The sequence below is a fragment of the Numida meleagris genome, chromosome 2 (assembly GCF_002078875.1).
Source record: "Numida meleagris isolate 19003 breed g44 Domestic line chromosome 2, NumMel1.0, whole genome shotgun sequence".
NCBI classification, from domain to species: Eukaryota; Metazoa; Chordata; class Aves; order Galliformes; family Numididae; genus Numida; species Numida meleagris.
In genome coordinates, this window is record NC_034410.1 from 65616730 (window position 1) to 65687740 (window position 71011).

Below are 71011 nucleotides of genomic sequence, written 5' to 3' on the forward strand. Positions count from 1 at the left end.
CTGCCCTTCAGATCTCACAGTATCTTGTATGTCAATGTGTATTGTGTTTGCACAGCAACCTGAGGTCAGAGGAGGCCAAGCACATCTACCAGTCCGTTATGCCCCTTGATAGCTGGTCATCTCCAGCAACAACTCAGTTTGATGTAATAAAGCCAGAAGAAAAAAAGTTTCACACTGTTTAAATGTTTTGTTGTTGATTTTAGTTAAGAATGCAACTAGAAAAAATGATTATGTGAAGAGAAAATAGAATTTTTCTTTGCATTTGTATTTGGTTCCTGTTTTTGAGATTAAAAAAATCAAAGATCATAAGTGATTGCTTCTGCTGTAGTAAGCTGAGTGACAATTGTTTCACTAACAATTTCTCCTTCACCCACACACAGAATTCCTTTTCCTGTTGTCAGACTCATACTCTTCAAGATATTTTACAGTACGTCTCCTTATCATACATACTATAAATTTTGTTCTCTTTGAAGTTTTATCTGAAAAATATATAGGTCTGATTATGCGAGTTAATATATGCTAGTACTGCTTATTTCACTGTTGTTGTTTTTTTGTTTTGTTTTGTTTTAATACATATTTGAGTCAAACCAGACATATACAGTGGTATTCACTGAAGAACACACGTGGGTATTTTTTACATACTCTATTCATCAGAAGAGTCCACAGCCTGTATTTGGTGTTCACTTCTTTTACCAGCTAATTGGTATGCAAACTTTGCCTCTGCCAGTAACTCTCCTAATTCAGGCTGTATTTCATCTGAAATTGCAGCCCTGCAAGACATAGTCATAGAGTATCATGAGTCTTATTTATTTAGCAATCAAAATTAAATGCACAGTACTGTAATTTACGGGTTTTTTTCCCGCTTATCTCAGCACTTGGGAAAGCTCTTCAAGTCTGCAGTTCTGAAATAGCAGTAGTACGTACCCAGCAGTTACTTTCTTCCCAACAGAGAGTAACAGGAAAAGCAGGGTGAGTCATCAAAGAGCTGGATATTTGTTCCTTAAAAATAAATAAATAAAAAATTTAATTAAAAGCTATTTTTCATGAGTCTGTGAATGCTGGATGTTGGTTGCTACCAAATTGGATGTGGTCCTTTCTTTTCTGAAACCTTTTACTTACTTACTCCACATCTGGAAGGTGGTTTATGGGACTAGGTCATCAGTAAATTTACTTTACCATTTTTTTTCTCTTTATTTTTGTCCCAGTTAATTTCTCATCACCAAGTAATAGTGACAGCGTAAAGGAAGGAAGGAAAAGAACAACATGGAAGGGAGGAGACAAAGGAAGAATCATCAGCTCTCTCAGTGGCATTGGACTGTCTGAGCCATGTCCTAAAACAGCACTCTTAATTTCCTTATAAAATCAAAGAGAGACAACAGGAGGTGATGCTCAGAGCTTACATGTCCTAATTGCCTAGTTGTCCAGTGTCTATACTTAGAACAATGAATATTTTAAAACGGGAGGTAGACTTCAGTATAACTTAGACACTTCATACAGTAATATGACATAGAGTTATCTGATACCTGATAAATTCAGTATTTTAGAGATTCTGGCAATTCTAGTTCACTTTGTTTTTATTCTTATTGAGTCTGAATAACTTTCTCTGCCTACATGGAAGGTACCTTTCTCCCATTATACAAGAAGAATTAAGTTGTCAGTATAAATATTTAAAATATATCGTGGTATAGAAAGATTATGCTCTCATAAATTACACATTTAGGTCATGCAGAAAATACAGGGAATGGTATTCTTTAGAAACTCACTTGATAGAAGTTAAGCACAGGTTTGTCACACAACCTATACATTTTAAATTCTGCAACATTTGATGCATGTTGCTATTAGAATTTGTATGACTAAATGCAAACACTTATGTTTTTGTAAGAAAAATTAGTTATTAAAGTCTCTATAGGTGGCACAATAGCAAGGGAAAGAAACAAATAGAATATGAAATATTCAAGTACCTATCAAGCCAACTGTGGCATGAGGCAGTGACCCCAGAGGATACCTGTGGGACCAATGGACATGCAAAGACCCGCAAACATATGTCAGGAGATCTGAGCTTCCTGACCATCCAGATGCACGGGGTCACACACCTGTATCCCTCACATCTTGTTATCTCGGCCTTGAAAAATGATCGTCCCGACTGAATCTGACAACACTTCAGGCAGCAAAGCAAAGGGGTGCAGTGTTGGAAGAGAAGGGCTGGTCTCTGCTCTTACCATTTTGGAGCAAGGGCTGCCATTTAGCTTTGCTTCATGCTGCCATTCCATGTTATCACAAACTTTTAGACTGGACATTAGGAGAAATTTCTTCATTGTGAGAGTGGTCAAGCACAGGAACGGGCTTCCTAGGGAAGTGATTGATGTCCCACGTCTGTCAGTGTTCAAGAGGCGTGTGGATAATGCCCTCATTAATATGTTTTAACTTTTGGTTAGCCTTGAAGTTGTCAGGTAGTTGAACTAACTGATCTCTGAAGGTCTCTCCCAGCTGAACTATTATATTCTATTCTTTAGATATTATCTTCCCAGTGGAGCTTTCAGTTCTTGGACTGGCTGTGCTGAGCACCTCATGCAGATGAAGTATCTGCAATGTAAATGCTATGGAAATCTATGTGATCAGATGAAAGAACACATAGAGAAGGCATCAAGGCTGCAGAGAAGCTTCACGAGTGCTGCAGGTGTGCCATGAGTACGTTTGAAAAGGTGAACTTTGAGTCTTGTAGCTGCTGCCTGCCTCTTTTCTTTCATCCTTTATGAAGTATGTGGCCTTCCAACATTGTAATTCTCTGAAGTAGATTGTGTAAAAACTTTTTCCTTTTATATATTGCATAAAATATGAAGTACATTGTATAAAAACAAGCAGCAGAGAGACTAGCAAATCACATTTTCAAGTCTTAGCCAAATTATAATGTGTGAAGGCCTTCCTCTGCCTCCAGAGGAGGGGGCAATGTTCACAATTCTAAGATATCTGCGTGGCCATTTATCTCATTTAGCCTTCTAAGAGAAAGAAATTACCAGATTCCTTCCTGCTGTTGGACAAGGTCATTCACTGGAGCAGAAAATTTGGCTTCCTACATCCTGGGATTTCTGCATGCATGAAATGTGGAGGTCATCCCTGTGAAGTCTCACAGCCTCCATGCATTACAACAATGTGCTCTGCTCCCATTCCAGGTCTCCTTTCAGTCCTGATGGTACCCCAAGGAGAATGAGGGCTGAGCAAGCTGCCTTATCCAGGGATGAGCTGGCTCTGGCTGCTTCTTTGCTGGTGGAGGGCCACGTCCTGCCCCAACCTAAGTGGAAACCACTGCTGCCAAGTAAGACTCCCTTCACAGGTTTTCCTGAGGAGAAGGCATGCCTGGAGAAATCGAGGGCTGACAAATAGGTTACCAGGAGCCTAGCTTCTCTTGTCCCACAGCAGAACAGGCGGCACAATCCTGGCTATTCTGGTTTTACCCTCTACAACAAATATTTTTCTCCTCTCAGGGAGGAGGCACTCTGTAGACATGGCTGCATCTCATGAGCGTACACTGCTGAATCATCTCAAGGATGTGCCAAGTATCTGCAGGAAGCAAAACAGGAAGAGGGAAACAGAAAAAGTCACAAAATAAGCATCTGATTCAGAGGGGCACTTCTCCCTCTCACCGAATTATTTGTGTGTTTCTGATAATGTTTTCTCTGGGAAGCATTGATGCTCCTGGAACAGATGATAGAGCTGCACTGATAACAGCAGCATGTTTTTCCTCTAACCCCTAGCTCTTCATCACAGTTTTCAGCAGAACTGTGCAAGGAGCCTGAGGCTCCGATGTTTTGCCCTGGGTTTGAAATGTGTGAGGGGCCAATGAGGCTCTTCTTGAGCTCCATGGTCGTTTTCATTCTGCACCTCTGGATGGATGGCTTGCACAAAACGAGTTAAAAAGGCAGCAAGGAGGAGTTGCCCAGGCTGGAAGCACGGGATATACACCAGAGGCCCCTGGGTGTGTCTTCCAGGATTGTTCCCATTCATCGTTATTTGTGAACAAGGAAATGAACACCACAAAGTACCAAAGCACATCCTTCTGTCTTCCATCTCTGGAGGTTGTTATGCTTCAGGAGCAGCACTAAATGTTTTCATAATGTTCCTTCTGCTGGGTGTCTTGATGCTGGTTGTGGTCTGAGTGCTGTGTTAATTTTAGGCAAACAGGTGCTGTGCTCAGCACTGCTCAGGGCATAATAGTATATTTTTCACAAAAGACCAGCAGCTGACTTCACTGAGTGTAATAGAGCTAAGCTCTGATGTCACACAGTGATTGCTTAATGTAACAGCGGGAGTTGGGGGATGTGGTACTAAGAGATGACTGGGAAATTAAGGCAAGATTCATGCTATCAGAAAGCTACAGAGCAGTCTGTAATCTGTCATTATTGTTATGGTACTCACCCAAGTGTGAATACTTGTTTTCTCTTAGACATGAAAACAAGAATAGTCCTAGGAGCAGAGACTGGAAGCCAGAACTCATCTACTAGGTGTCCTAGTTGTTGAAGTGCAGAGTTATCAGTCTTTGAATCTCCCATTTTTTTCCATTAATTTGCAATCATACCAATTAGGGCAGAGCTTCGGAAGCAAGGAGTATATTTGTGTATATTTTTTCCCACTGATCTTATGCTAAAACCTAGAGTCTGACAATGTTGGAAGATGCAGGCTTGTATTCCAACAAGAATATGGGATTCACTGAAGATAGGCCCTTCACCCCCTGAGCCACATGATTTCTCCACTACAGAATTTATGTACAACTTTCACTTAAAAACACGAAGTCTGCTCTGATGGCATTTTCAGGGAGCAATATCTGAATAGCTTGTGCTTGACATGCTTTGAATACATCCAGTAGATGTTCTGCAGAGACCTGTGCAATACGGTTGGAAAATCTGATCCCTGAATCTGTCTTTCAGAAAGCCTATGAATACAGTGACACAATGCCTGCTAGAAGTGATTCTAATGCTATATAGAAAATGAGTGTACTTTATCAAGAAAATAAAATCAAAGATTTAGTAAGAGACAAAATTCTAATAAATATGGAAAACATAAGTTTGTGTTATCTCAGTGCTTGACTGACTGTACAGCTGGAGTGGAATAATGCCTTGTATAGTACAGAATCACAATTGCAGGCTCTGTTTTTTACACTTACTTCGACAAATAAATGATCCAAAATGCACATTACAAAGCAATGCATTCGATTCACAGGTACACAAACAATTTCACGTGGATCAATCATTTACATACAGAAAGCAATAATTAATTTCAGAAAACTAGACGCAAGCAAACTGCAAACATGTTCTGAGTGCATGATTGTGCCTATAGAAAACAACTTCCACTTGCCACATTCTTCAGTTTAATACAGAATTTTGAATTTTTCATGCCACTTCTGTGCCTTTGCTCATGGAGTATCCAAACCAGTGTGATGATGATCAACACCACATGATAGCAGCCACAGCTGCTGCTGAATCCTGTAAGGGGGCTGCAGCCTGGCAACTCAGAGAAGAAAGTGGAAACAGCCTAAATGTGCTGTGCCAAGTTTCAGTAGGAGGGGATGAGACTTGTGGCATAACTTTCTAACGCTATTGCTTGCCTCACACTGAGAGGAAACTGCACACACAGTTAACTCCAGACTGAAGGCATATTAAAATTGATACTTCCAAACTGCCTTTTAATATTGATCATGTCTGTAAGTCTAGTGCCAGGCCATGAGTATTAAAAAGTAGTATTTCTTCATCTAGTGGTTTAGAAACTCCATACCTTGCCATTCACAGTCTGGTTTCTCTCACTACCAGCTACAGACTGGAGCAAGAAAACAAGGCAGATTCTAAATGGTTTGGTGAACGTAACATGCACTATTAAAGTCAGGAGAATTTGAGATTTTAAAACATGCATGTATGCTTTAGGTCTGAGACACAATGCCTAATGACTCTTCTGTTTTTTAATGGCTCAGATCTTTTGTGATACACTGGAGTTGCTACAAACCAGCTTAACTAGCTGTAAACCCGTAACTGATCAGTGGGATCAATGGAGTTCAGATGATGACCAATGTGGAGGATAATACGGTCAGGTACTTTTTTTTCATTTTATATTTCAAATTAAATCCAAGTAAATTCATGATTTTTGTCTCTTTTTAAATACCTGTAGAACTTACTCCAAGAGACAAATGCAATCCAGTTTCTGGTTTTGCTTCTAGTCCAAAATATTACAAAATATTTCAGTGTGCCTTATTTTTATTTCATGATGTTTCTACCTTCCATTAGAAGGAAATGACAACAGCATCCTTAATTTCTGATCTATCTGTTGTTGTCTCGTGATAAATATTATTAATGGCTGTCATAAACCACAACAGAGATGGTGTCAAAAGAAGTTAGGAATTAAATGTTTTTTAAGTTTAATTCCAGGCTGGGTAGTTTATAAGACTGAGTAACAGTTAGCACATTATAAGTTGCAACGTTTGGCATGCTTTTATGGGGTTCTTCTAATACTGCTTTTTTTTTTTTTTTTCCCCTAATAAGGAAAAGAAACAAATTGTTTCTTCCCCTTTCAGCAAACCCTAACACTGAAGAATGCATTACCTACACGAGTGATACCATGAAATTATTAAACAGCTCTGATATCACTTTTCTCACATCAAGAAAAAAAAATTAAATTAGAAATGCTCTGAAGTATTCTACCTCACTTGTTATTTTCTAGGTTAAACAGTAATTATATAATGACTTGCTGCCAATTTTTTCCCTAAAGCATTTGCAAATTCAGCATCACTGGGGAAGATTAATGTACGTTCAAGCAAAGTGGAGTAGCCTAACAAAAACAAAAAGATTTCTTAAATAACACTTTGCTAACTGCAAGATGCTTCACCTTAAGAAAGATAAACATGCAGGTGGCACTGGGGATCTCGTTTGGAGAGATCTCATGGAGATCAGTGACAAGTGGTGTTCATTAGGGATCAGTACTGGGACTAATACTATTTAATGTCTTCATCAATAACATTGACAGTGGGATTGAGTGCACCCTCAGCAAGTTTATGAAAGGCACCAAACTGAATGGTATAGTTGCCACACCTGAAGGATGAGATGCCATTCAGAGGGACCCAGACAGGCTCGAGCAGTGGGCCCAGGTGAACTTCATGAGATTCAGTAACTCCAAAGGCAAGGTCTTGCACCTGGGTTGTGGCAACCCCCACTATAAATACCAGCTATGGGATGAAAAGATGGAGTACAGCCCTGCCAAAAATGATTTAGGGGTACTGGTAGATGGCATCTGGACATGAGTCAATAGTGTGCCCTTGTGGCCCAAAAAGCCAACCATATCCTGGGCTGCATCAAAAGAAGTGTGGCCAGCAGGGCAAGGGGGGTGATCCTGCCCTTCTACTCTGTGCTGGTGAGGCCTCACCTGCAGTGCTGCATCCAGATGTGGAGTCCTCAGTACAGGGGAGACATGGACCTGTTGGAGTGAGTCCAGAGGAGGGCCACAAAAATGATCCAAGGGATGGAATGTTTCCTCTACGAGGACAGGCTGAGAGCTGGGAGTGCTCAGTCTGGGCAAGAGAAGGCTCCAAGGTGACCTGAGAAGAGCCTTTCAGTATCTAAAGGGAGCTCTAAGAAAGGAGACAGATTCTTTAGTAGGGTCTGTTGTGATAGGACAAGGGGAAATGGTTTCAAACTAAAAGAAGGGAGATTTGGCTTGAATATGATGAAAAATTATTTCACAGTGATTCTGGTGAGGCACTGGGACATTACGCCCAGACATGTGGTGGAAGTCTCTTCCCTGGTGACACTGAGGAGGCTAGACCAGGCTCTGAGTAACCTGATCTCACTGTAGGTGTCCCTGTTCATTGGAGGGGAGTTGGACTAGATGACCTTAAAAGGTGCCTTCCATGAAGTCAGTATGGATGCCCAACAGCCCACCAGGTGCATGATTGCTGCATGATTGACTGCCAATCACCCAATGGGAGGAGCACATGCCATTGCGTCTGAGCAACTGGAGGGGCATGAGAACAGAACAAAGAGGAGAAAATTTGAAGAGCTGAGTGGTAGAATGGGGACAGTCCTCCACTGAACTGCAGCCATGCAGATCAATGAGATGTCTCTGACTGACCTGCAGCCTCCTGCGGGCCAATGGGATGCTACTGGATCCATGGTAGTGACTACCCCTGCTCTATAGCCAGTTTGCTAGAATTCCTCCCTTTACTATTGCTGACTTTGCCATCTTTCCCACATTCTGATTCTCATGGAGATCAATTCTTATGGACTAAAACATTTTCCAGGTAATGTTTAACTGTAATTTCTATGGCTTGCATTGGCCTTTTCAAAACGTTTTTTCATTCTCAGGGCTGGAGAGACCCGTATATCTCTATACGTGCATCTCAGACCATTAAACTTCACCAGAAAGCAGAACTCAAGGAAAAAAACCAATGCCTTTACTATGTAAGTAATTAACCCTCTTTAGAAATGTGTGTTTCTACATCCTATTCCTGTAGACAGTGTGCATGCAAAATTCTCTTTGGTGTCATTTGAAATTGTGGGAACTTGGAAAAGATTGTCTAGGTTGTGAAGTCTCCATGCTTGGAGATTCTCAAAAGCCCTCTGGGCATGCTCCTGGGCAATGTGCTGTAGGTAGCCCTGCCTGAACAGGAGTGTTGAACAAAATGTCCTCCGGAGGTCCCCTGCAGCATCAACCATGTTGTGATTCTTTAAGGGTGGATTTATTTTCAAAAAAGAATGTTAAAAAGTCCTGTAAAAAGAAAGTCAAAATCTTGTTTTCCCACATACTCAATTGCTGTCATAATTAGCTCTCTTACTAGATGTGTCCATGAGGCATAACCTTGTCCTTTCGCTGAGTGTTCCTACTGTTGTCACTATAAAAAATACAGAGCTCCTAACAAAAATTCATGTGAAAAAGATCTAGTGCTCGTGAAAGGAGTACATGTCATATTCCATCTATCTTCCAATTGATGAGGTGGTACTTCAGATGCAGGCTTATATCTAAATAAATAAATGAAACCAAAGCTGCTTCTAGCATAACCTTTTTATATAGCACAGGGATAAAGCCAGCATACATCATGGGGGAAAAAATGGTACAGTTGTCAGTAAATATATGATTTGGTGTAAATATGTGTATTTGCTGTAAATAAGTATTTCCTACTTGGTTGTGACTGTAGCAGTATAAAGCACCTCCAAAGCCCCTCTCTGCTAATCAAGACCCACTTGGCTGGGAATCAAAAACTACATAGAAAATATAAATGCTCTGGTTTTACTGGCACTTACTGAAAGTTGTTACAAACAGTTCTCCTCAGGTAGCAGCATACAAATTCCACCTTTGCCAGGCAAATAGTGTACTACGTTACATGGCTATTCTGGAGAACTGTAGTCTATACAGGAGCATATGTAGGCCTTGAGGAAACAAAATGTTCTTGGTATCCAGTGAGGTTAAGGGAAAGCTTACTCCTATTTTGGATTCAGATCAATATTTGCCATTCAAGGAGCATAACAGTAGAGCATCCAATTGATGGTTCTAAGCTAAACTGGTTGCAATGATTATTTTGGTCTACAATCTTTTGTAGGATTAAGAATGCATAAGGAGAAAAAATAGTATTTCTGGTTTTCATCCTGGTTTTCCTCACAATGCTGGAAGATGGCCCAAGTTTAAGGTGAGCAGAATTTACCAAAGAAAAGAATGGTATTGGTGGGATTGTGCCTAATAAAGAATAAGAAAGGATGGTCAGCCATAAACACCTCTATGAGAGGAAGAGACCTCCTCACAATGGTTGCTCCTGTAGCAGCTGCTGCTGTGGTGCCCTCCTCATTGACTTCCACGTAAGCCTTGTGGACAATGTTTGACAACACCAGAGATTTCTCAGATGACAACGCAGAAAGATCAGCTTTTGATTCAGTGAAGATGTCAGTCATTCCCATTGCTTTTAATACATCATTGAGGTTAAAGGTGCCTTCAAGCTTGAATCGGGGCAAGTACACCTCCACCATTGCCTCAAACATATGTTCTGAAGAGAACCACAGCATTAAATTTTCATAGGTCATTGTGCTTTCAATCTAGAAGACAGGGAAATTGAAAAGTTTAGATTTTTGCCCAGCTTTAATTCAACCAGCTTTCAGGCTGTCTTAGCCATAGTCCTCAGCCTTACCTGCTCCAGCCCACTGGTAGATCCATCTGCTGTGTCTCCTGGCAGCAGGATTATCATGCTCAGCAACTTCTGAGCATAAGGGAGTTCAAGCACCTGAGTTTCCAGCTCCTCAATATAGCCTAATTTAAACGTGCCTTTCTGATACATCATCTGCACAGGCTTGCTCTCATTCTATTTAAAAGAAAGTGGTGTGATCATATAAGCAATACAGCCCTCGACGTTTAAACTTCAGGTGCAATGTCAGTAGTCTGTTAGTAGCCATAATTTTTACAAGGCTAAACATTTTTCTTTATTTTATTGCACATACAATGACACACAAAACATCAGTTTTGCCATTTGTGTATAGAGGGGATAATTCTTTGGGGGGGGAAAAAAAAACAAAGCAATTTCCCTGCAAATGATCAGGTAGTGAAGTGGCTTAATACTGCTACTCTGCAGCCAAACAAGCTGATGCTGATGGGATTTGTAAGTCCTGGTTTGGAATGGGATAAGGAAGAAATAGCACTGCGGGAATCAGGTTGTCATTTATCAGGTAGATGTTCTGGGCAGGAAGCAACAGACAAGTTAAGAGCAAAATCATAGCCTTTCTATCTCAGGAACGTTCTTCTAGGTCTTCTAATCCTCACTTTCTTTTGTGATGAGTTTGTTCAAAACATATGTAAAGGCTCAAGATTCATTTTACCATGAGCTAACTTCTTATTTAACCTCTAAGTCAGTGAAAGAATTTTAGTAGATAACAGTATTAATTAGTGCATGAAGAAAAGTAGATGCAGATTCTCCCTATCTCATAGTTTCTGTGACTGCAGTAGTGATCTAAATGTTCACAGCTATAGACCATTTTCTATTTTCATAGTCAAAGACATATTTCAAGTAAAAAATTTATGTAACCAAAATTACACTTTCTTGTGTCTTAAATTGCAATCAACGCTATAACTAGGAACGTATGTCTTTCTGGCCTTTCCTTTTTATAGATAAGGAACACCTTAAAGACAGTTTCTCCCAGACAAAGCTCTTCAACTTCAGATCAGAACTAAATCTGTGTTCTTTGTGGGTTCATTTTTTTTGGTGGTTTGTTTGTTTTCTTAAAAATGAGAGCTAGTGTTACATAGGCCCGGCATATGAAAAGAAGACAAAATTGAATTAATTGACACCAAATGGTTTTGCTCATCTTTTTTGAAGACATCTGTTAGACTTAAGCTGAACAGAGCTTGGATTAATGTAGTTGTTAACTTTTTGCAGCTATGTTGACTATACCTTAATTAAGCAACAAAAGCTTCAATGATACATGTACGGTGGAAAAAAGGACTAAAAATTGAAACATAGCAAAAATAAACTTTTAAACATTGCAAATACTATAAATAAACCAAAGTACCCTGTGAGGATATTTCCTGTTTCAAATTCCACCTGCATATATGTAGCTTGCTAATATCTGGCCTCATTTAGTTGGTTGGTTTGGTTTAACCTATCAGTTGCATAGCTCATCCTAAAATGCATTGGATGCATAAAAGCCAGGACAACCCTTCAGAGCCTGTGTGAAATGGGATCTTTGCAATTCGTTTCTATCCATGACAACTGACCGTAGTGACTATTAGGTTCAAAAGTGCTGATCAGGGCTAACGCTTGTGTTTTGCCAGCTATTGAAACAAAATGCTGAGTTGTTACAACTTCTGAGACTTGCACATTTTTTCAGTAAGGTTTACGGTTTTCTTTGAAAAGCCCTGCTGCTATCTCTACCCAACAGGAGAAACAGGTTCAGTTCCCAGCACACCCACGCCTTCCTCACAGCGCAGCTGAATGCCCCCAACTTTGTATGGCTGTGTTATGTTTACTACAGTGATAGGATAAATCATGTTAAGATTTATAGAATGCGTATGTACCTGATTCAGTTTAAAATCTCTCTGTACTGTATTTTTTCCTTCAAATTTGTGTTCCCAGGATGCTTTGAAGTAGATTACATTCACCAGCACCAAAACAGCATGTGAATCAATCACTCCTGGAGCAAAAAGTTCCTTGATTTTACCTGGAGGAAATTATGGAAAACACAGGTGTTTGTTAGTTGTTATGAAGACTTTGGATTGAGACTCAGTTACTTGTCTGTGAACTTAACTTTGGAGTATCTTAGAAATCCAACTCTTTGTTTCTTCAAGAGACAGGGACAATACAAGCAAAGAAATGGTAAATTTCTCAGCACTGTTACCTAGCAGTGGCCTGTTTGGGAGAGGAAGGGGCATAGGACCATGACATTAACCAGCTCTGGGTGTCAGTGGCAAAATGAATGTGCCAGGTTGCACCCTTCTACAGAGAAAGGGGCAGCACCATTAAGCCTGTGTTTCAGTTTACATGAGGCCATCTTTCCCTTTAGACTTTTTTTGTACACAAAGGTTGAGGTAGGATTTCCCAAGCACGCAGGCTTTGTACAGGCACACAGAGCATCGATGGTCTGGGGTTTGCAGCTCTTTCCCACATTAGTCACAAGCTTCTCTGTCAGTGCAAGGACAGGTTTGGTCAGGATATGACCACTAAGAAATTAGAAGCCTTCAAATCTATTCATCTGTCCCTCAGTAACTTCTAGCTTGAGTTCAGCTGGAAGATGTAAAAGATTTTCACCCCGCTGATGTTGCAGCTCTGACAAAACTAAAGGAAAGTGGCATATTTCACATTCAGCTTAATCAGAAAAAAAGCCAGTGGCCTCTGTGCCTGTAAAAGGCAAGAGCTGGTTGGTTGATAGTTGTAATAGTGAATCTCACTGGTGGTCACATCACTCATCTTTGTTAGCATTGCTCTACCTACAACCAGGTCCTCAGTTGACTTCTCTCTCTGCTACGCTGTTCCCAGTCTCACTGTGAAGCTCATAACTTCCATCCCCTGCTTTCCTGTACCTGCAGTGTTGGATATTTTCAGAAGTAATTAATCTATTTAAGCCTTAGAGGTACTGTTGCAGTTATCATGCTAGGTGTGTGGGTAGGAGTATGGCAGTATGTCACAACAAACACATCTTTAATTCAGAAATAGTTTAGCTGATAAGTTACTCTAAAGAATGAATGGGAACTACAAACTGTCTTTGAAGGGCATAAGAAACCTGGAAACATGAACAAGACTTTTCATATGCTGAATTCTTTTTGAAGGAGTGCTGGAAGAGGAAAGGATAGTACAGCTACGGTTTTGCTTTGTTTTACCTTGCGTCTCACTTTCAACCCAATCATTAATTTTTAGCCTGCTTGCTTCAAGAGCCCTTTGAAAGTCCACTGTTTCAAGGGCTGCTCTGTATAGTTCCTTAATGCACATTAGGTATGTCTGTAAAGCAGAATAAAGATTGCGAATTAGCCAAACCTATTCAGAGCTTATTCTCTTTAAAGCCAACAATTCAGAAATGTTTTAGAAATTCTAAGGGTCTCCTTGACTGAGTAAGACAAAATTTGGCTTTGGAAACATCAACTATCAGAATTTGGTTCAGAAAATCTTTGAAGAGGTAATTATTGTCATATAGAGGCAAAAATGTAGATAAATAATAAGAAATACACAATGTCTCCCCATGGAAAACTGCATACCTAAAGCCCAGAAAAAAAAAAAAAAAAAAAAAAAAAAAAGAAAAAAGAAAATGCAAGGTGTGTAGTGTGATCCTCAAGTATCCAAATTATTCAGCAGAAAAAAAAAAAGGGAAAAAAAAAAACAGCAATGCAAAGCTGCAAATAGCAAGATATACCAGAAGTAGCTTGCAGACAGCTTGAATAAGCCATTTTTGGCTACAGTCACACTTCTGGTTGAATGTAGACATATGTCAAAACTGAATGGCCTTCTGCTTTATTTTTGCTCTGCAGGGTGTTATCTTGGTATTTTTTTGTGTTGTTTTTTTTTTTTTTAAACAGAAACATTGAAACCTGATACTCTTGTACTATCTCAGCACTAAGAGATACTACCCTAAGAGATGCTACTCCAAGAAGCACCTCAGATGCTCGAAAATACACGTGAAGGGACAACAGTGAGACATATGGTTACAGGAAAGCTGGGGGTCAGTGCCATGAAGGTTACAAGGTACAGTTAACTTACCTGATGCGGTTCAAATCCTTGCTGGATAAAGAGACTGTTAGCCAGGCTTAAAACGTAGTCACTGCTGAGGTTTTGTAGTTGTAAAAGCAGTGCATGGAATGCTTCGTGGTTAAGATTCCCATCTGTGTTACACTAGGAATATTTCAAACACACCAGTTATGATGATTCCTCAGCATAGCTTTGTTTGTTAATTTGCATTTTCATTAGGTTGCAATGTAGGGCTAACTCCCATTGTAGTTATGTTTAAATTCAGCTAATTTAAGCTTTGTAGCCTGATTTTCCTTCTGCTGGGGTCTTTGGATTTGACTTTATGGAAGACTTGGCTGATAACAAGGTAACACTGTCTAACAGGCATTTCCTAATGGACCAGGCAGACTTTGTGCATGGGATCTTGACTCCCTCCAGTGGCAGACTGTGGTGCTCGACAACTAGTCGGCTACGACGGAGTGAAGGAAAGGCTCATAACTACACAAAGAAAGACATACCAGAGAGAGAGAAGACTTTCTTTCCCGGCTTAGTTCAGACTTGTTTTCTGGGGTTGCACCTTCAAGCTCAGATTCAAGGCTTGTTGTTCCTGCAGCGTTGTTGACATGGAGAGCCTGCAATTGAAGATGTCAAATTATGGCAAATTTAACTGGGATAAAGGCATTTTCCTTGTTTGAAAGATTTACTGTGCTGTCTTGGATAAATGGTGAAAAGTTATGAAAGATATTTCATAGAATAACAGAAAGGTTTGGGTTGGAAGGGACCTCAAAGCCCAACCATTTCCAACCCTGTGCCATGGGCAGGGCTGCTGTCCACCAGCTCAGGCTGCCCAGGGCCCCATCCAACCTGGCCTTGAGCGCCTCCAGGGATGGGGCATCCACAGGTGCTCTGGGCAGCCTGTGCCACTGCCTCACTGCCCTCTGAGTGAATAACATATGCCTGACATCTCACCTGAATTTCCTCTCTTGTAGTTTAGTGCCATTCCCCCTTGTTCTATCACTATCAGACTGTGTAAAAAGTCGGTCCCCCTCCTGCCTAGAAGTACCCTTTGAGTATTTTCCCTTTGTATTTTCTCAGCTGCACTCAGACTGGAAAGACAGAATTGAATTTGTCCAATATTCATGTTCAAATTCACGTTTCTATGTTAGTGTACAAAGAAAAACTTGCATTTAGTCCCCCAAAATGCTACTCTTCAGTATCTCAATATTTTTTATATTTGATTTGTATTTTCATTGCTATAGTAATATAATAATATTGCTATATTGCTTAAATTTCAAAATGAAAAGTTGCCTCAGGCAGAGAGACAAAAATATTTTGCTTTGGAAGCATCCAAACTGGCTTTATGCAATCATTCATAATCTTTGTATCAGCTCAGGAAATGTATCAAAGCCATAGTGCTCTTGATGGAAATCGGACCTTGTTTCCAGTGTGCAAATATCTCACTGAAAAATTTTTAAATGCTTATCCATGGTGATATTGTCTCAGCATACAAAGGCTTAAGCTCTTTTTGTAGAGTACTGGGTCTTCACTGCTTTCCTAAACTAAGCAAGAGTCCCTTGGAACCTCATAAGGGGAATGTGTCTCCCTTGGCAGCAGCTGACCCATGGCAGTGTTAGGATATGGTGGATGAAGATCCACCAGGACACAGCCAGAGCTGGCTACTGCCTTATGCTACGTGTACCTTAGGAGTATTGGTCGCTTACTGCTCTTGGAAACAAATAAGAAAAGAAATAAAAGATCACAGGACATACAGTGTTGTAGTAGGCGTGTTGCGGACCTCGGTTTGTAACGCGGAAAGGCCCTTCCCCATATGCCTGTTATTGGTTCGCCTCTTAGGAGGCGAATATGGAGAGGAATAGATTTCTGCATGCCCGCCCTGTGCGATATGTAGGTGAGACATTTTGAATCTTGAATGTCACAAGCGATAATTTTGAAACCAAGCCTGATATTTGGCAGCAGGCTGGGGGAAGACCAGAGTTTCCTGCTGTGCGGCATCACATCCCCACATTCAGCTCTTGCCCCACAGCCCTGCAGAATGGGAGCATGAGGCCACTCATGCAAGCAGATGGCAGGGATCTCAGCACACCAAGCACTGCTCTCAAGGCAGCACCTGAGCTTGTGTTTATGCTTGTTTCCTAAGCACACATGTTGTGCTGCAGTGCCCAACATTGCCATTAAGGGAGCAGCAAGCTATGTGGAAGCATCTCAGAATGTTTCAGTGGTACTTACATTTTCTATCTGAGTGGCAGTGTTGTTTCGTGCCCCTAGAAGGATCAGGCCAAGTGAAGTAGAGATGCTCACTGGAGAAAAAATTATGTTTTGGCCTTCTGCTGTTCTGTTGACTTTATCGTAGAGATCAAGGCAAAACTCAGTAATCAGTCTAGAAATGGAACCCATTGTGAAGCCCACAGCTGACTGGGAACAAAAAGGGAAAGGAGAAATGTGAATTGGCTGATTGCTTAGCTAGATCACACTGCGAAATATCTGTCTGCCCTGAAATCATCCCATAGTTGGTTGTTAAATAGTACAAATGTGCTAAATTCTGAGTTTGAAATAGCTGGTTTTGCACACATCTATCAATTCACACTCACATGGATACAGCAGGATCTGGAAAAGAGCCCCATACTCATACCATATGGGAATTCCTTAGAAATAATTGTTTTTCCATCTTACCCCGCGATGTATCTGATTTCTTCTGAAAAAGAAAGTTTCATATGGTCTATCTTACTTGCTCTTATTTGTAAGCGAAAGGTTGTGGTATTTAAATCAGTCAGCTGTGGATTTTCCTTCTACAAACTAGTTTAACATATGTTGTCATATCAACTCTTTCCTCTTGTAAGAACATGATTAGTGACAGATTGGGGTGACAGAAACTATGCAGGCATCTAACCACATCTGGTAACCTGAGCTGTGGTGTGAGGGATTAGAACAACAGATTTATGAAAATAAAATTACTAATAATTATTTTCATGTGTGAAGAACGGACATAAACAGCTCTTGATACTACTACCCATGGAAACATGAACAGTTTGCTGTATGCTTCGTGTCTCCTCATTGATTTGATAGGAACCACTGATTCAGAAAGGATGAACAGTGGCAATTTCCAAACAAAGCAATAGCTCAGCAGCCCCAGAAAGTTGTATGCTTCCTGTTCAATGACAGGACAAGCTCTGTGTTATTCTTTTCTCTTGTACTGGAAATACAGCAGTCTGATATCTTTCTTGTGGGTCATTAAATCCACTCTGCTAAGAACAATTTGGGACCAAGTTATAGCTTGGTCTTTTCATGAAGAATGCCATCTGAAAAAAAAAGAGGGTTTTAAAAAAACCCTTATCAGTCCATTAGGGAAAGAATTGTAAAGCTGTTGTGTGGATAGCAGTGGCAGCACACAAGCTTTTCTCAAAATATTATACCATAAAAAACCTACATCAGTTTTAGTGTCAAACAAAGGATATTCTGGACAGCACACCAGAAAAATGTAAGGAAAGTAAAGCATACACTATTGGCTGTTTGCAGACATAGAGATTAGTAGCTGTGGCCTGCGTTCCAGAAAGGTTCCTTGTTTAGGGGAAAATACACAACACAGTGTGGAGAGAAAGCACACAGGTCAGGGTGGCTCTAGCTTTCAGCCTGTGCTGGGACAAGAACTACTCAGTGTCCTGCACTGACTGCAAGGATGCAGAGCACACACTGCCTCTCATTCAGGTATGAGCCACGCAGGAAGTTTGCATGAGAAGCCAGAAGTTACCAGGATGTAAGAAGGTGCTGTGGCTCTGCTGAGGTGCAGCAGTTGTCTGTGCAAGCAGCTTAGCTTGCAGCAAGTGCCAGACAATGGGGATGAACTCAGCCCACAAGAAAAAAGGCTTAGCCTAAGATAGATTGACAGGAAAGTCAAGTTGCTGAATATATGAAGGTGCTCTTATGTGGTGAGTGCAGGCACTTCTTTCCTTTTACCTAGCTTGAAATAATAAGTTAATATATATTTCATTTGAAGACACTTGTTTCACCCTGAAGTCCAGTAGTACTTCATACGAAGACCGAACATAAATGGGCAGAACAGAGGAGAAACACTCAAAAGATACTCTGAACATGAGTTACATCTCATTAAGCCTGAAAACAACTGTTCTAGAACACTAGCTCTGCTGCTTCTGTCCTTACATGAAATGCTGTTTTCATTTTCCTTTTAACAACATCATGGTCATCCTACCACAAGAAAAAGACACTGCGGTAACTGTTTCTCTTTTCTTCCACCCTCATTAAGTATTACCCACAACCTTCTGAAAACAAAACTCAGCACTTTTTTAAAGTTTGTGTTGCTCTACTTTCACAGCTGGTGAAAGAGCTAAAATGGATCTGGGAGGTTGTTTACTGTGAATGTAGGTCAGGATGCATGTAGTAGGTGTGTCCAGACCTCAAAAGGCGTCGAGGAGACAACAGGAGCTAATGAACTTCTTCAACAGAAGGGAGGCACCTCCACCCTAACCCACAGGGAAAGAACCAGCCACCAAGCACAGAAGGAGAGCCTGAGAGCTGGAAACAGGTTCTAAAGGCAAGCATCTGGCATACAGAGGTGTCCATGCCTTTAGAAAAAAGCAGCAGACTGTCTTCAGACTGACGTCCAGGTACAATCACAATGGCCAGCTCCATGGTTTTGTGTGAGCTATTTAGAGGGCTGCCCCAGAAACACAGCGCAACAGTGGAGGGAGAGGGGGCGTGGGTTGGAGAAGGAACATTCTTACTGGAGAACCAAAGGATTTAGTGAACTTTATGAATGGATATTTGGGGAAGGAGAATGTGTAGGTTTGATTCCACACCATTGAGCCATGCTTATGATCTCTGTAATCATTTGTCGGTGAGAGTTTTGGAGCCACTGTGAGGACAGAGGAGCTTGGAGAACATCTAGATGTTGGACAACAAATGGAAATGGTACTTTTAAAAGCTCTTGGAGTGGGAAGGAGAGAAAATAAAAGATCAAAAGAAGTGTTCCAGGAAGATCACAGCTGTTGTTCTGCACCGGACAAAGTGTTTGCACAGAAAATTAGCAATTGTGCAGAGGCAGCAAGCAGGGTTGTGGTTTTATGGCTGATGAAGGGAGATGTTTTGCATGATGGCTCAGTAGCTGTTAACATAGTCTAGGAGATGGAATTGCTGGTGTTGTTATACGTGAGCAGGGAGCTAGCCAGGAAAAGAGCCTCCTTCTGTAGAAACCACTGTATACCAGACGCCTCATAAAGATAACAAATTGCTTCCATGGCTCTGTGAAATGAAAAATGCTCCTTTTCTATAGCTATTCATGCCCTGTTCTCTCTGTAGAGTTCGTTTCGGGCTAAAGATGAAATCAAAGCAAAATTTCTCAAAGAATGAAAAGCTGTGCTCAAGGCTATCATGATTAATAGATGTGTTGTGTTACGTTATGCAGTCAACAGGAGGAAGCAGTAAATAAGATGTGGATGCTAGAAGAGTGGTAGCCTGGTTCGTAAGGTAATTCTATATGTAGAAAGGGAAAGCAAGAAGGATCCAGTTTTCCCTGATACTGCATGATAATTCCAGTTGCATACTTGCTCTACTTCCCATTAAAGTGCTTTAATGTACATTTATCTCTCATAAGCAAAGGAAGAGAGAACAGGCAGAAATTATATGTGTCTGTCCTAGAAAAGGAGAATGCAACAGATAATACAGTGTCCTCACCTGAAAAATCTACAGTTGGTAGAAGTTACTTTCTTATTTTTCATGACCATACATACAAAAACTTTTCAAAGTGTTTTTGTGGTTTTTTGGATTTAAAGGGACACAACACATAAGAAAAATGAAATTTCCTTTAACACAGAAATTCTAATCTTCCCCATGCGACACAAAATATTTCCAAAGTAATGTGCTTTAAATTAAAACCCAGTACATTTCAGCACAAAATATATTTTCAAGAGAAATGTTGCCAAGTCCATGTTCCAAACAACTTAGCCCCTCATGCTGCCGTTTTTATACAGGAAAGGGCTTTCCCTGACTGGTTCTATTATTTTGCATCAGTACCTCCAGGATGTATCTTTTCTGCTTCTTTCTAGGATGATTATTCCTGCGTGAACAGACATGGATGTACATTGGCCGTACAGTGGCAAGATATTTGTTATGCCAGTGTGTAGTTGCATAAACTTCTCAGCAAATTTTTAAACACCACTGCCAAAGCCAGGAGCAAATATGTTGATATTGAAGCATCCCCATTACCAAAACAAAATTTGAAGCATACTCCACCCTTCCTATTATATACAGCCATTGTTTAAGAACATAAACAATCCTGGCAGCAGAGACCTGGGTACAGAGGAAACACCCTAGCCTGCAACCAAGGAATTGCATGCCCTCTCTTGTCTAGTGAACATTTCAAGGCTTTTCCTTGTGCCGTGGAAACCTGAGTAAAGAAGGAAAATTAATCTGTTTCTATTAATTTGTGGGTGAGTTTACCTGGATCATCTGCACCATCGCTTCCTCTGAAGCCCATTTTTTTAGAGTGGGTAGGGCTGCTCTAAAGCAGCCCTTCGGCCCTTCTGGAGAAGTAGGCAGAAAAGCATCTGCATGTGGTATAAGCCACTCAGTCTGTGGCAGTTATAGCTCTCCGAACAGGCAGCAAGGACCTAGGGCAATTTCACAGTCAAAAGTCCGAGAAATTTAGGCAGGCATCTTTAGATTCATAGCTTTGGGCACATGTTCCTAAATTCCCAGCCTTGCCCCAGAGAAGACCAACTCCCTTTGTAGTAGCTCTTCAGTCACCCAGATTTTAGAGGTGTCTTTTGCTCTCTCCAGCCTGTGAAAGCACCTCCCTCTTTGCCCCATCTGTAAACATGATGTTTACTTTACCAACCTTTAGACTGATTTGGATCTGCCAAAAAAAAAAAAAAAAATACCTACAAGTTATTTCTGAAGAAAAAAGTTTGTTTACCTTCTTGCCCAAAGAGGTTAAATGAAGAACACAACAGCTGAGCTCTGGAGCACCTTCCTGTGTGTACTCTATTATAAATTTCTTCCACTCTCTTGTGGGAAAGTTCAGTCTCTAGCCAATTGTTGATAAAGGCTGCACATTGTAATTTCATGCAAATGTCATCACGCAGTTTCCTGCAGAAGACCAGGAAACCTATATCTAGCAATGTGCTAACAGCATTTCTCTCAAAGCTGCCCAACTAGTTTGGCAGGAGGCATCCTGGCAACATCTCCTGACTGCAAAGCCAAGTCATCCTTGGCTGGAAAACAGCATTAACACTGGAGATCCATGGCTGTAGTGCTGTGTATAGTCCCTTTTGAATTTGGTGGTGTCAGGACTTGGACACTGGAGTGTGCAGGATTCTTGCTAGGATTTAGAGATTCCTTGTTTGGAGCTGAGCTTGCTTGCAGAAGTAGAGCAAATGAATAGGAAATGCATGAGCTTTACGTTGCCTACAGATATTTCTCTCTTTCAAGTACAGAGCCAGCCTTGTGTGTGTGGAAGGATTTTAATTAGGGAGAGGAAGAAGTATTTCCTTGATCTGCAACAGGAATTCCCACCCAGGGGGTATTCTTTTAAATCACTGGATAAGAATAGGAGTCCAGGAGAGGCTTCTCACATGGGTTGTGTCTCCAGCATGCAGTGAGATGCAAAGAAAGAGATGGGAAGCACAAAGCTGCACCTAGTATTAGATCTCCCCAGGAATATTTTCCTCCTTTTCACTTTTTTTTCTGTTCTATTTGCATTCACTTCACTGTTTGCTTTTCCTTTCTGCATATTTCTGCTGTCTTCTTAGTCCTTTGTTTCTGTCTCTTTATGTTTTTTTTTCTTTCTTTACATTGCCTTTCCCATTCCATTCTCCATATAACTCTTTTCTTCTGCTGCTTTTATGATTCCTAGCCATTCTTCAGTGTCATTTTTTAAATACCTTTTGTTACTTTCCTTCTTTCAATCTCTGTGCTTTCTCCCTCTCTCTTATACTGACATCATTCCTCCACTCATTTCTTTGATTTACTCTGTATATCCTCTTAGAACTTCTTTGCAATATACTTCACTGCTTTGTCTCAGAAAATTGCACCATATGTGCAAATTCTGACCTTTCTAGGCCCTTAGGATAGATTCACAGAATCGTAGAGGTTGGAAGGGACCTCTGCAGATCATTGAGTCCAACTCACTGCTAAAGCAGCTCCCTAGAGCAGGTTGCACAGAAAAGCATCCAGGCAGATCTTGAGTATTTCCAGAGGAGACTCCACAGCCTCTCTGGGCAGACTGTTCCAGTGCTCTGTCACCCTCAAAGTAAAGAATTACTTCCTCGTGTTGGTATAGAACTTCCTGCATTGCAGTTTTTGCTCATTTTGCCCATCTGTTTGGTGTCACGAGACACCAAACAGAGCCCGGCCCCATCCGTTTGACTTCTACGTTTCAGGTATTTGTAATCATCACAAACATCAACAATCCACACTTTGTGGCCCTCTGCTGGACTCTCTCCACTAGCTCCCTACCTTTTTAGAACTGAGGAGCCCAGAAATGGACACAGTACACCAGATGTGTCCTCACCAGGGCAGAGTAGAGAAGGAGGATCACCTCCCTCAACCTCCTGGCCATGCTCTTCTTAATGCACCCCAGGAAACTATTGGCCCTTCTGGGCCATAAAGGCATGCTGCTGGCTCACGGCCAACCTTTTGCCCACCAGGACACCCAGGTTCTTCTCTGCAGAGCTCCTCTCCAGCAGCTCAGCCCCTTACCTGTACTGGTACCTGCAGTCATTCCTCCCCAGGTGTAGGACTCTACACTTACTCTTGTAACATACCCAAGGTTCAAAACTGCACTGCTTTTCCAGCCAGGCCAATTGCTTGTATGAAACATTTTTCAAGTTTCAAAACCAGCTGCTCATCCCCATAAACAATTTCTGCTACTGCAACACATTTAGATGTATCAGTTCTCTTCTATGAAATGCTGGGAGCAGGAAGTGGGAATGACTGTGCAGCTAAGCAAGTGATGAGATTACTAGATGCATAACACTGCAGTTTGCAACCGCCTGCAAAAGCCAGCCATGGCTTGCTTTTTTCCATCAGGCCGGTTACCCATCATTGGATAGTAATGCTGTGTTGAAAGGTGAGGTGGAGTAGCTTGGTGATCTGAGCAAGTCCTCACCTATGCTCACTTTCTCCGTCACAGCCAACGCCTTTCAGCACAAATAGATTTCTGTAAGCTCCCACACAGGTTTTCCCATGTCCTCCCATGCAATTTCTTGCCCATGGCCCAGAGGCCAGAATGGGTGGAACTGTACAATACCCTGTAATGGCATTTCTCACGTTAGCAGGAGCTGTTCTGATATTTCCCTCTCACATGCTGCAAGTTGAATAGGTTTTACACTGGGACTTCTAAATTTCCATAAGACTGGAAGGGTCTAGGAAACAGGACTTGTACACTAGAGTCCAATTGCTGAATAGAACAAGGCTGATGTCCATTACACCAAAAGCATAAGGCTGGTCTGCTGGCTTCAAAGGGCTCACAAAGACAGATTACATCACAGCTCTACCTGCAGCTGCACTTTCTGGCCCTCTGTTGGCTATTTGGGTCTATTCGTGTTGTTGCTTGTTTGGTTTCCATCCACACTTGTCTCCTTCAAACTGGGCTGTGGCACAAGCCTAACACCTTATCTGAACTCACTTACTAGGTATTAGTATATTAGATCATTTAAGATACCATTAGTAAAAGCTAAAATTCATGATGATTAGCAGCTTAACAAAGCAAGATTAAGTATTAGTCTAGTCTGGGCTTGCTGGTAGGAAATAAGAAATATTTTCTAAAAGTAGAGAGAAGAAGCAGATGTGGAAAATGAACCAGAGGTTTTCATGACCAATAAATGGAGTTGCCTTCTGTAAACTGAGACAGCTTCTTATCTGAAATATCAGCTTGCCTTGCATAGGCTGGGGTACCTTAGTGTTAGTGAGGAGGTGGAGACAGACAGGTCATTGCCTGAGGCAGCGTTTCTGTGCGCTTTCATGGGATAGCCCTCCTTGGCAAAGGCACCAGCAAGGAGCTCTCTGGGAACATACGTGGATGCACTAAGTGTTCTGATCAGCATTTAAATGGAGTATGAGCTGGACTGAATGGCTCCTGCACTGCAGTATTTTCAGGATCTGGAAAATCCAAGCAATATCTCAGCTTCTCTCCTTCAAGAAATTTTATCCAGGCAGAAAAAGAGAGATGAGGCAGTCTAACAGAGATTTTCATCAGTCTAGCAGATCAGCACAGCAGTAGCAATGAAGTGTGATATGACTTGCTGGATACCTGCAACTACTAGACCATGAGTCAGTGCCAAAACATAGAGAAACTGCGCAGACTGTAGGCAACTAGTCCACCTTGCCTATGTACAGACTGCCTGGGCAGCTGCTAATCAGCTACCAAAGCCATGTGCAATGCCTGGGTCCATGGGAGAACCAGTGGACACCGCAGTGATGACAGATCTGGATAACTACAACCCCAGCCTCCAAAACAGATCAGACAATGATGGGGCACATAAAACATTTTCCAGACACTCAGTGATCACTGGAGCTATTGAGCTAGTAAAGATCTTTGCAGGCTGTTTCCTCTCAGACAGAATGGAATGAAAAGGAATTCTTATATATTGCATTCTTCTATCCATCTATTTGAACACCAGATGAAGAGCAGCAAAGACCCCCAAATGCCTGCAGGGACTCATCTCTTGTTGGTTTTGGTGAGCTAGTCCCCTCAGAACCTTCAAAGATGTGAACCAATGTATCCACTAACTGTCTGATATTAAGGTAAGTCAGAGACCATTAGAGTCTCCCAAAGGGAAGCCAACTGGTGAAACCACTTAATCTTTGTGACTAAAGGCTACTTGTGGTTTGGGAAGGTCAAGAATCAAAACAGAACTCTCCAAATCTGTAACACCCACTGTGCTGTTCTCTGGTAAGAGAAGAAAGGAATATATGTTAAAGATTGCATGTTCCCATTTAGAAATCTCTTTCTAGGTTCTTTCAGATCTGAAGAACCAAGAGGAATACTCAGTTAAAATGGCCCATTTTTGAAGACGCATAATTGAACTCACTGCATATATTGACCAACTAGTAACATACCCCTTAACTGTGAGCTACTATCATGTGGTCCAAAAGGGCAATTCAGACACAGGTGCAGTTTCTTTATATATTTATTTTAACTGTGTCCTGGGTGAATCTGTCAGCTTCTGTTCCTATCATCTACTGGAGGTTGAGTGAAGGAGAACAGACTGACACTGGATGTACTGCAGACATTTGACACAGGTTTTGTACTGCTTTATTCTGAACAGTAATTAGGTAAATCAGTACTGAACATATGCAGCAGGCAGTCTTTAGATAGAAATGAAAACTAATTACCATGATTTCATATGGAATTTGGAGACTGGTAATTACAATGTTAATCTCACTCAAGTCAAAATCTTTCTTTGTTTCTTGCATCCCAGAGGTTAGGTAAACGTGTGGAGCCTCCTTAATGCTGAATCCAGAAGGAACAGAAAATCTGTATCTGAAGAGTGTGGAACTTTCAGTATTAATCCAAGTGACTTCTATCCTAGAACTGCATGACCCTCTTTTTCTCTGGATATATGCAACAGAGGTCCTCTCAGCTGCAGTGAATTGGTCACCTCTGCCATGTCTGAAGGAGAATGAGTGAAAAAATCTCACACAGTAGAGTGCAACCTCGCCAGCCTATGAATTGATGTAGCTCACACGGAAGAGTCTTCTGGGCATTTTATTATTGCCTCTTGCGTCCATATGTGCAGCTGCTGTTTCACAGATGCAAACTGAGTTGTTTAGCTGCACTATTTCACTGTGTATTAGCAGGGTCCAGCAGGCCACCTTGGATCACCAGACTATAGCCAGGTACAAGAGGAGGGCTATCACAACACACGTCCACATTTTCCCCTTTTAGGCACTAGGAATCCACTGAGTATGAGTCTCAAGGGAAAGTACTTTGGATGGGGAACAGGAACACAGCTCTTCCTCCCAGAGCCTTTTCCAGCTCCCTGTCTTTCAAAAACAGGCTCTCTGTTCACTTTGTTTTGGAAAAAGATGTCACAGAGGAACAAAATATACTTGTGGCTGAGGGTGGAATACTTCTTAGTAAAATATCATGTGTTCTGCACAGTGAGAATCCTTCAGCTTAAGAGGATTAAATAAAAGGAGATAAACTAGTTCTGCTGCATATGTAGAGTACATTGTATTACCCTGCTGATATATGAACCTCTTAGAATTCCTTTCAAAGGTGATAGTCAGGATACCAAGCTTTACAGGAACATGCATCACCATAAATGTAATCATGGTTTTTTCATAATTAATATTCCCTGCTTAAGGGGAACAGAATCTGCCTGAAAGAATCACGTTGCGAGTTTTGTTGTGCCTAAACAAAAAGATAAATGGATGGTCAGCTTTAAATTCATCTTTGTGTTGCAGAATCCGATATCCTGGTACCTCTAGAGACTCGCCACCCTGTTCATTTACTTCCAAGGAGACTTTATGAATGATCTTCGACAAAACCACACCTTTGGTTTCACACATCTCAGAGAAATCTGATGCACTCTCATTAAAGACATTTGTCATGCCGAGGCTTTCCAGAAGTGGCTTCAGGTCATAATCACCTTCCACACTAAACTTTGGAAGAAATACATTCACTTTGGTGTTGGCCATCATGCTGGGATTGGTCCACTGTAATAACGTCTCAGGGGTCAGTGCCTTTTCCAGCTGAGGACATAAAGAGCAAAGGAAATTAATGTGCAGTCCAAAGAAAGTGGGAACAAAAAGACCATTTCTGAACTCATCACTCCTATCAAGCCTCAAAAAAGGAAGTCCAAAAGACAACTTTTGCTTGTAGCATTCAAGGTTAACTTACACTCTCGGTTACACTGATGTAAAGATTATTTAATCTATAGAACAGACTTCCAGAGAAACTCCATTAAATGTTAAAACTCCGACTACTGGCTCTTCACAAGCATTCACTGTGTAATTGGCGCAACAACCTAATGAAGGAATCCAAGAAAGACAGTCCCTACCCAGGCTACACACAGCTAACGGACACAGCTATCCATGAAAAGCATCATCTCAATACTCCTTTTTTCTCTCACCTTTTCCAGGCCAGTCGTCTCATCTTCAATGTCTTTGGGGAGCAGAATGAGCATGCTTATATGTTTGTTAAGGCATGGAAGTTCAAGGATTGCAACATTTAACTCTTTTACATAACCCAGGCAAAAAGTAGCTTCCAGATTCATCATTTGCACTGGCTTAGTTTCAGTCTGCAAAACACAAGAGGAAACAATCTAGCACTCCTTTTAATTCACAGAGAAGATGAGAGAGGAAATTTTGCAAGCTTGCTTGAAAGTGGTACACTGATTACCATTGTGGAATTTGTTGGCTTTCACAAGTAACAAAATCAGCTGTAAGACTCTAGTAGTGAAAGCTGCTGGTACCTTAAGGGGGGCAGTTTTCCTGTGACAAAGTGTACTTAATACAACACACTGGGGATGTGCTTTAAAGGAAAAAAATACCTACAATCAGTGACCCTTTGTGCTTGTTTCACTGGCAGCTTAAAACTAGCAATGTAACAAGAAAACTGGGTTAGGTGCCGTTCCAACAGCATATAGGTTTTGATAGAGTCTAAGAATGCCATGGTAGTAACAAACATTTCTCACTTTCTCTCATTGAAATTCCCTTAGCACAAAACTGGCAAACATTTATTTGAGTGGAAGCAGTACTTTTTTTTCAGAACATACCTTGTTGACTTTAAAAGGACATTCTTTGATCTCTGCTTCTGGGAACTTCTTCATCCAGTTTGTGACAAAATAAGCTGCATTAACTAGGAGGATCTGGGTCTGGTCACTTACGCTATCCTCATTCAAAATATTCTCCATTTTGCCTGTGAACATGGTTAAGCTGGTCATTAATACAATCAATTATCAACATACCGGTTGCTTTCACAGAACAGGGAAACACTTTACTAAATTAAAATATTTGTGTCCTGCACCTCACAAACTCACAGATAGCAATTTTAATTAGAAAGGGAAATTCCCAAATAGAAGCATTTAGTTCCCTAGCTGTAGTTTCACGTTTGAAGTGGAATTTGGGATCAAGACAGATCTTCCAAATGACATTTTTACTTGGTTTACATAAAATAGAATCAAAAATTTGTTGACTGCTTTTGTTTAGTACTTTAAAGAAGGTATTGAAACGTAAGTGAAATTCAACAGATAGAAGTGAAAAAATATTTCTCATTTCGAGAGCAAGACTTCAAGGGAAGTTCCAGTTTAGCTTCTACTCACTTTTGGAGTGATAAATGAGAATAAAATAACCCAAATAAGAAATACCGCTAACTATCTAATTACAGTTCATAACCAAATAGTGCCATGGATTTCAAAAAGAGAATGGAATTCTTTCCCTCAGTTTATTTTGTGTCTGTTCAAACACTGCCTTAAGATACTGAATTCACAGTGCTGTGGATGTTAGTCTCCATTCATGCATAAATCACCCAGGCAGTGCAAAGTACTTCCCCGTGGGCACCTATGTCACCTTGGGATGGACCAGATGTGATTCAGGCACCCATATATTCTTATTTGTACCACATGAGGGCAATAGGCAACAAACGACCCTGAAGCTACCTATGAACAGCGTGTACATAAGCTCTGCCCTGAGCACGGCATACCAGACCTCTACCCACATAGATGGGGCAGGTTCTGCCTGGGAGCCCTAATGGTCACAGAGAGGCACTTCTTGTGACTTAGTGGCTTAAAGGTACTGCAGGAAAAGTCCTGCAGTCCTATTTCCACAGGAGTGTCTCCAAGTAAGAGATATATGTTCATCTGTGGTCAGAATCAGCTGTGCTGCTGAGATGAGCTACAAATTAACAGCCTGAAATTCAGAGTCCAGCACACACTTTCCATTAGAGAACGGGGCCGGGATTTGACGTACTGATGTCAGATGTTTGTGAAGCTCCACAGCCAGGAGCTGTCATTCTCCCAAACTGTCCCAATGAAAACAAATGAGATGCTTTGCCCAATGAAAACAAATGAGAAAACAGATGAAATGCAAGGTCTGCTTCCAGAAATGCCACAGTAGTAAAGTAAATGATTTAAAAATATGCTAACATGGCTAATCCTCATGAATCCAAATAATAGGTGTAGTCCCATTGCCTTCACTATATATTTATTTCTAAAAGCAATAGTTAGGAGATGTCATGAGGACAAAAATATCATTCTTCAAAGAGGTAAGCAGCAACCCCGAGGTTAGGCCCTACTCACCGTCAGTTAGCTCCGAGAGAGATTTGTTGATCTTCTGTCGTGTTTCCTCAGTTTTTTCTTTGAACTCCACTAGTTCCAGCTCCGACGGAAAAGGCCTCTTTGTGGAATTAACGAAGTCCTGAAAGACACAAGGTACCAAAGCTAACCTCCCTTAAATGCTGTTCATTAGATGACTCTTTACACAGTCTGCAACACCAGTACCTCAAGCTTCATTGTGGGGTATCTGGAGCATTTATTATAAAGGACAGCTAGTAAGTAACAGCAGGTGACAGCCAGAATGCACAGCTGCATTCAGCAGATTGCTCCCAAGACTGTCTTCAATCCAGCTACACTGGCTGCTACAGTAACTTTCGTATTGCTGGAGTGAACATGCTACCTGAGTTTGAAAGGATAAGGCAGCCTTCAGTCTAGACCTGGGCGAAAGAAAGGGACGAGACAAAGGCCACAGGCTGCTCACAATGTGCCTGTCCTTGTCAGATGAGATGCCCACTGCTGTGGATGGCTCCAAAGAACAGGCAACCTGATTATAACACCATTTAAGCAGGCTGTGAGTTTTCTGAAATGTCACTTCTAGGCTGAAGTTACCTTGCTTGGGACCCTATTCAAAGGCAACTTTAATAAAACAAACACAACATTTTTCTCAGTTGTTTGCAAGGTCCTTAAGTTTCATGGCCAAATAACACCTTCCTCACTTGTGTTGTTTGAATAACCAGGCTTGTGCCTCCTCAGTTAGATTAAGAGAACTACTCTTTATGCAGTAATTACTTGGGTGTGTGAACTAGATACACACTTCCACCACCATCTTTATTTAAAACCCTTTTCAGTCATACTTATGTTGCAAAGCCCTTGATGTGGCATAGAAGTCACATTGCATTCAAAACCTACTGCGCCTACTGACCTAAAACATATTAATGAAAGAATAGCAACAGTGGCAATGGCTGCATTGCTTGGGGTCAAGCGGAACAATCATCCTCCTACAAACTTTTATTATGCTGTTCATCATCTGAGTCTAGTCAAGTAAAAGGTTATAGTGAGAGAATGTATTCTGAATAACATTGAAGTCTGGTTGGTCAAGTAATTCAAGCACTTTTCTGCAGTACTTACTGTGGTAGGGCTGAGAGACTTGTCTACAAAGAGCCGCTTGACCATTTTCAGTGCAAAGAAAGAGGTGAGTTTGGAAACATCTGCAGTTACTGTTTGAAATCCAAAAGAAACATCTTTGACGTCTTGTAAGTGGAGCACCTGATAATGAACAGAACAAAATATTGAGTACCTTTCTTTTTATTATCTAAAGATTCATAGAATCATACTATCATTAAGGTTGGAAAAGACCTCTAAGATCATCTGGTCCAACTGTCTACCCATCACCACCATGTCCACTAAACCACATCCCTCAGTGCCACATCTACATATTTCTTGAACACCTCCCTGTGCAGAAAATAATTTTTCCTAATATCCAACCTGAACCTCCTCAGCCACAACTTGAGGTCATTACTTGTCATCCTATTAATGCTACCTCGGAGAAGAAGCCAGCCCCGACCTCACCACAGTCTCCTCTCAGGCAGTTGTAGAGAGCAATAAGGTCACCCCTGAGCCTCCTCATATCCAGACTGAACAATCCCAGCTCCCTCAGCTGCTCCCCATAAGAGTTGTGCTCCAGACCCTTCACAGCTTTGTTGCCCTTCTCTGGACATGCTCCAGGCCCACCTCCCAACTTCTGGGAATGACATGCCCAGTTCGAGTTGTTCTAAAACTACCTAAAGCTCTCTGCTTTTAGGTGCATTCCTGTTGCAAGGTCTTTGAGGGTGCATGTTCCATTAAAAACAGCTTGCCCAACCCTCCTCATCTTTCCCAGCCAGCATTAGTGACCTCCTTTTCCCTTTCAGCCTCACTCCTGCTCTTTCTCCCTGAACATGCCATGTCTTTACAGACACGATAAATTACCTCTTGAGAAATGTGAAACATAAGTGCACTTGTGTAACAGAACTCTATTTGTGGATGTGGATGTTCACATATTATGGGATGGTTCAATGCAAATTGCAGACATAAGTGAAAATGAAATTATGTGCAGGTTAATATTTTAAACTCTTCCATTGGAAAGACAGTGCTTGAATTTTGCAATGGTGAGTAAGATTTGGGGTGTCATTTAAATTAGAAATAAGATCTAAAATTCATTTTTAATATTTTTTTTTAAAAAAAAACAATCCTATTTGGGAAAATGCCTGGCAGGCCTTTGTGGGTATATCGCTTTGTTGCTGTGCAAATAGCACGAGGCTCATTGCAATTTGTAGGACGAGCAGAGGCACCAGAGGCTGTGCTGCAGCAATGTGCCATCAGGGAAACAAGGTACAGGGAGGAACTCCTAAAGGAAGGAAAATGCATTCAAATATGTGGAATGCCCCTGAGAACCAGGCAATAATCAGCATATAAATGCAGGCTGAATTTGCTTCTCATTCACGTTTAGGTAACTGCAGAGACTGTGGGCACTGGGATAAGAAGAGGCTACATAAATCTTGGCTCTCACAGAGGCAGTCATGCAGCCTCTCCGTGCCACAGGACGACCTCAATAAGCCCACTGCACCATCACCATGATGCTGCTTTGTGGTGCTGTAAAGCCCTTGAGCAACTAGAGCTATTTGCAAGGCAAACCACTATTCAGGCTGTGCTGCTTCCTACTGCATTATCTTCCTCTTAGCTGTACTGCAGGAGAAAGGGGAAATGGCACAGGCAGAACTGCTAAGATTACTTGGTAATGGCAAAATTATTTCCAGTCCTGTTAAGCTTAGGCAGTCCTGAATAACCACAAAAAAATTATCCAGAAAATGCAGTGACTTCAGCAGTGACCTTCAGCCACAATCAGCACTCTGCTGAAAGGAGTCAAGGCCTTAATGCAACTGTTGAGGACTCTGCCATGTCCCCTTCCACCTTGTAAATGCTTGAGAAAGCTTTTTAACACATGCCAGTGATTTTCAACCTTCTTTGTTGTGTGGAGCCGTGGATTGTGGAACCATTCCGGCGTTTTGGATAGACAGTTTTCCACCTGGCTTACAAGGGAACCAGCATTCCTGTACAGTATTAACAGGAATAAATAGGAAAGCCACTTCTGATAGCCACATAATTTTGCAGCTACAGAGAGGGATGCTGACAGCTCACCTTTTTCATTTGATCTGCAGTGTCACCCTTTGTAGCTTTATATGCCAGAGCCAAAGACGTGGAGGTACACAGTGGGGCAAAGACAATATTGGCCGTTTTGTCCTTCTCACATAGCTTTTTGAACATATCAACAGCAAAGGCAGTGTTTGCTAGTTGCAGAGCATCCATCGTCATCCTGAAACAGAAAAGGATAAAGATGACCCACAGAGTGAGCTCCTGCTGCAGTGGGGCTGGCAGGTCACCGATTTCCTTGCTGAAGGAATCTGGACATCAGTATAGGGACTGGGCAGCTTGAGCCTACAGTGGGAGGAGAAAAAGGCCTGACCAATCCTGCCCGGTTTCAGAGCCCACCAGCAGCTCCTGAGGAGAGTCTCATCCATGCCCAACCAAGGTAATGCGAGTCGCTCAATAAAAGCCCTTACCTCCAAATGACAGCTGGCAATGCTGCGTGCTATGCGGAGCCAGTATTACCAGACGTACTTGTGGAAATCTGGGTTGGTGAGGGTGACCAACACATATCAAGTCACATTGAATCACATATGGATTTAATCTGTTTTTAACTGATGCTCTTCAAATGTGCTGACTTATAAGGTACTTACCCTATGCTCTGGGCTCTGCTAGTGCTTTGATAGGCCTTTAATAGTCTCACAGTCTTTCCTGTCTCTTGTTTCACGTCTAACTGTTCATTACAGCTTTAGCTGTGGTACATGTCCTCTCTCTAAGGGGTGATTCCTTCTTCTCCCTACCCTTGCTAGAAGTCTCCAGAAAGCTGTCTGGTCCTGTTGGTTGAGATCATCCTAGAAACTCTTAAGTACTTAGCCTCCTACATAAATACTGCTATGTGCGTACTCATCATTTCCAATGATGACTGCAAATATTTTCCTAGCAGTTCAGAGTAACTGCAATTGCCGCAGGGCTCTTAGCTGATCTATGCAGTCAGAAATGGAAAAGGTGTTGCCAAGTGACAGATGTTCTGGACCATGTTCTGGGAATGCCACGGAATATTACGATCTTCCAGACTGCTTTCATAGATCTAAAACTGCACTTTGGTGTAGCCCTGCTTGTGTAGATTATAGACAACAAAGGTAAAGCATAGAATTTCAGTCAATATCATATTGGGCTTAAGTCCAGCAAGGACACGGACAATGATGAGTCCTTTGGCACAGTGCTTTTGACACTCTTCTACCCCAAAAATCACACGTCCCTAAAGAAAGGGAAAGGCAGTCTGATAAATTGGTGTTCAACAGCTCCATACATTGAAAGAGACAAAAAGGAAAAGGAAAAGATGAATACTACAAGGGACTTCAAAAGGGCAAAGATTTCAAATAGAACCCAAAAAGTTTCTTCAACATTTGCTCTCCCCAGGATAAAAATGGCAAAATATTGGAATTTATATGGCATGGAAAGGTAATTAAAAGTTCTGTTCTTATCCAGATATCTATTTACAACAACATTTCAGGCTCTGACACAGAAGATGCAAACAGGAAAGTCAGTTATTTCTCTGAAGCATTACCTTGGTGAGAGGTTTGCTGATCTTCCAAGAAGCACCTTAAGGACAGGAATTTATCTCAAATGACTGGCTACTTAATAACACAGTCTTAAATATTTACCTGGTTCAAACCTTTTGCAGCCTAGATCACATCAGATGAGAAAAGATCTCACCAGATGGGAGCAGTTAGGTAAGAGAAGACAGAAATGAGAAGAGGGGGGCATATGGGCAGGGAACTGTCTCCAGAGCAAGGAGACCTGCTCCTGACCACTCACTCTCATCTCCGTTTGGAATGGCATTTTGAATGACAAAAATCTGCATTCAAGAGCATGAGTCATACTGTCCAAACTTTGCTGAATATCAGACATCATTGTATAGAGATGCTGTGGCAGTCTTGGCAGTTGACAGCAGAGATTTCCAAAATAATCTGTGGTATTTATATGTTTTTATAGGAGTAACAGAACAGGAGAGCATTTTGTCTGCAACACAACAGAGAAAACTTTGATTTCCATGTAAGACTTGTTTGATTAAAAAAGGCTTTCTTAAAAATAAACATCTTTATTTTTGTTTTCATTAACTTACATACGTATATATTCTATATATTTAGTAAGGCACCTGGCTGAATTTTAGCGAAAAGACGCTGTACAAAAGGTTACTGAAATGTATTGCACCATCTAATTAAGTGAAAAAGGATACTGGCATAAAACCAAGGCTTTTCAAATACAAATTTGAAAAACACACTTACCCAGCAGCGTCCTCTCACCTAGTGCTCTGATTCTTGGTGTTGGCAACAAAGTATTTCCTAATTGCCTCCCAGTGCAAAGAAAGCAATTCATCTTGAGGAGGAAAAAGTTAAATATATAGCACTGGAAAAAGTTATTCCCAAATAAAAAATGAAGAGAAGGGTGTTTGCAACACGTAGAGGACTCCAGTAAGATGGTTGTCAAGCAGAATGGGTCTGTCCATCTCCCGGGAGACCTGCAGTGTCCCAAGATGCTTGGTAATGAAAGATTACCCTGGGAGATCCCGTTCTACAGTGTCAGCAGGAATCAAGTTGGTGTCAGAGGCTTGGGAAATGTTCTCAGAGATTTTATGGATGTAAAAGTGAGAACGAAGTGCCAGTCAGCACTGCAAGCATCTATGTCATTCCTGTGGTCACAGCTTCTCACATATAAAAGCAACTAATTACCAGAAAAGTCAAGCTTGCCAGAAACTATGAACTCTGCATACGTCAAGGGAGGAGAGAGCTTTGGGCAAAATAGTGGCAAAAGACAGAAAAAATAAAGATCTGGGACTGCTGCTGAGGGAATCACCTGGAACAACAGGTCAAAGAAGCATATGTGAAATCATCCTTTAAAATGCCTTTCTGCACTTGCTCAACACAGACACGCACTTCTGTGTACCTTAAATAAACTGCCCTGAACGGGATGCCTACCTTATTTTTCCCTATGAACTCATCCTCTTTAGGGGCCCTTTAAGGTCCAGCAGCACACAGTCCGTATGTATACTTCCTCTGTCTTAAGTAAAAATTGAAAAAATGTGCAAATACCAACTTTCCAGGCATTTCTCACTGAGGAGACAGTGGAAAATTACCCAAGGAACTAAGAACGTGTCATTCAACATCTACCACTCTCATGAAGATAAACAATACGCAGAACCTCACAATGCCAGAATGATGCGTGCAGTTCACCTGAAAAATATTTCACTTACTAGTGGAGTAAAATATCCTTCCTTAATAATGGCTGGCCTGATCCTATTTTGACTTCCAGATCTTCCTTACAGGCTAAGAAACAATATGCAATCATAATAACTTTAAAACATTTCGTGTTCCTTTCCTACTTCGTGCTACAAATGCAATCCTGCCTTTCTAACATCAGCATTTTCAGTTATATTGGCAAATGACTTACAGTGATATTAAAATGTGCATGTGCTACCTGTGTTTCACTCTGCTGGATGGCAAGAGATTCAGAGTAAGGAAATTAATTGTGAAATTTTGCAAAATTAAATGATGCTCTTCTTCCTTACACCAGTGAAATTCTGCACCAGGATGTAGAAATTCTTTTCTGATAGCATTCAAGTTGGATCATTTTCTGTGAGGTTTCTATGTTCCTTTTCAGGGAGGAAACCTGGAGGTACTTTGTGGTGAACCTTTTACAGACCTTTTGTTCCCTCAGTAACTGATGATGCTTCTCAATGTCTTTGTTATGCTGAGAGAATCTATTCCTGGTAGTTTCTTATAGTGCTACTATTGAAATAATGCACATTCAGAGGATTTTGTTGGTGAAAAAAAAAACCCTCAGTTTCACCCTGCTGTTTCAATAAGGTCTGGACAGCAAAGAACAATCTCTATCTCACCATATTTTTTAACTGCATCTGGTCACTCTTCTTTTTTAATGCTCCATTTATTAATGACATACGATACATAGGAGCTCATGACATTCATATGCTTGAAAGGAATTTACTGTATTAAATATTACAAAATCTTGAACCTCTTTAAAGCCCTGAGCACCCCACGCTGTCAGTGACCCCATTACAGCAAGTTCTGGTAGAGTGAGAAGGGCTGAGGCCCCCCTCAAGACGAAAGGCCATGAGGTGCCCACCAACAGTCCTAGAAACCAGACACAGCTCCTGAGTCAGTAATCACAGGAAACTCTCACACAGGGAGGAGTCAACAAAATTGGAAATGAAATTTTAAGAAAGGCTGCTTGGATTCGGGCTGAATCCCTGCTTTCCCAGAAGAGCAGCAAGTCAGCATTTTGTGAGGCCTGCGGCACAGTGGCACCTTTTAAGCACACGCAGCCTGTGATCCACCCAGCTTTGCTTAAAGCTGTGACGGGGGCCACAGAGTTCGAGAATCGCATTCAGCTACAGGAGGAAGCTGAGAGGTTCTAGAATCAGTTCAGAAAAAAATAATTTAAAGGTGCTTATTAGCCTAAGAGACTACATTTGCTTTGTCACTTCTGAATGCAGCCAACAGAAATAAAGAGGGAAGGGCTATGTTTAATATTTGGTTACTAAGAGAAAAGCTAAATGTAGCTTATCCTCTAAAAATTAATCAGGATGACAGCAACATCTCTGTGGAAACCTGACAAGTCACGTCAGCTGAATGGTAAGAATCATCTGATAAAGCAGAGCAAGTATTTATTTTATTCTTGTCTTAGTTAAGGAGCCCTGCAGGAGAGCACACCCGGGGCAAACAGGGTGGTGGCTATCCAAGCTAGGCTCGTACTGGGGGTTGTGCACTAGGGCTACAGCTCAGGAGCTGAGTGAACACCCTCCAGTCATTTCAGCTAAGAAAAACGATATGAAAGAACCTGCACACTTATTCACAAGTGGGGCATTCCCCCTTGAAATTAGCTCATTTAACATGACCTTACTGGAGCTCTTGCTTGGAAAACACAAAATATAAAGGAAAAAAACTCTTGTGAGCCTCTTCCTCCTACTTCTACACAAATAGCAGCTCTCCACCAGGCAGGCTACACAAAACTGTGACAAGGACATGATTTCCTCTGTACAGATGTTTCTCTGAGGAACACAAAACATCAGACTGATGCTTTACTTTAGTGAGATCAAAGTGTCCATAGGGTTGTGGAAAAAGCACCATCAGCAACACAGTTGAGAGAGTCACGCCAGGAATTAAAGAGAGAAATGAGTCTTCAGAATACACTTTATTGTGCCTCAATAGTCAGTGAATTTTTCCAACTGAATGAGCACAGTGAAGATAAAGTAGGTAATTAGTAGACTTAAGTTCTTGTCCTCTAAATTAGCAAGGATTAGTCAAAGCAAACAGAGCAAAGCATACAAACCCATGCAGAAAATGAGAAGAATATTCCTTTGTAAACTTCCAAAACAGTCTACACCTACTAAGAGACATGGAGCATTTTTGTGGCATCATACATAGCCTGCTTTTCTGATTCAGGGAAAGCCATTTGAAACAGTCAACAGGTAGTCTAAATATTCTAATAATTCCTAATGTCTTCTCAATCTCACCTGACAGACCCCACTCACCGTTTGCAATGAATCTTTTCAGGGGTAGGGAATGTAGACGGACAAACATAGCAATGTTGGGACAAAACCAAAATGTTGTAGTTTGAGAAGGCTTTTTTCCACCTTTAATTTCACATGCTGCCTTTTTGTACGAACTTCCTTGTCCTGCACACTCTATGCGATTACGTTTCACGTCGGAGATTTTATAACTGTTAGTTAGGCGTCAAAGTACCAGAGGAAGAAAAAATGCTGTACTTACTTTGCAAGGGTATAATCCTGGTAAATGAATCAATGAAATGGGTCCAACACGAAGAACTAGAGACCTGTGGTGAAACCTTGCTGAGCAGAAGAGTCTGTTAGCTTACCTGCTCATTGACACCACTCCCACTTTCCCAGCCCTAATTACGCACACACTCTTGCTTTTTTTTTTCTTTTTTTTTTCCCTTAATCATTCTTCAAGCAACTCCTAAACTGGAGGAGCAGTATGAGTCACACCAGAGTTGTCTTTGCCTGCCCAGCTACTGAACACAACAACATGCTCCAGCAGGAAACAGCAGCCTCGGCATGTTGCCTGCAGCAAGTGCCCTACAAAAGGCACCAGACAAGAGGGAGCAAAGGCGCTGAAAGAGAGGGTACAGGAGTGAAGGAGCAATTGAAGGACCTTCTGAGCAAAACCAGTGCTCCAGGGTACATTGGAATTGCTGCGATTTGTAAAAAATTGTAATTGTGAAAAAGACAGACAGGGAAGGCAACCAAAATGTGTGAGGGCAACCCAGCACTTTGCGTCTGTGTATTCATTAAGATGGTGTCTCGGTGTTGTCTTTGTGCGGGTTGTATGGTGTACTTGGTTACCTCAAAAGCCCAAGGCCAGAGTGGAGCTCATGCTCAAGGAGAAATGTCCGTGCATCTTGTTGCTCTCAAACAGAAGATTCCACCCGGGAGGGAGGAGAAAGCCACAGCTCCTTTCCAGCATCTCCAGAATGGGAACCGCTGGGTTCAGGCCACAGTGGCCACATGATTACAGATGAATCCAATGGGGAGGAGGGAGAAAAGGGAGAGGGAGAGATGGTGGTGCAGCTTGACAGGCCTATTTGATTTGGAAACGTGCATGCAGTCCTTAGCAAGGAAAATGTGGCCTACCCTGCTCCACACTGCTTCTCCCATCACAGAGTCTAGCTGCCCACCACGCTAACAAGGAATTCCTGGAGTCCAAGTCAACCTTCATGAGGAAACCGCCATCTGCAGACACAGCTCCTGTCCACACCTCACCCATCCCACGTGGCCCTGTGTGCCCTTAGACTACTGGTGAGCTACAAAAAAAGTAAACAAAGATTATTGAGCTTGCTTTCAAGTTTGCTACAATGACAAATGAAAGGGCTAGGAAACCAAAGTATGTGTCTTCCCCGACATGACGACATCATGCCTCCTTGGTGGCAGTGGCAACTGAGGAGTTGTTATCTCTTTCTGGAACGACACATTCCTGTTTTGTTTTGAGTATAAATCACACCACAGCTTCCTGATCAGATCTCAGCAATATGTCCTTCCAAAAGACTCTTATTATTCAAAGGAAATTTTATTTTCCTTTCTACTGTGATGCAGTAGGGTTCACCTTCATTTATTTACCAGACAGTGAACATAAAATTTGTATGCTTTACCATAAGTGAATTCATAATAAACATTAAGGTGTGGATATGTTTAAGCAATTCAAAGAACATAGAGGACAGCTGGCTAAAATGAGTAGTCTGGACTATTACTGTCACATATCTAATTATGCCTTACACTATGAGAGAAATTTTGATAAAAATCTGCAGTAATGTTGGCTGCCAGACTCTTCTCAGGTGTCTGCAGGTAATCTAGAGCTAAACATTGCTGCCTCTGCAGGAGCAAACTTTCCTTCAGGCCCAGGTCTACCAAAGACAACCCTCTGTGGAGTGATTCAGGAGCTTCTGGATACACACTGGTGGGGAGTGGCCGACAGCTCAGCTGCCTTGAAAGAGCACAGCTCACCACCTTCACCTCCAATCACCATTGCCAGCTTCATCACCATGGTAGGCTGGAAATACAAAGACAAGTGAGTGTGCTGGTTTCTTCTAAAGATAAGCAGTGAAAGGAGAAAGAACCATACACTGTGAGGCTGAAGGTGCGTAAACATTACTACTCTCCACTCAGTAACTTCTCTTTGATAGCTGAGGTCTGGCATTTTGTAGCCTAACAGAACCCTTCTGCCCAACCTAGTTGCTGCTGAGAAATGACTGATTTCTGAGAATAGTGCCATGAAAGTAATAACCACTGCTGGAATTGCCATGCTTCAAAGAAAGGAGTCCACATGGGCTCCAGTAACTGAGTGGCTCACAGGGCAGTCCTACTTACCTAGAGAACGGATATTTGAGGTTAATTTACAGTTGGAGATAACGTTAAAATAACATTAGGATGCAATATATGAAGACAAATAACATTCTGAAGTTATTTTATGTATGTGTTATACTATCTTCACATTAGAATTTATGGGAGTGCCTGTCACTTACCTGGATCTTACTTATGGCCCAGCCATGAAGAAGCAGAAAACCAAAAGATGCTGACTTGAAAAGCAGAAGATGCTGAGCCTTAGGTACCTGAGGTTTGCAAGGGACAAGCACTGGAGCTTGGCCTCCCAGTTCATTTTCCTGAGTCTGACTGAATGACAGCTAACTGCATCAGCTTGTGCATCTCCTACATGTACCTGCCGCTGAATTAGTCTTGTCCGGTTTGACCTCCAAGAATTTTCAACACACATCTACTGCGACCTGTATTTTAAACAAGTTAAAAAGATAACAGAACAATAGCAGTATTTTTCTTCCCCAGAAAAAAAAAATAATCAAAGCTGTTTTACAGCTCCCTGCGAGTTGGACATCTCCTGTCATGACGTTGTCTCAGAAAAAAGACAGAGACAAAATAACATAGGAACAAGGGATGTGCAAAGTGAAACGTCATTATTGCAGTCCAAAGTTTCCTAACACAGACAAGCCACAGTCTACTGACAAAGCAACAGAGGAGCTTTCATCTTCCTTTTCCAAGTCACCAACATTCCCTGAGGGGAAACACAAGCAAAGGCCTTGCGGGGCACCAGGACGCAGCAGCCCACCCCCCACAAGCTACCACCTGGCCACACGGTGTGCAGGAGGGACGCAGCTGTCCGGTGACACTCCCGTCATTCCATCTGCTCTCAACCCCAGGTCTCGGCTCACTCTGCCACTCCCATGGGGCGTTGTTCCTACACGCTGCTGAGTGGAAAAGACAAACAGCTTCCTTCCTCCCACCCCTTGGACAGGCTCGTTTTTGGGGCAAGGTACACTCCTGCTGCTTAACACAGTGCTGTGAACTAGTTCAGCTCCTTCACGGACTCCAAGTGACTACTGTAGTCTTTTTCCTTGTTTTATCTCCATAATGCATTGACACTCAGGACATGTCTGATTGCAATTAATGCTTTCCTGCTTTGGAGACCACACAGGAAATCGACTATGAGTGGGACTGAATAACGAGCAGAATAAACTGGGGAGTTTTTATTATGCTGCCAGTCACAAAAGGTGCAACCCCTTTTAACCCAGCTACGGCTTTCACAGCAAGCCTGAGATCTCGGAGAGAGCCAATAACAGGTTATTTGTACGCCTTTATTTCAATACAACAACCTGCTTCCTCGGCACAATTAGAAAAAACAAAGGGTAAAATCACAATGTCTGTAAGTAGGTCTATACAACAGAACTTTTTGTATTCCTTTCGTATCTGGGTCTAGATTATTATTTAGCAATAGAAATAAGTCACAGGCAAAAATATTTTTCAGTATTTTTCTAGTAAAGATCAGACTGACAGTTATAAATGGCACGATAATTTGCAACTACAATAGCACTTAGAATAATCAAGTGTTATTCTATGATTATATTGAAAGAGACACAAACTGAAGAGTGGCAAGCTGACCTCTATTTTTTTTCCTCTTTATTCCCAAGGCATTTGCACTGAGATGCATGAGGGATGGTGTCACACACCAACACGCTGCTTCAACACGTACAGTAACAATTCAGCCTTCTGCAGACATCTGGTGATGTAGAACTGTTGCTCACCAGTGACTATTTCTAATAAGAGACAGGAAATTAATCTTATTCGTTTATTTTATTGAGCTTGTTCTTGTTTGGGGTATACATCTCACCAGGGAAAAAAAAATAAAATAAAACAACTTTGAAACAATAGGCAACCAAACAGCTGCCAGCTTTCAGTGAGAACAAAGCCTTTAACCTGGAGAACAGGAAATGAAAGATCCCATGTGCTGAAATCAGGTCATTTAGCATCTGACCTTTTTCCCTAAAGACATTGCTCGGAACGCTTAGCACTGGGCATAACTGGCCTTGGTATAGCACAGATAAATCAGATGCAGAGAGACTATGCTTTGGATTAATTACTTCTCACTGAAGCATCTGTAATCCAGTTCTTCCAGGAAGACAATATTGTGAACCCACACGTGTGCACTGTGGTTCAGAGTGCCTCCTCACAAGGACAGGGACAACATTGTTCTTCCTTCATCACTGGTGCCCATAGTGACTGCACCAGGTTCCTTTTGCCAGGCTGTGAGTAGGACTCAAAACAACCTGCATGATGCTTGTGTCACAAAAAAATGCAAACACACTTAGGTTTGTCACCTTTCCTCAATTATTTTTTTTTATTCAGAGATACTTTCAAACCTTTGTTTGCCCTGAAGTTTCTTCTCTCTAGTACTGTTTAGGTGAACAGAGTTGCCTTATTAAAAGCATATTACCACCGAAGTACATTTATTGAGGATGCTTCCTCTACATAGCCACACTATACTGTGCTTGATTACAGATCTGGGGAGAACACTGACAAGTGAACTATGAGCACCACAATAATCCATCATTTAGCTCCTAGCTGAGTGTAGGCGTGATTTTCAAATTATCAGAGACTCACCTATCAACAGAAAACCTGCATGGGGGTAGAACTGCTCACGTAAGCAATGTGGAAACTTTGAAGAGAGAGCAGATCACATTGGCAGAAGTATTTTTCCCATGAGTAGGAGAGAGACCAAGCAGACCTCTCCCTCTGGCACTGAACTGGGTTCAGATCGGAGTGTTAGCAGCTGACATGTACAGGGATTACATGGCCTTTGCTGCCCGCAGCGGCAGGCCTAGGCTCTGACACACAGCTACCCTTCCAACTCTGGGTTTGTATTATGCCGAGTGCCTCCTTACTATGCACAGAGGAAGGAGGTGTGAGAATTGGGGATTTCTTTCTCCTCTTGCTTTTATCCAGTGTCATCAGTAGATGAGTCACTTTCTCCTGTAATCCAGGTAGTTATGAAGTGTCTGGGTGATTAATGTGGGTGAGGGCACACACCTTCCCAGAGTTCTTCAGCACAGTTTCACAGCATGAATATATGCATATTAAAGGACAATAAAAGCTTAAGAGTCAATATTTGCTGAAAATGTCACTGGAAATGGGTCTGCCTCCATGGTCTGAATTTTCTCCAGCTGTGTGTTTTCAGGGGAGGACAGAGCTTTGCTTGCCCCTGAATGCAGGTAAAAAGAGGAATGAACGTGTTAATTCTTGCTTCTTCAGTTGGTATTTGGCAGATCTGCTAAAGGCAACAAAATCAGTGTACATTCTAATGCGTTTCTTGAAGTAAAGCACCCTACACTGTCTTTGTCTCATCAGTAATTTATAAAAGTTATACCTGCAAACCCATCTTGACATCCAGATGTAAATTTTAACAAATAATGGCTCTGAACCTCAGCTAATATAAACTGATTAGAACCCATGAAAGCAAGTGAGCTATTCCCACATTCAGCAGCTGATTCAGCTCATATCACCACTAACCCAGGATCCCTAGATTTGTGTAACAAAACACACAGAATATACTAGCCCATAAAAGGAAAAGTATGAAAAATTTCGAATGGTAAAAAAAAAAACAAAAGTCAATATTTAACAAAATAAAGTGCTAGGAATTGATAATAGAATGCTTCTTTTTCTCTTTCCCATTACTTTCACCCAGGCAATATGTAACCTACTGAGAAATAGCTTTCTTCATTCTTCTGTGATCTAATGGTCCCATTAAGCTTGATGGGGAAACTTCAGAGGATACTACATGCATCATCCAGTGAGTTAATAAGCTCCACAGTAACACTAGCATGTATATAATGGGAATAAATGAGCTGGAAAGCTGCAATTAGGTCTATAAGAACTTGTGACAAGGCAAATACCTTTCCATCTTTCTTTCTTGGGTCAATATCCAAAGCCTACTGCAAAGGTGGCTACCAAATTCAGTGGGCTGTGGATAAAACTCAGCAACAGACTTGTTAGTGAGACAGATATTGGAAGATGTGGGCAAAATGTTGTACACGTAGAAGAATTACAGACAGTTTATGGTAGAATAATAGCCTGGCTCAAAGAGCTTCCTGCTTAAGATGAAAATTACTCTGGTAAGTATGGCTTGGATGAAGAGAAGATAAATGACTTCCTATACAGTTTCTGCTACTTTCCATACAAGACCTAATTAAAAGGCTTTGGGATTAATAAGGAGGGATCTAAGAGGAAAATGCTAACCTAGAAATCTGGTGCAGACTAAATCACAGCAGCTACATAGTTGGCTACTCCTGCTACAGCTGCTGCACTTCAGCTGTTGTGGGACTTCTTTTTGTTCTTCCATGAGAGGTCCTACAGCAAGTTTCTTGCCACTGTGGTGCTGGTACAATGCCACTGTATCTTCTGCATTATGGAAAGAGGAAACAGTTCAGTTATTTATCAGAGGAAACATATTCAGTTATTCTACTGTGTAATGGAATGGCAAAAGTTATTCCTCTGCCATTTGTCTAGAAGAATCTGGTAATGCTTTTAAAAGTACCTACATGAATAGAATTGCTTTTCTGCTCCTCACTGTCTAACTCCAGAATTTAAATTTCTGGTACTCTGATGAGAGCAAAAAACAATGTGCTTTCTTTTGCACAGGGGAGGAGAATCCCAGAAAGAAAATCTGGGTCTATTCACACATTTGTATCTTTTCAAGACTGATACACAAGCTACAGCAGTCATTTAGCTTGAACCCTTGCATAACAGAGACTGTAGAACCCAAGCTACCAATGTAATGGGACCCATAATTTCTCTTTGGATTACAGCACATATTTTTGGAGTTTTTAACATCAGACTAATATGAAGTCTGAAGAGAGGATGACATCACTGCTCTGTCACTGAAATCAAACAAAAAATCATTTGCAGCCTGGAGCTGGCAGAATGGAAGGAAATTAGGCAAGCCCTGATGACTGGATCGTTATTAGAGGAACATAAGTTCCTTTTTCTGTTTGTTGGGACCCACAAGTGTTTTGTTAGCACTGTCAGGAGCGCTGGTATCTGGTCATGGAAATAAAGTTGTGTTTCTACGCCCTCCCCCAGGACTGGAAGAGGGAGAAAGCAGCATGGGTAGGGACAGCAGCACCAACAGCCTTGTCAAAAACACAGAGACTTTTTCTTCTTTAAAAAAAAATATTTTTATTTTCTTGCAGCGTCTGAGGCATGGACTCAGATGCGTGAACAATCCAAATAATTTTTTGCAGGTTCTAACATCCCTTATATACATTCCCAAGTTTTCTCTCGTAACTTTCCCACTCCCCTTTCTACGTCAACAAAACATTCCACAAAGTCACCCCTCGTCTCCTCCTTAACCGTGCATGCAGGCGCTTATCCTATCAGAGTCATGAGTCGTTCTTAGCCACGCACTCTTCCTCCAATCAGGATCGTTATCATGCCGCGATCACGCAGCTCACTTGACTTTTGTTTTTTCTCTCCTGGAGGCATCCTTGGTTTTCAGCACTACTTTCTCATGCCGCTTATCTTGCTCCGCAGCCTATGCTCTGAATATTCTTTCTTGAATCCCCACATTTTCTCCCCAGGCAGTAGGCTGAGAGGTAGATTGGCCTCCCAGCCCGCCGGAGCCGTGCTCTGAAGCAGTGGGGTGTTGGCCTAGCGCCGCCGCCGGGGCCGCCTCTTGCGAGGCGGGGATGAGTCCTGGGGGCTGCTTTGGGCCTTCCTCTTCAGGGGGCGCTGGTGCCCCCCACACGAGTGGTCCCTGCCCTGGGCGGAGGGGCCCGCTGCCAGTGCCTGCCCTGGCTCCTCCTGCAGATCCTCCACTGAGGACGCGGTGGCAGTGCTGGGGTGCCCCAGTCCCCCAGTAGAGCTGCCGGGCAGCTCCTCGGTGCTGGGCCCTGTGGGGCTGGTGGAGCGGCCTGGGCCCGAAGCAGGAGGCTCCTGATGGGATGCGCTGGGGCTGGGGCTGGCTGCGGGGCTGTCCTCCAGCCCTCCTGCAGCATGGCCGTCCCGGTGGTCCAGCTGGCGGTGGATCTCGGGGCCGTACAGGGCTGCGGCGGTGCTGATGAGCCTCCTTACAAAGGGCACCACGTCACCGCTGGTGATCGGCTGCAGCTCCCGCACCAAGGCCGCCTGGTCGAGCCCATGCTCGCAGAGGAAGTTGACAGTGGTGCACTGTCCCGCGTACACTTCCCACCAGTCGTCGCTGGACAGCTCCTGGATCTCATGCTGCAGCCACTGGAGCAGGGGTGCGAGGTCTTCTGGATGTCCCCTGAAAAATTCAGCCCAGACCTCGGCTGGGAAGTTGTGCTCAGGAGGGATGAGCACCGGCTCTGCAGGCCCCTGCTCGTCCTGCAGGCCGTGATCTGAGTGTTCTGCGGGCTGCGGGACAGAGCACTCAAGATAATCGTCATCCGACCTCACCGAGTATCGGATGGTGATGATTTTGTGCCCGCATACGGCACAACTCGGCTTCTTTTGTGCCCACCAGACGGCACAGCCGTAGCAAAGCTGGTGAAGGCAGGGGGTCACACAGGCGACCTCCTGCCGGCCTTGCCCACAGACGGGGCAGGTCCAGTTGGATGGCACGTCCATGGCCCCGGGCTGTGCGGTGGGCTGGGGAGAGCTGAGGTCGGGAAGCTGCTCCCCTCAGTGCTGCTGCAGCAGGCAGAAGGTGTTACGAACTGCGAAAGAGAGAGAGAGAGGCCACAGTCACTCGCTGCCCCGGTCCCTCAGCAGCAGTCCCTCCCGGTCCCTGTTCCCCACCAGCCGCCGCAGGGGCCATGTCCTGCACTGCTCACCTCTGCTGCTGCAAGTGCACCCTGTGCAGCCCCAGCTGCCTGAGCCAGGCAGGGCTGGGGGAAACGCTGGTGATACTGTGGGATGGGCAGCAAGGACTGCTGCCAGCAGCCCCACAGCACAACCCAACCAACTCGTTCTGTGCTCCAAGTCTCACAGCTATGCTCAACTGGAGTGCAGGCACAAGCACACGCTGGCTTCTGCCAGCGCCCAAATCTGTACAGCAAGGGCTAGGGAGGTCACAGTCATCTTCATCGCTGACATCACAACCTGTTGGACAGTGACCTCACCGTCCATGGCTGCATGTATTGGGGCACCAGCCTGGGCCTCCGTCACCCTCCATCACCCTCCATCATTCTATGATTTTCCTTTGCAATGGTGATATATTGGGGAAAATACAAATTGTGCATGTTTAGTCTCTCCACAGTAATCCATTTTTCTGTGAACTGTTTACACTTTTTGAAACTTAGACACTTTTTTGCCTGTTCTGGTTTGGATGCAATACAAATTGATGTTGGTCTCTACACCAGGCTTGCTTTTTACTGCAAGTGCTCACAGCAGGTTGTTTGCTCACACTTTCCTATGCTATCTACTGTAAGGAACCTGCTTCATCATGGGGTCAGACTAGATGATCTCCAGAGATCCCTTCCAACAATCCCTCCCTACAATTCTGTGATTCTGAAAATTTGATGGATATGAGAATTGGTGATAAACTTTGACTGAGACAATGTGGCTAGACAGGTACACAGAGCCTGCTTAGCTGCAGAAAAAAAATGAACTTTATGATGCTTTCGGCCCTAGGTCTTAGAGATCTGTCATATTGGATGTTCAGATTATTTACTGCTCATCTGGTGATAAGCAACAAGTTACAAAATCTGGATCTGTTCACAGATTTGTGTCTTTTTAAGACTCTGGGATACAAGCTACAATAATCATTCCACTTCAACCTTTGCATACCAGAGACTGTAGAACCTGATCTGCAGATCTAATTTCATGGGATCCATGATTTCTTTTTTGATTACAGCACATATTTTTGGAAAACTGGTAGTGATTTATCACCTTTAGGTAATGAGAGCATCTACCATATCTTTAGGAGTTGTTCCAAAGCTTCTATAGGTCATCAAAATCTTAAATGATGTCAACATGAAACAATCAAAACAGTACAGTACTGAAAACTTGAAAGATTTTTTAACTTGATGAAATATTGGCTGGGAAACTTCTCTTTTTCTTTTTACAGCAATATCTCTGAAGTGAGTAGGGCTGTTAAGCCTGCTAGGTATTGCAACCGTAAAAAAATTTCAAAGAGAAATGCTGCTACATCCCAGCAACACATAGTACAAAATCCCTCCCTGAATTCATATATGGGTAGAGGAGTTGGCAGTTGCAGATGGAAAAATTGGATGACATGAGTTAGCAGTACAGCCCTGAAGCCACATTTATTCAATCATACATGAAGCCCTCATCAAAGAGATTGTATTCCATTCAATCATAATGCAGTAGCAAGACCTAATATATAAAATGCTATGCAGAGAAGACATACGTGAAACATTTGTCCTTGGCCCCCTAAACAGGCTGCTGTAGTGGAAATGCTAAGTCATGGCCTGAACCAGTGATTGAGCACCTGGTGGGAAGGCAAGGCTATCCCAGGGGAGCTCAGGTGCAAGCAATGCATCTGAGTGACTGGAATAGTTGGAGCCAGGATCCACCCATTCCCAGACCTCATTTAAGGGTGGGCAGTGGATGTAAGGGTATCTCTTGCTGGAGATCCCTGTCTATAGGAAACCTTCTGAAGGTAAGCAGTTCTTTTCCTTTATTTTTGTGTCCACGGCTGCTGCATTTTGGCTCTTTCTCATTTGCTGTAGCTGAAGACTTTGCCACCCCACTATTATCACAGTAATTTCCATAGTATTACAACTGTTATTATGAGTGTCCCTTTCTGATGAGTTCATGAAGAAGAAAGGCTCAGAAATTACCAGTTATGCTGTTTAGGGTAACAATTACCCTTGAAGATAGCACATGTAAAGCTAAGAAAAATATCATTTAAGAGTTCATTCTTGTTCTTGACAATTTCTGTTGGAATTATCATAACAGTAGAAAAAAACCTCTAATTCATCATACTCAAGTACACTTTAAAACCTACAGGAGTAGCGGAGTATGTTTTTTCACAACTTAAGGAAGGCTGTTTTCCTGATGAGCTGGATTAATCTCACTGCGAATTACAAGTATATAAAAGTGGAGTCATCCTGTTTCTAGAATCAGGTAACTTAGTCTGGAAGATAACATATTTCCTACATACGCACATCTGAACTAAAATCACAGTAAATATCCAAGCATTTCATATTTTCAGTTTCCAAGGTTAAAAATGAAACAATTCACACAGGAGTGGAGTGAAAATCAACAAAACTAAGAAATCCAATGGAGTTTAGCTCAAAATGTACAAACTTAAATTTTTCTTTCCAGAGAGGCACTATCAGACACATTCATGTACTATACCAGGAAAAAACACTGCTACCTTCTGCTACAGACTGTGAATGTCTTTCCCAGTGAAATGGGTTAGTAAGAGCAGACACACTAGTCTTCCTATTGTTTTGAGCCAGCCTGTAGAAGTAAGAGATGGAAGAGGAAATATTAATTTTTGAATGTCAGTTTTGTTAAAGCAGGTAATTTACCAAAGGTTGAATTCTCAGCAGCTTTTAAAGATGGGTATGGGCTCTGGTGGCATGTGACCACTGAGCAGTACCAGTGGCACTCAGGCAGGGGAAGAGCAGGGCATGGAGTAAATCACTGTCTTAAACCCACCTCTCCTCCCCTGTGCCTGTACAATGCTCCCCTAGAGGGGCTGGATTTGCTCAAGAAAGCCTGTCTCTCCCACCTGCTGTGGGAGCATGCTCCATGGGGATGGAGTGAGAAGGCTCCAGTCATGGCTGGAAGGGACTGGCCACAGAAAAAAGCGTGCGAAGACCAAGGGCTTTGAGAGGAGGATGCCTGACCCATGTGGGAGACACTTGCACTGACACTTCAGGCTACAAATTGGGGTACGGTAGAGTTGTGGCATATCCCCCTTGACACTGAGTCTGAGGACTTCTCAACACTCAGTGCATGAGGTCTTGCCCTGAGGCTCTACTTTGCCTCAAGTGCCATAGGTGAAGCATGGTTTTACTTTGGCTCCAGTCTTTCTAGTACTGAGTACAGCTTTAAACCTTTTCCTCCTGGCCTTTACAGCTACAACACCCTGCCTGTGCATCTAGAGTTCTGAGTGAATTTGAAATAAGGGCTCTTGGGACCCAGCCTTCCTATGCCATGCTGGTATGCTTCTAGTGCAATTAAAAGTGGTTTCAGAAGGAAGCCACCCATCCAGGACAGCTGTATCAGCAGTGCTCCCCAAGGCACTGTGCTCCAGGCAGACATGTTCCCAAGTACAGACTGTGGCCTTAGTCTTTTACAAAAGCAGTGTATGTGCTTTTTGTCATGCTGTATTTCTCAGTGCAGAGGAGGCTTGCAGGCACCATGGCCAGACTGACTGTGTGCCCTCAGCACTCCCAAGCTGAATGCTTGTTGTCAGTTTTGAAGTCTCCTGAAACACAATGAAAAGACAAGTGGTTAGAGAAGAGATACTGCTTTATTTATGTGCAAGGTGGATTATAGCACTATCCACAACCATAATCCAAAAGATCTCAATACTTATCTAATACATTAACCACACCTATGCCTTTCATATTCATGAGATTACTGCATTTACAAGGTTACACAAATGTATCTGAATCTTCTGTGGTTGTGTGTGGGTCTTCAGTGGTCTCTGGTGGTCATTTAGGGAGGTGTCCCCCTCCTCACTTTGTCCATGTACGGATGCAGGTTTTCTAAGGACACCCAGCCTCCACCAACTTTCTACTGATTGGTTACTGTAGAGGATGTTGCTCTTATAGAAGCCTTGTGGTTAAGAAGGATACTTATCACAGATAAGCAATACATCTGAAAGCTATAGCAAGTACCTTAGTTAAATAAAATGGTGGATCTTCAAGGACATTGCTCTAATTATCTTGTGTAGAATTTCATCTGTAAATGATAAGCAGCACAAATAACAAATAATTGATTTTCAGATATTGTGCCCACTGGAGGTCCTGTTTTGGGTGAGTGAACTCATGGCACATATGCCAAACAGGATCAAGGTTATATAATGGGATTTGGACAACATGTATTTTAACTCCTAGCTTTCTTACTGACAGCCTTTGTTAACCTAGGTCTAACTGATCTTTCTGCATCATTTCACCAGGTAGAAAACTAGAGAAAAACAGGTGTTACTTTCCTGCCTTTCTCCTTATCTTTCCTTTACACTTATCTACCTGCACTGTTAGGTACTCTGCCACAAAGACTCCCTTTCACTGCATGGCTCTCATGTCATCTAACACCGAAGTCCCACACTAAGGTTAGTCATTTGCAGTCGCTTTCAGCTACCACAGTGGAGCAGTACTGCTGACAGGAGGCCCGGCTGTGCTGTAGACATGACTTATTTCACTGATTCATCTATTCTTAGAGAAAAAAATTCAACCAGCATGTGGTTTGGCTCCTCACTTTCCATGCCAGAAATGAATAGCAGGAAGCATTCTCCACAACTTAGTCAGCCCAAAGGAACATGGAGATCATGTGTGCCTGTGCCACCTAGTGTCATGGTGATGTGATTTAACAGAGTCCCAGACAATTAGCAGATGGGCCTCACTGAGGCCAATAGGTACTTGCTGATGGACAGTTGAATATGACTGAGCATTGTGCCCTGGCAGCCCAAAGGGCCAGCCATACCCTGGGGTACATCTGGCCCAGCACTGCCATCGGGTGAGGAAAAAATGTTGTCTTCTCTGTGCTGTGCAGTTACACCTCCAAGACTGGGTGCAGGTTTCAGTGCCACAATCTAAGGACATAAAACTATTAGAGACTGCCCAAAGGAGGACCACAAAGATGCAGAAGTGTCTGGAGGGCAAGGTGTATGAGGAGCAGCTGAGAGCCCTTGGTCTGTTCAGCCCAGAGCAGAGGAGGCTGAGAGGAGGTCTCATGGTGGCCTGCAGCTCCTCACAGGGAGTCGAGGGGCAGCGCTGAGCTCTGGTCTTTGGTGACAGCAACAGGACCCAAGGGAATGGCATGGGGCTGCATTGGGGAGGGTAAGGGTGGGGGGTTAGGGAAAGGTTCTTCACATCTTATTCCCTTTTTCCTGCTAAAGCCACACTACACAGGTACTGGGCATCCTGACTTGGTGGTTGCCAACTCTGCCCACAGCAAGGGGGTTGGAGTGTGATGATCTTTAAGGTCCCTTCTAACCTGAACCATTCTATGATCAGAGGGTGGTGGGCACGGCCCCAAGCTGCCAGAGTTCAAGGAGCATTTGGACAGCACTCTCAGACATTGGGTTTGAATTTTGGGTGGTGTTGTGTGGAGACAGGAGTTGGACTTGGTGATCCTTGTGGGTCTCTTCCAACTTGAGATATTCTATGATTCCATGATACCTTCATTTAACACCATTAATATAGTTATTGACATTACACTCAGTTGAATACAATAATTGTGATATGGATTTTGAGAATATCGTAACACAGCAACTCAGCATTGGGAAGCATTCAATAATGTGACCATACAGGTCTTTTGAATTGAAGCTATACTCTTGGTGTCATACTTCATTAGCTTCTCAGGAGTCTGTCATGATGTTATTACTCAGCATTCAGCCAGTATTTCCTTAGGCAAAACTAGCTGCAAAGTCACATGATAGAAATACTGTATGAGTAAGGCTTAATTAAGAAGTGCAAGATTTAGCCTGTTATCTGTAAATATACACATGCCTTTTCTGATTTATTTTTTAATCTCATTCACAATCAAATCTGTTTTTATGTGGAGCCTTGGAAGCCTGCTAGGTGTGACTGGAGAGGCATTTATTATGTACGTGCCTGTGACATGTGTACTGTTTTAGATCTAAAAGCTAAATGTAGCATTACAGATTTGAAAACCATAGGTACAGATGGCACAGCCAGAAGTACTACCTATAAGAATGCATCTGAGAATACTCTATTACACTAATTAGAATGAGAGGGTAAATATAGAGAATGGAAATATTACCCCAAGGAATTAGATTTCCAAAAGGAAAAAAGAAAGAGGTTGACAGTAGACCAAGGGCTAAGTGATGACATAAGCCATAGTGAGAAGGTAAAAAGAATGTTTTTATCTCATGCTTCAAAAATGATATTAAAAAGAAATAGATATATGTGACTTAACCTGCAGTTTTCTTGAGTGCTTGACACCACAGTACTCTATGCCTGAATCCTGATTACAACACAAGTAGGAGCTTCCTTTAGAAAAAATCAGCTCTCCCATCACTTACTCAATTTCAGCTGCTTCTTGTGGCAGAACAATCAGTGGATGTTTAATAAACCTCACTTTCTGATCTACTGGGTGGCAGCACTGCCCATGGCAGGGGGTTGGAACAAGATGATCTTTAAGATCCCTTCCAGCCCATATCATTCTGTTTCCCTAACATTGCTCTTAGCTCCAAGGGTTCCTTTGCCATCCCATTTCCCAGAGCCTGATTACATCTGGTAATCTTTGCTATATTGTGCCCTTTCACATGTGCAGTAGAAGAGCAGCTCTTACTGATCATGCCCAAACATCAGCCTTGAGCATCCTGCATCATGTGCACATATCAAGACATTAAGGAAAACAAACTCCTGACCGGAGGACTTCGGGAAGAAATTATGTCAGTCTTCCTAGATATAGGGCTGACTGTGTTTGTGCCTTTTACCCTCTTCCCAAAGCAGACTGTACTGGCCTTAGTTGGAGGCAGGTGGAAAAAATGAGGTTTATGTATCCGAGGAAGAGTTTCCCTAACAGTATTACAATAACATGGGTAAGCATATGACACTAACTTAACCCAACTGTTGCACTGACTTAGCAGAAGTTCATAAATCTGAAATCCATATAGCAAGTTAACAATACTTGTTATGTGCAGTGCTTTTTGAGTCGCTTCATTGTTCTCACTCTGCAGATGTTACGTGTTAGCTGAGTTTTATTACTGAACTGCAGGTGATTAACACCTGACTGCTTATGACTGTCAGGAATTATTACGATCTGGTTCTGTGAATAAAAGCATTATGCAAAATACAGTGTTGCTGAAAGCAAGCAGAGCGGAGATGTAAGAAAAAAATGTCTTTGTGTACCAAATGCGCGGCATGAGGAAAAAACGAGATTTATCCGAAACCTTATGAATGGCCATTTAACAATTTACAGAAACGATCGCAGGCACTGGAAGGGACCTCTAGAGAGCACCCAGTCCAAGCCCCTGCTAATGCAGGCTCCCCACAGCAGGTAAAGATCAGATCAGAACCAGCTCCAGCCCTAACCCTTGCGTCAGCGCGGGACCTGAAATCATCCATCCCCACACCGTCCCCTCCCCACAGCCCCGCTGCTGCGCGTGAGCTTCCGCTTCCGGCGCCCCGCCCGCATGCGCGCAGCCTCCCCGGGCGGGGCGCGCTGACGTCAGGTGACGCTCACAGGGCGCTGCCCGGAAGCGGAAGCGGGCCGGCCGGCGCTGAGTGCGGAAGGGGCTGGTAGAGGCCGGTTTCGGTTCGGTGGGCGGCGGTGGCGGGGAGGACAGCTCCAGCCAGCCGCTGTCAGTCTCGTCCCGTGTTCTGCCCCCTTCCGGCTTCCCGCTATGGCGGGTAACCTGCAGGTAAAGCGAGTCCTGTTAAACCCCGGCACACTGCAGCCGGCGGGTGGGAGGGTGGGCTCGGCGGGGTGGGGCGCTGGGCTGGGCTTGGGGGCAGAAGCGCTGATACCAGCGGTGGTGGAGCGTCGAGGAGGCCTGGGGTGGGGTCGGAAGCGCCGGAGGACCCCGGTTAATCTCCTGCCCGGCTGGGACCAGTAGGCCTGATGGCCGCTGGCGTGGGACTGCGGCCTGCTGTGAGCCGGAGGCATAGTTTGCACTGGGTTTCTGCTGAGAGTACTGCTCTCGGAAATGCTTGTCTGCTCTCTGTTCCTTTTTTTTAATTATTATTTTAGCCTTCGGTTGTGGGAGCGTAACTGCTTGTGTTGTCGGTTCAAAATAGATCCAGGAGTAATCTGTGCAAAAAGTAGTTTTCTCTTCCACCTGCTTGAACCATGTCCACGCCTGTAAGCATAAGGCTATGTAGTGCTTATACCGAGAAAGCTGGGGAAGATCTCATCATGGCCTTCCAGTATTTGATGGGAGCTTATAAACAGGAGGGGGACTGACTTTTTACATGGTCTGATAGCGATAGGACAAAGGAGAATGGTTTTAAACCAAAAGAGGGGAGATTTAAGTTAGATGTTAGGAGGAAACTCTTTACTCAGAGGGTTGCAAGGCTCTGGCAGAAGCTGTCTGGAGAAGCTGTGGGAGCCCCATCCCTGGAGGTGCTCAAGGCCAGGTTGGATGGGGCCCTGGGCAGCCTGAGCTGGTGAAGGGCTGCCCTGCCTATGGAAGGGGGGTTGGAACTGGGTGGGCTTTAAAGTCCCTTCCAGCCTGAGCCCTTCTGTGAAATCGCAGGGTCCAGAGTAAGCAGGAGAGCAAAGCCGATGTTCCGAGGGTGATGTTCATCAAACTGTTAAACCATAGCCTCGTAGGTACAGCTTGTGCCTCATTTATGGTTACAGCTGTGCTTTATTTCATACAACTTTCATATAGATTGTTTCCTGTTTGACACCCGTGTTTTTCATCGCAGTAACAGGCTAAGAACCTTCCTAATGTAATAAAATACCAGAGCTGAGAGTCTAATACCCAAGTAATAGTTTTCTGGGTTTTTGTTTAAAAAAAAAAAAATGAAAAACAAAAAGAAAAAAATAAAACACAAAAAACAGGCAGTACATGCTGTGGAACTTTGTTTTTGTATTTCAGAGGAGCAAGGCTCTAAGGTGCCCTGTTAGGAGAGTTACAGACTGTACCATTTAGAACATGGAACCATAGTGTCCTAGAACATGCTGGGTTAGAAGTGATGCACAAGAATCGTCAAGTCCAACTCTTATTTGTTGTTTGGATATAGTGTCACTTGTATTGTAGCCCTGTTTTTGTTGTACTGCATTCGGGAATCATTGGACTGCTCCTGTGGTAATTAAATCACTGAAGTAAGAGAAAATAAATTATTCTTTGGGATTTATTTTTTGTTGTGCTGAATTTGAATGATTTGTAGAGGGCAGCACAAGGTCAGCAGTGAGGAAAGACTAAGTTCTGTTTCAAAGAAACAGATGTTTGCTGTGGTTTCAACACTTGTCACAAAGGACCCATAGTCTTACTTGTCAGTTGATTCTTTTAAAATAAATTACTCTTGATTTCAGATGGATCTGATGAGATGATCTTTACTTCCAAAACGGCAAGACAAAACAATAGAAGGAGAAATTTTCCTCCTCCTTCTCTCATGGCTGCAGTTTATCAGCTTGGTTTTGACTGAGATGCATCAGAGTGTCTGGTTACTGGCGAGCGTACGCACACAGCAGTGTCTAGTGAAAACCCTGTGATGAGGTTGAACATCTTCCCCTTGCTCCCTGATGTTAGCGCAATCATCGTGAGCATGCTATCTATGCTTTGAAAAATAAACTGGCAGAAGTTGGAAAAATGCATATGGGGCTGTAGAAGTTCCAGGTAGCATTAGTGCATTAGTGAGCTCTGGCTTTTTTAAGCATACGTGCGTTAGTCATTTGAATTGTCATTTTTAATTGTCCTGAAGCAGTATGGATGTTCCAAGGAGCAAAATGTAATCATAATAAGCACTCGAGCAAAGGAATAACAGTAATATCAGTAAATCCGCAGGCCAGTCCGGTGTCTTAGATTACAACCAGACGAATTTGAAATTAGATCAGCAAACAAATAAAAATCCATCTCTAAATTGTCCTTAATAGAACTTCTGTGATAATTTAGGTATGTTTCCTGTCCATTGGGCTCCCCCCATACGCACACTGGAGCGATGATTAGAATTTCTCACTTGTATATCAGGTACCTAAAGCTTTCAAGAGAAGCTTGCCAAATAATCAATCTTTGGAACTAACTCCTGGCGTTGGGTTGGAAGAGAGAGGGTGCTGGTTTCATTGCTTTGTAATCGTGTACTTCCAGTATTGACTCTGATGTCTATAGGATTTGATGATGTTATCAAAGACCGGCAATAAATTGTCTTCAACTGTTTTGGGTCAACATTAAAGAGCAGAAAACTGGCCATCAAAAAGTGGTCAGAGCAACACCGTAAAATCTCTTTGATCATGCAAAACATTCTCACGCAGTGCTCATTTTAATTATTTACCTATGTTACAGAAAGCGATAGACCTTGCTAATAAGGCAGCACAAGAAGATAAAGCAGGAAACTACGAAGAAGCCTTCCGCTTGTACCAGCACGCTGTGCAGTATTTTATCCACGTTGTTAAATGTAAGTGTAACGCATTGGGTGATTAAGTCAGTTTTATATTGCCCGGAGTAGTCTCCTCTGTTGACATCCGCATTTAACTTGCTATCTGTAGTTTGGCTGAGGTGGTATATTATGCAACTTCTGTCCTCACTACATTGTGTGCCTGCTCCCTTCTTGTAAGAAATCAGCTTTGCGTGTGTGTGTTTGGGTTTTTTTAAGACAGGGAGGCACGGTTTTGCTGTCTGCCCTCTGGGCTTTGGTTGCAGCGTCTCAGGCTGTTCACAGCACATGAGGAAATGTGACAGAAAGAAAGGGATCCCTGTATTTCTGTTGTGCAGACGACCATGCCATACACAAGAACTCTTAGTAGTATCCACAGGTTTTTTTTGTCCATTAACTCATGGCACTTACTTTCCTATGGTTTTTCTACTGGCATTTTTTACTAATTTATATATGTCACACTAATCACCTTGGCCAGCAAAATGTATGAGATCATAGAATCATAGAATGGCTTGGGTTGAAAAGGACGGTTGAGATGGACTAGTATTTTCTCATTTTTCTTCGGTTTTCATTCCCTTGTAATTATTTTCTGCCTTTTTTTTCACATTTCTTTGTGCCTTTTACCTCATGTCCAGTGTTTGTATGCAAAGAATGCATTCCCTTAATGTAGGTAACAGGCCTAACTTGAGTGGGTTAGGGTTGCTAGCCTGACTTAAGTGCACTCACAGAACTCCTAGGACTTGGAGAACAAGACAAAAACCATTATTTACTTTATAGTTACTTTGGGAGTGATATACACAAATTATATTGTCCATTTATATCTTTTGGATTTTGTCAGAGTATGGCTTCCTGTGGTTTAACAATACTGATGTACTTTTGGAAACTTAGCACACGAACTTTATATTTTCAAGTTTGATTGCTGATTTGAAATGCTGCAGTAGTGACTAACAGAACTGGGGCTGTTGAACCACTCCTAATTTCTTCAGATGTTTTGTGACATTTTTTTCCTTTGATGTGTACAGCTTTTAAAATTAGCAGGCCATGGAAAAATAAAGTGTTCCTAGATTAAAAAAAAGTATCTAAAAACAAGAAATCAGCTTCTCAATGAGCTAGTTTAGAAAAGTAGTTAAGACAACGTATAGCAGTTTGAGAGGCTGACAGAAAAAGCTTCCAGTGCCGTTGTCCTTGCTCCTGTTCAGTCAAGTTTTTAAGGCAAAGCAATTTTCAGGTGTATGTTTGATTTGTCAGTGATTATTTACCTATGATTTGTAGGTGTTAACTTCTTTCCTGTCACTTCTTTCCATGGCATAGGGGAAATATAAATAGATGAAACATTGGGGTATGTGGTGAGCCCTGAGAGAGGTATATTGATAAGACATTAAGACATTTTCTGAATGATGCGCGTGTGTTTTGTTGTTAACAAAGCATTGTTTCTCTTCAAACTCTTAGATGAAGCACAGGGTGATAAAGCAAAACAGAGCATTAGAATGAAGTGCACAGAATACTTGGACAGAGCAGAAAAACTGAAAGAATATCTGAAAAAGAGAGAAAAATCTGCACCAAAGCCAGTTAAAGAGTCTGGTCCTGCTGATGGAAAAGGGTATGTTTTGGGGGAAGGTAAAGCAAAATACTTCCTGAACTCGGCTTATTCTAAGATTCAGCATTTCAGAGATCATTTTAAATAGTGTTTTTGAAGTGCTTCACTTCAGGTTACTACTAATGCTAAAGTACAGTGGGCTTAAAAAGGAAACATAATGTGAATTAATATGACAGGCTTTTCTGTGCTTGTTTACCACATCTTTGAATGCTTCCGTAGAAAATTCACTGAAGAATGAAAGCTGTTTCACACTAACAATTGCTTTTTGGGTTCGATGATAGTGAGCCTAGTGACACAATTCTTCTGCAGGTGAATACTTAGTAACTAGAAATTAAATTGACTGATGATTACTGTGGTCTAAGTTTTATCTGTCTTACATTTAATAAGAGGTAACAAGACTCTCTCGTACGCTGATGTTCTGTAAGGTGGTCTGAGTCACTCTATTATTTTGCTCCTGCCTATCCACTGCTTTCCTTTTGTTAGATCTGTTTTTCATTTTGCATGTCAGAGAGCTGAATCGGCCCACCTGAACAAGCAGAGCCTCTTTTGCCTTTGCTAGGGGAGAAGAAGGGTTTCACAATGGCGTCTCTGGGTGAGAATGCCCTTTTTAGTAGTCTTGAACAGCTAGAGCTGCTCAGTTGTCTCTTGAAACTTCACCTGATTTTCAGTGTCTTTCATTGTCTGCTCATTTCATGAGTTTTATTTTTTGAGCTGTACTGCGTTCTGCTGGTTTATAATAGAAGGAAGTGTGAGGCTCCATTCCATTCGTTCACTATCTTGTCTACTTTTTTCTACTTCTAACATCCAGTTTCCTTTATTCTGACAAGACTAGAATGTAAAACTTCATAGCACTAAATGGAATTGACCAAGTCCAGTTGCAGTTCTTGACAGGGAGTAAGTGCCAGCACCTACAGTGAAGCCATTTTGCTGCTTCCATGATGCTTTTGTTTCCTAGAGGCTGACACAACACACATAGAAGTGTGTTAAGAGGAAGGGCTCAGGTCTGTAAGGAAGTTGAAATGGTTGGGGGAGGAATTAGAATGTGGTGTAGAAAAACAAGACTACAATGATGTAAACTTGTAGAGATCTGGAATAATCTAAAATCCTAAGGTTTTTCATTCCTTGGAGTGATGTTTTTCTACTTCTCACTTTGTGATTTGTAACCTAGGACAGCAGTCTCTCAATGTATTTCAACATTTTATTTCTTATTTCCAAATCAGGAATGACAGTGATGGGGAAGGAGAGTCAGAGGATCCTGAGAAAAAGAAACTACAGAATCAACTTCAAGGTAACTCTGAAGCCTCCGTTTATTTAAATAGAGGGGACTTTGTTCAAGTGAATTTCTAGGTTGTTTGTTGTTTTTTTTTTTGCCAGTTAACTTATTGTCTTTAGGTGGCTCAACTAGTATATACCCTTTGCATAGAAAAGTCAAGTCTTTATGGCAGTATAGGTTTGCATGCCATGAAATTCAGTGGTGAATATGTTGAAATTTATGTTGAAATTCCTGTTAAAATTGTATCATTTATCAGGAAAGCATTTTCCAAAGGGAATAGTTGCAAGATCCCAGACAGCTATTTTGTTAGACTGCACCAGTTTTACTCTTAGGTGCGCTGACGTATGACTGCCTAGAGGCCGGAATAACAGATGTCATACAAGTACGTAGTATAAGCAAAACCATCTTCACAGAAAAGCTTGGACTCAAGTTGATAAGTTGGGAAGGTAGATTCTTGTTTGTTCCTAGCAGCGGGCAGGATTTCCTCATGCTGCAGTGATGACAAGTGTTATTCAGTTGAGTAACTTAATTATTTGTGTTTTTGAAATAACATGCTGTACGCGTTCAGTGATGCAATATAGAGCAGCTAGCAGTAGTTTTTTACATAGTAAATATCAAGCTAAGCCACTTCTTTATTACTCCTTAATGGTAAAGAGTTGGTAAGAGCTTCCCTGCCAGATGATGTGTATGGTTCTGAAGAAACTTCATTGTTCTCCTGTTTTTCACTGTAACAAAGATTAAACGCGTTTATCTGATCTCTCACTTTCTATCATTTCAGGAGCTACTATACACATTTGAAAACTGTGCTATACTTTTTCTGCTTCTCTACACATTTACTCAATTCTATGTGTAGTCCTATGGACAGCTTCCTATATTTTAAAATCAGTAAGCATTGGACTCTTAGCCTGTGCCTCACTATAAACGTTTTGTTTTTTCCCAAGTTAATTGATCTACAGTTCTTCAACAAACAGCGTCTTGCACCCAGCACTTCTTTCAGAGTTTTCTGTAAACTATAAGGTTCTTGCTTATTAATTCTCTTGCTTTGAACATCTGAGATGTGAGATCGTTGATGTCTTTAAACTTAACGTAGTATTCTTCTATTCAGTGTAAGCTCTAGGCAGCCTTCACATTACTTATCTTCATTTTACTTCCTGCAACAGCCAGATTCTCCCTGCATTCAATTTTACTGCCTTGTTACTCATAGCTGACTTTGTGGAAAAGTTCTGTAAGACATCGATAGCTATTTATCAACATTTTGATTACAACAGCAACTTACTGTGGGAGAAGTAGTAGTGTGGCCACTAAAATTCAAACTGGATAGTAATTGTGGCTTTATTGTCATGTACTCTCATTTAGAACTTTAAAGGCCTTTTGCACTCTGCTTAGTCTTCCAGCTGTTCATTTACACCTACAAAACTAGGAAGCTGCGATGTCCTGTTCCATTTGTTTCCCTTTGTATGGGTAATGTCTTACAGTGCGCTAATTTCAATTTCCATGATATGTCAGGTCCAGATAACTGATAACTTGGGACTAATCTCCTGTTCCTACCTGTTCTACTGTCTTAAAGAAAAATTAAGTTGTAATCAACCTAGTAGAAGTATTTAGTGCATTGAAAGTGAGTGGTTGATTTAGTGTATATAGATTTCAAGCAAAAAATGTTCCTTTCAATCTGATGAGAAAGACGTGCAGAAAAAGTAAAAATCACTAAGACATGGACAAAAAGTGAGCAAATGTCATTTGCTTCGTTTGTTAGACATGAGTAGCAGTGTACTTTCTGTCATGAAAAAAGGACGTCAATCAATTCACAGAGCTCTGTGAAAGTGAAAATAGCTGGCAAAAACTGGTTGTGAACTTACAGAAAAGCCTTTATAGGGAAAAATGGCAACTGAACTGTTCAGTGTGCTTGAGTACAGAAAGATAAGCATTGGGGTAGATGGCATTAGTTCATTTGGGAAGACTTATCTTACCTTTTGGATTAGCTTTGAGTAGGGTTTCAAGATCTGCAACTCAGTTACTAGCTCAGATCTGAGCTGTCCCATCTGGAAGTAGTCCAGATAACAGAGTTTTTAACTTCAGACTAACTAACCTGAAGTCTGAGGAGAGGGTGACATCACAGCTCAGTGGCTAAAATCAAACAAAATAATTTGTGGGCCGGAGCTTGGCAGTAGGAGAGGAATTTAGGCTAGTCCTGGTGACTGGATGATGATTAGAGGAAGATGAGGTCCATCTTCTGTTTTTTGGGGCCCACATGAGTTTTGTTAGCACTATCGTGAGTGCTGATTTATGATTGTGGAAATAAAGTTGCATTTCTACGTCCTCCCCCAGGACTGGGAGAGGGAGAAAGCAGCATGGGTAGGGACAGCAGCACCAACAGCCTTGTCAATAACACAGAGACTTCTTCTTCTATTATGTAAATTCTTTTTATTTTTCCTCAGAGCAGCAGGCCGAGAGGTAGATGTTGGCCTCCCAGCCTGCTGGAGTCATGCTCTGACGGCAGTGGGGTACTGGTTTAGTGGTGGGGCGGGGGTGAGTCCTGGGGGCTGCTGTGGACCTCCTTCAGGGTGCACTGGGGCCCCCACTCGAGCGGTCCCTGCCCTGGGCGAAGGAGCCCGCTGCCGCCACTTGCCCTGGCTCCTCCTCTGGCTCCTCCACTGAGGACGTGGTGGCGGTGCTGGGGTGCCCGGGTCCCCCAGTAGAGCCGGGCAGCTCCTCGGTGCTGGGCACGGCGTAGCTGGTAGGACGGCTTGGGCCTGAGAATGGCTGCAGCTCTCACACCAAGGCCGCCTAGTCGAGCCCATGCATACAAAGGAAGCTCACAACAGTCTACTGTCCAATATACACTTCCCACCAGTCATCGCTGGACGCTGCATGGATCTCTTCCTGCAGCCAGTGGAGCAGGGGTGTGAGATCTTCTGGATGTCCCCTGAAAAAGGCAGCCCAGACCTTGGCTGGGAAGTTGTGCTCAGGAGGGATGAGCGCTGGCTCTGCAGGCCCCTGCTCGTCCTGCAGGCCGTGATCTGAGTGTTCTGTGGGCTGTGGGACAGAGCACTCAAGATAATTGTTTTCTGACCTCACCGAGTATCAGATGGTGATGATTTTGTGCCCGCATATGGCACAACTCAGCTTCTTTTGTGCCCACCAGACGGCACAGCTGTAGCAAAGCTGGTGAAGGCATGGGGTCACACAGGCGACCTCCTGCCGGCCTTGCCCACAGACGGGGCAGGTCCAGTTGGATGGCACGTCCATGGCCCCAGGCTTTGCGGTGGGCTGGGGAGAGCTGAGCTTGGGAAGCTGCAGTTTACACTTTCTGAGACTTAGACGCTTTTTTGCCTATTCTCGTTTGCATGCAATACAAATTGATGTTGGTCTCTATGCCAGGCTTGCTTTTTACGCCAAGTGCTCACTGCAGGTTGTTTGCTTACGCTTTCCTGTACAACTTACTGTAAAGAACCTGCTTCATCATGGGGTAAGACTAGATGATCTCCAGAGATCCCTTCCAACCGCTACGATTCTGTGGTTCTGTGAACTTATTAATTCTGGTGAGAATTGGTGATAGAATTTGACTGTGTGAATGTGGCTGTAGAAGGAAGGTACACAGAGCCTGTTTAGCTGCAGAAAGAATAAACTTTGATGCTTTCAGCTCTAGCTCTTATGGATCTGTCATATGGGATGTTCAGATTACTTATTGCTCATCTGGTTGATAACAGACAAGTTACTTTCTCTGTTAGAGAATCTTATTAATGCTGGGCTAGTGCAACTACACTGTTTCACTGCTTGTTGAAAAATGAGATTTCAATTTTTTTGGAAGTTCCATGATCATCTTCAGTGAGCAGATGGTTTCTTTTTACCATTTAGGAAGTGTACTGTTCTGTAGCTGCTGTAGATATGTTTGCTGATCAGTTACGGTGTAGCTTTGCGTATCGTAGAACTTCAAACAACTCTCTGCTTATAGATGGTTTATTGTGGTAAAAAAAAGTGCGCCAAATCTCTGTAGAAACAATATCCATTTGACTAGCACTGTTTGATGTTTAAATCTGTGTGGAAATGGCTTGTTTTTATTTTATGTAAATATAGAATTATTATTATGTAAATATAGGCATAGATTTTTTTTCCAAATGTGTGGTATGCTAGCAGAGGTAAAACATGCATCACCCATCTATACGATCGTTTCTTATAGGTGCCATTGTTATGGAGCGACCAAATGTAAAATGGAGCGATGTTGCTGGCCTTGAAGGTGCCAAAGAAGCACTTAAAGAAGCAGTGATCTTGCCCATTAAATTTCCACACTTGTTCACAGGTCAGTATTACAGCATTTATTTCCTGCTCTGAATGCTACTGTTGAAGTGAGCAGTGTAAGTAGAGTCTGAGAAGAGCATTATGCTGATATAGCTGAGGCTCAAGCTGAGCTGTTAGTGATCTGTCTGACAGATGTTTCTGAGGTACATACAGAGAACTTAGTAAATTAGGGAGGCTTCATCAGAAAGATAGGTTTGCTCTTGATACAGTATTTTGATTGCTGATTTCTTTCTTGCAGGAAAGAGAACACCCTGGAGAGGGATTCTTCTGTTTGGACCACCAGGAACTGGAAAGTCTTACCTAGCAAAAGCTGTTGCAACAGAAGCGAACAATTCTACTTTCTTTTCGGTATCTTCCTCTGACCTGGTCTCAAAGTGGTTAGGAGAGAGTGAAAAGTAAGTTGGAGTCACCACAGTTCCAGGGAACTATTATCAAGGAGAAATTTTTTCAGGGCTAGATAAGACACTCTAAAGAAATGAAATTTGAAGGAAGGTTCATGTGTCCTGTTAAAGCAAACCTTAGATGTTTCTGTGCTTCATGCTGCAGTATCAGGTAAAGGTACCATAACGTACTGTATTTTGTGCTGCAGCAGCTGGACTGCTCTTCAGTGCTCAAGACTGTTTTTAAAACCAGTTCAGACAAAGGTATCAGGAGCACAATGGTGATCAACCCCCTTCTGAACCCAGCTGTGATTGTACACTGAAGTGGTCTGAATTGTTGGGGTACTTTGATTCTTGTCACCTTCTGGCTCATCTGTTGCAATAGCCCTGCAGATCACACAGAGAAAGAAATATCATGTGTTAAGGTTTTTTTCTACATTCTGTTTTCAAACATAAAAGATGGGCATGTATGGGTTGGAAGTGAGGACCCCCTGTGAAATATTCACTCTTCATGCCAACTTTGTTTGTTATGATGCGACATGTTAACAAGGCCAGGAAGCCTAAAGTGCCATCTTCAATCTAGAAGCACAGAAATTTTTCAGTGAGGATTTCATGAGTTAGAAAAAGCTCTTGCACAGAAAGGACTTCCATATCACGTTAAGAATACTTGTCATAAACCATGCTTTTATAGTCCTAAGTATGTGCCAGCTGAGCAGCACTATTTAAAGTTCATAGAGTGAGAAAGAGAGACTTTTAGGTAGAAGTGTTTGAACTGGATTTCTTTTTTATCCCAAAAAGCTAGAAACCTTGAGCTGCTTCTGTGTTGCAAAAGGAATACAGAACTGAGTCCAACTTTTTGTTTGTTTGTTTGACATCAACATAAAGACTTTCACAGAATCAGAGGGGTTCAAAAGGATCTCTGGAGCTCATCTAGTCCAACCCCCTGCTAAAGTAGTTCCTTACAGCAGGTTGTGCAGGAAAGTGCCCAGACGGGTTTTGAATTTCTCCGGAGAAGGAGATGCCACAACCTCTCTGGCCAGCCTGTTCCAGTCACCCTCTGTCACCCTCACAGGAAAGAAGCTCTTTCCGATGTTCAGATGGAACTTTCTGTGTTCCATTTCATACTGGGCACCACTGAAAAAGCTTTCTATTTTGCATCAGGCTGAGGCTATTGCCTGAGGTTGTTATTGTCCGTGGTAAGAAGAATTTCCTATTTCAAATCCTTTTTCATTTAGCTGAATCTTACCAATACATTTTACTACATTAGGGGTTTTTTTAGGCAAACTGACTTTGTTATATTTTTTTATATTACAAACAATGTACGTATTTCTTACAAAATCTCTAGAGGTAATTTGATTATGTTGCAAATGTTAATTAGGAGAAAGCCATATTCTTTTGATTCTTTCTAAAGTGATGATTTTGTAAAGTCCAAGCTGTCTTGTAGAAATGTAAACAGAATTCTTGCTTGCAAAATCACGCCAGGAGTACTCTCAGATGCTTCGGCTCCCCTTATTCTGTGGTATCTTACTCAGCATCTCAAGATAATGCAGAGTTATCGGAGCTGAAAGAATGTTGCGTCTTTGAGTAGCTTTGTCAATATCTTTTGTGGGATTTATTTGTCATTTTTAGCTTTTTCGTAACAAAGTCACTGTATCATAATCTGAAGTTACATGTTTTGGTGTGCACATTAAGGTAACTGCATCTGTTTCCTTTTTTAAGATTAGTGAAAAACCTGTTCCAGCTTGCGAGAGAAAACAAACCCTCTATTATCTTCATTGATGAGATAGATTCACTCTGTGGGTCAAGAAGTGAAAATGAAAGCGAGGCTGCTAGACGGATTAAAACAGAATTTTTAGTCCAGATGCAAGGTAAGTTCAGTGGTTTCAGAATCAAAGGAGTTCAGCAGCGCATAAAATACATAGCTTACATGTGAGAGGTCTGCAGCTTTACCCCATTAAATTTTGTAAATGCTCTAAAACGTTATCAGGCAGTCTCAGGTTTTTTTTCTAAATGGTGTCATGATTTCTTCCTTGATACAGGGGTTGGTGTTGATAATGAGGGAATATTGGTCTTAGGAGCAACAAACATACCCTGGGTTTTAGATTCTGCTATCAGGAGAAGGTATGTTGGCCTATGATTGAATTATTTATGTTTATGGTAAGAAATTTGCAACTATTGTGAGGGTTCATCCTGAGGCTATTTGAGTGAATGATCTACTTGAAGCTTGCAGGCGTGGCTCATGAGATGGACTGAGTCAAAAATCCCCTCACCACTTAAGAGCTGGATTGTTCGCACTTATGTTTGTCTTGTAGTTTTTGTGATCTCTTAGTCGGCTAGTTCCACTTGACTAAGCAAAAAACTTCTGTTTCTTTGCTGACTGGTTTCCTGGTGAGTATGGGGGGAAAGGTACAAAATAAGCAAGTCAAAAGGGTAAGAGGGGGCAGAGCCATCATTTTCAACTGTAGCAAACTGTTGAATAGCTTGAGTAATTTCATAGAATTTTCTGTAACGCAGAGCCACTGTTCTTGCTGTACTGGTCACACAGTTTGTGTGATCTTTCAGTGTACGTTTCAGCTGCCTTTCTGGAACTGAAGGACGTTTGTATCTATATCTGATTAGCTGGATCTTTCAGCCGCAGAGCAGCAAAGGACAAATGCAGTTATGTGACAAGTGTGATTATGTTGTGATGAAGATACAACCTGTATGATGGTAATTTTTGTAGGCTAAAGAAACATTGCTTTTTGGTGACAACGTCATTTTATCTGTGTACTTAATTCAGCTTGACCATGCTTTGGCTGGGGTGTTTAAACCACATGGCCTCCAGAGGTCGCTTCCATCCTGTATGAGTATAGTTTCATAGAATAAGAAGTGAGTGTGGTACTTAAAATTCCAAGTCATTCTTTGCAGTGTGAACGAGTATCTCTCATTCTTGTGTGTAAAATTTAAAGGAGCTTGTAGAGCATGGCAGTAACACAATTAATTTGTCATGGTTTTGGCCTGCTTTGTTATGTAACAAAGTTAACAGTGTTCTACAGAATTTGGAGTTGGTCTTACTGCCCTGGTGGAAGGTCATCCTCTCTTTGAGAACAGGTGCTTCAAAGGAAGCACTGCAATTATCAACCATTCCTACCAACAACTATATTGAGAGTAAGACTTCAAAGGCTCCTTTTCCTTCAGTTATTTTCTTTTAAAACACAAGCTTTGCTGGAGTGAACCTGGAGAAACTACATAAAACTGGAGAAACTGTCATAAAAAGGAAGTAGTTATAATATAGACGTTAGCTTATGATAGCTACAGTATTATTTATGAGAACAGGCTATAGAATATTTGTCTGAGATTTTTTTTAAACATTTGTAATACAACATTGGAAAGAAGCAGTTTCATTTAGGAACAAACTATGTACTGATTTGCATAAACTTCTTTCCATTGTGCACCTGTGTGAGCCAGTCTGTGGAGTGTCTTGCTTTTATCTTTTTGAAACCAGGTTTGAGAAGCGTATTTATATTCCTTTACCTGAAGACCATGCCAGGGCTGCAATGTTCAAACTTCACCTCGGGTCAACTCCAAACCTCCTAACAGAAGCAGATTATCGGGAACTTGGAAAAAGAACCGATGGCTATTCTGGTGCAGATATAAGCATCATTGTACGTGATGCACTGATGCAGCCTGTCAGAAAAGTGCAATCAGCTACTCACTTTAAAAAAGTAAGTAAAAATCCATCATTTTTCATAGTACTTCAACGCTGAGAATTATCTTGATGTGAAAACTTCTTGTAAGCAAGCCAAGTTTGGTTTGGGGTAATACTGCGTGCTTATGGATGTGTATGCTGTCCTTCTTACCTACCAAAGGAGTACTCCAAAGTCCTGTCATAAGTCCGATGCAGCTAGTTTCTAGGTATTCGTGCTATGTAATCCAAGCTCTAATGAATCTTCACCTCTGTAACTAGTGTTAAAAGCATTCAGTTTGAAGTTCAACTTAAATTGGAGTCTTACAGTTGTGCTCTTTTTCTGTGTGTGTGTAAGTATATGTATTCCTTATCTACATGGGAACAGGTGAATTACAACTGCACACTCTGTGTGCTCGGAATGCCCTTCAAACTGTAAAATTAAGATTCTTCTAAGGTTCCAGTGAAAACATTGAATCCCCTAATGATACTTGTGACAGTAGTAAAGATGCAAGACAGCTGAGCAAGGTCTACATGTCATTGCTGGGGCAGCAAGGAACATCTTATGGATGCTGCTGTAAAGTGAAAACTACTTTACGCTTAGTTGCTGTCTATAAAAAGAGTATTGAAACTAAAGATAAGACTTTTTTTGCTTAATTTGCAGTTACATCTACATTTTTTTTAAGTAACATGATAGTATTTTTCTTGTCTAGTTTTTAATTTGTGTTGGTTTGTAGAGATCCAAACTAAAATAATCTTTATTTACATGTGGCTCTGGGCAGCCTGGTCTGGTGGTTGGCGACCCTGCCCACAGCAGGGGGGTTGAAACTCTATGATCTTTGAGGTCCTTTTCAACCCAGGCCATTCTATGATTCTGTGATACATTTTTACTGTACTTTGTTTTCACAGAAATTCATGTATTTCAGGTGAAGGAGGATTAAGGTTATCTGCAGAGGCTTTTGATTCTGTAAGGGAAAGCTTTCAAAGCCTTCATTTTGTTGCTGTTTGTGTCATACATGCAACTTTTAGTGGCAGCAGTTCTTGCTCACCAGTTATGACGACAGTTTTTTATTTTTTTTACCAGTAACTCATCCAGGGCCCTAAACTGAGCAGCCAGAGTTAGCGTGAACTGAAGATGGGCTCTTTTCTCCACATAGTCACAAGGAACACATTCAGCTTAAGACTGCGAGGGAAAGGAACGCTTAAATACAATATAGTCCAGAATATAAGAGAACTGTTGAAGTTTCCAGCGTTTGCAGTGAGGAAACCTTATCAACTTGTTAAAATAAGCCTGCAGTCTGTAATTTTGGTGGTGGGGAGGAATACTTGATAGGTTTTTTTGAGGAACTTTTCCCAGTTTAAAATCAAAGAATATTCTGAAACAGTATTTTGAAGCTGTAGCGCTGATGTAAACTGTATTTGTTTAAAAAATAAGCAGCTGTTTTGATATATGAGGGATTTTCTGGATTACTCCTTCCCTTAAGCAGTGATGCCTAAAGAATTTATCCATTGTTGTCTTTAAACGATGATGACATTTCTAGCCAATGGGTTGTTACATTTTAGCCTTTCATTGAAATTTGCAAACATCTGAGGCTGTCTCAGACTACTACAGAACAATGAAATAATCTCAGTTACCACAGTTTGCAGAGCGGCCAAAGGCAATTCTTACCTCTTTTGCCAAAAGAGGAAAAAAAAACTACAGTGCTTTGAGTGTTCTGATGCAAGTCTATTCCACTTGTTTTGTTTGTACTTTAATTGGATGCAGATTCCTATTTTTCTAAGAAAAATCTTTGCCTTATTAGCTATTTCCATAATAGCAATTTGTCCCAGTTAAATAGAATCATAGGATGGTTTAGGATGGAAGGGACCACCCAGCCCCAACCCTGTGCCGTGGGCAGGGCAGCCCCCCACCAGCTCAGGCTGCCCAAGGCCCCATCCAGCCTGGCCTTGAGCGCCTCCAGGGATGGGGCACCACAGCTTCTCTGGGCAGCCTGTGCCAGTGCCTCATCACCCTCTGAGTAAGAAGTTTCCTCCTAACATCTCACCTAAATCTCCCCTCTTCTGGTTTAAAACTGTTCCCCCTTGTCCTATCGCTATTTGCCCCTGTCAGAAAGTTGGTCTGTCTCCTGTTTATAGCACTTTGCTCGATTTTAGTAACTCAGTGCAAACCATTGCTTGCTCCAGCTGATGGTAATACTGGTTTGACAGAGTGAGTTTCA

General features: G+C 42.2%; 3 protein-coding genes and 1 long non-coding RNA gene across 6 annotated transcripts in view; 2 read left to right on the plus strand and 2 right to left on the minus strand.

The window, feature by feature from the left end:
• On the plus strand, window positions 7675-9648 carry LOC110394458. The gene is made up of 3 exons (XR_002435637.1): window positions 7675-8148; window positions 8340-8435; window positions 9572-9648. It is a non-coding gene; the product is annotated as an uncharacterized LOC110394458 (long non-coding RNA).
• Window positions 8454-21499, minus strand: LOC110394455 (serpin B12-like). Its single transcript, XM_021388318.1, has 8 exons — window positions 21111-21499; window positions 16412-16597; window positions 14683-14796; window positions 14198-14329; window positions 13327-13444; window positions 12028-12170; window positions 10151-10321; window positions 8454-10058 (listed from the first exon to the last, which is right to left on the minus strand). The coding sequence occupies exons 2-8, from the start codon at window positions 16577-16579 to the stop codon at window positions 9654-9656; spliced, it is 1251 nt and encodes a 416-aa protein (XP_021243993.1). The 5' UTR covers window positions 16580-16597; window positions 21111-21499; the 3' UTR covers window positions 8454-9653.
• SERPINB5 (serpin family B member 5) lies at window positions 25352-41759 on the minus strand. Of its 3 annotated transcripts, none has more exons than XM_021388319.1 (7): window positions 41207-41759; window positions 32593-32767; window positions 30544-30681; window positions 29440-29557; window positions 27919-28061; window positions 27274-27441; window positions 25352-26893 (listed from the first exon to the last, which is right to left on the minus strand). In XM_021388319.1, exons 1-7 carry the CDS (start codon window positions 41257-41259, stop codon window positions 26501-26503), a joined length of 1188 nt encoding a protein of 395 aa, XP_021243994.1. In that variant the 5' UTR covers window positions 41260-41759; the 3' UTR covers window positions 25352-26500. The 3 variants fall into 3 exon arrangements, with proteins under 3 accessions (XP_021243994.1, XP_021243995.1, XP_021243996.1); XM_021388320.1 differs by lacking the exon at window positions 41207-41759 and adding an exon at window positions 38328-41183; XM_021388321.1 differs by lacking the exon at window positions 41207-41759 and adding an exon at window positions 33192-41183.
• Window positions 54718-71011, plus strand: part of VPS4B (vacuolar protein sorting 4 homolog B) — a 20759-nt gene continuing 4465 nt past the window's right edge. Inside the window, exons 1-9 of the mRNA XM_021387652.1 lie at window positions 54718-54905; window positions 57492-57603; window positions 59032-59182; window positions 60400-60467; window positions 64630-64749; window positions 64987-65143; window positions 66848-66996; window positions 67168-67249; window positions 68613-68832. Of these exons, the coding sequence (XP_021243327.1) occupies window positions 54888-54905; window positions 57492-57603; window positions 59032-59182; window positions 60400-60467; window positions 64630-64749; window positions 64987-65143; window positions 66848-66996; window positions 67168-67249; window positions 68613-68832 (1077 nt within the window). The 5' untranslated portion in view covers window positions 54718-54887. The remainder of the gene's footprint in view (window positions 54906-57491; window positions 57604-59031; window positions 59183-60399; window positions 60468-64629; window positions 64750-64986; window positions 65144-66847; window positions 66997-67167; window positions 67250-68612; window positions 68833-71011) is intronic.

Excerpts from the sequence above, each read along its gene's own strand:
- LOC110394455 (XM_021388318.1), bottom strand. The coding sequence starts at position 16,579 with ATGGGTTCCATTTCTAGACTGATTACTGAGTTTTGCCTTGATCTCTAC. Across the intron at positions 14,330-14,682 it reads GAAAGTCTTCTCTCTCTCTG|TGTAACACAGATGGGAATCT; the intron begins GTATGTCTTTCT and ends AAATATTCCTAG. Across the intron at positions 10,322-12,027 it reads GAGATTTTAAACTGAATCAG|AATGAGAGCAAGCCTGTGCA; the intron begins GTACATACGCAT and ends TCTTTTAAATAG.
- SERPINB5 (XM_021388319.1), bottom strand. The coding sequence starts at position 41,259 with ATGACGGGAGTGTCACCGGACAGCTGCGTCCCTCCTGCACACCGTGTG. Across the intron at positions 32,768-41,206 it reads CCTGCACACCGTGTGGCCAG|GATGACGATGGATGCTCTGC; the intron begins GTGGTAGCTTGT and ends TTTCTGTTTCAG. Across the intron at positions 26,894-27,273 it reads AGACGACTGGCCTGGAAAAG|CTGGAAAAGGCACTGACCCC; the intron begins GTGAGAGAAAAA and ends TTATGTCCTCAG.